Here is a 72,089-nt window from a genome sequence, read left to right as displayed (position 1 = left end):
TCAGTGGGATTTGTAATTCCGTGGATGCACACGTTCCCCCTCAGAGGATTAAAGAGCCTTTACGGTTACACTGTTCATGTCTTAGACATCTGTGACACATATGGGTTAACCAAATGTCAAGTGGAGCTTCCACGCTCACTGCAGTCAGTAAGGAAGTCTATCCTTTTTTTTTTTTTTCTAACTTGTCCTGTCCAACGGCTGAGCAGACAGATGAGAGCTGAAAGCCTCTAAACCTTTATTGTACCGGTTTCTTATTTTGTTTTATTCACATTTCAAATTTTTTCTGGCTACTTTTGTTTTCCAAAACATTTCATTTTTATTTTGTTGCTTTTTCAATTGATGTGATCTTTAAAACGTTTTTGCGTTGAGTGATTTGTTGGCGTGATTTGCACTTCAGGTCCACCGTACAAAACCCGTCTTTTAAAATTTTACAACATTTACCAAGTGTTTGTTTATTGTAACGTAATTTTACTTTCAATATACTACTTTAATACTTTTTTAAGTAAAAATCTATTTCTTTTTTTGTGTGTTTTTTACATTGATTCCATACAAGAACCTGACTGAGTGAGCACGATGTCACCGAGAAAAAATGGCTTACTTCTGGCTTAAACCAAGTGAAGTCAAGTCGATCGCCCCTTTTTGTGACATGTACATTGCCATGTTGGAGTTGGACAACGTCAGTAAGCAGTGATTGGTCCAAGTCAACTGGTCTGCAGGACTTTTCTTCTTAAAATAAGAATATATGTTGAATTTCTCTTCATTCTCTAAAAATTGACATAAACAAGCATCAACTATTGACTTCAGGTAACTCTGTGGAAACAGGACAAAAACACATCAAAAGGTTACGGTAACACAACAACCAGTAATAGTGCCATGAAATGAGAGGTGCACGTGACAGGGACATCCTTTTTTACGTATTAACAAAAAGTAATCGCACATCCACCACCCCTGATGATGTGGCGTATTTGCACCAAGTATTTCCGCACAATACAGATCAGGTGATCTAAAGTTCAGAAAAAGAGATTGTTAAAAGACCCCACAGAAAATATTTAACCGGCATGAAAGAAATGAAAATGTGATTGGGTGTGTGCCCGCGTGTGTGTGCGTGCGTGTTGAAACCGATGCTCGCGCGTGTGAGGGTGTGGAGCGCATACACGATCGGTCAGTCGTCATTTTGGACCCAAGGAAAAAGTAATAAAGAAAGTTCCTCTTAAAGAACTTAGACTCGTTCTTTTGTTTAACCCGCCCCGGAGGCTCCGAGGGTTCGAACGAGGAAGTGAACCCCAAAGGAAGATCAGCCTCACGGTCTTATCCGTGTTCTGCAACCAGCGGCTTGTCTTTAGATGTCTGCGCACTCAAAGGCAACAGGGAGGGGAGGGGGGGGGGGGGGGGGGTGGATGATCAGAGCGACTTGCCCGCTTGCTGGGCTTTGTAGTGGCTAGTGGGGTGGCCACAGGGGGGGCCAGGTGGCGGCCAGGGGTGGCCGTCCCTGGCCGACACCTGGTGGCGCCACTGCTGTGGAGAGGTTTACCAAAGTGATCCTGATGCATGACTTAGTTTGAATAATATTTTTTTTCCTTCTTGAGGTAACTTCAGCTTAATCCTGGTGTCAAAGTGAATTTCTGAGCTCTTGTATTGACTCTTCAAAGATCATTTTTTGCTGTGGAGTGTTGTGTGATGTGCTTGCTCTCCATGGAAGCTTTTCTCGTATTGATTCCTAATTAAATCCGTTTCAGATACAGTGATGGAGTTAAATGCTGGTCACCAAGTGAAAATGCTGCTCAGACATCTGATTTTATTAAAGAAGTGTCCCCCCTGTGGTGCAGCTGCAGGTTTGTACAGAGAGCACAGTTTTAAAGCTGTTTGGGAATCATTGATTTTTCTTTCGAGGGTACTGTAGGACAATGGCCCTTTACCAACCTGAAATTACATATTTTTTCCACAGGAAAGGACAAAGAAACATCTTTTCCAACTACGTTGCAATAATCTGTGCTGGTGTGCACTTGTGGGACAATTCAAGCTATTCCTTTTGTGATTTGCAGCTCTGCTAAAGTCTTTGTCTCTCTCTGTGTGGACAACGCATACCCTGAAAAGGTGTTTTGGGACTATAGAATCTATGTGATGAGTGTGTTATGTAATGTTTGTAAAACACTTTATTTCAGTCATTCTATGTGGATTCAAGAACTATTTTTCTTTTCATTTACAAGATAAATTGTATTTCTTGTTCTAGGTATGCTTAACCCAGTTTATCTCAACTCAAGATTTACAAGTAGAACACTTAATCATAGCTACCGGTAAAGAGGATTGTTTCTTCACAACAGTGAAGAAACAATCATTTTATTAAAAGAAAACATGAAAGAACGTTAATCCATTAAAACAAACACATTTAAGAGAAGGAACAACATGCAAAACAAAAAAAGAAAAAAACCTTCTTGGCTTATGATAAGCCAAATGAAGTGAAAATGGTGCAAGCCTGCTTAGATTCTGAAACCAGAGTCAGTCACCATCTGTGCAGCATATTAGAGTCTTTACTCACAACAACCTCTGTAGTACTTGACACTTTATTTGGGGGTCTAAATTGTGTTATTATATCAACTGAATGGAGTGGCCAGTGGTTTAAGAGCCCCTTACTCTGTCTGCTCTGCCACTGCACCATCGAGCACAGAAAGACTCATCCAGATGATGAATGGTAGTTGTGAGCGTGCACCAGAGAGCGGAGCATGGGAGTGTTTCACCAACCTTCGCTCTCAGTGAGAATGGCGAGCTGCCAACACTTCTTCTGAGTGTCAGCGCAGGACACTGACAATCCGTCTGGACCATTAATGGATGATGTCTGGTACTGAAATAAGTCAGAGTGGCTGCATTTGTTCCTACTGTTGCCTTAGAGGTTCTGCTTTCAATAGAAACTAATCAGTTGATTATACAGCTGGTGGCGCTTCGTTTGGGAATATTTGCACAGTAGAAGAGTCTACATCAGCAAAACTGACTATGTTTACCACTTATGAAAATTAAATAAAGATCCTATTCTGAATAATATGTTGACATGTTTTGCAGGAGCTAGAATAGTCTCATTTGCATTTTCCTGAGGAATGCACTCTCAGTGACAGATGATGTTCTGACGCACTGCATTGATTTTCATCAATATATCACAACTGTTGTTTATAGATGCAATTCATATTTTTACCAATGGTTAAACCCAAATGATTTCATAGTTTATAACCCTAATTAGGGGAAAAATGTTAAGTGAAGTCCTTGATTTAATGTTACGTCGCATATTATTGACATTTGGCATGAAGGGGGCATGAAGGGGTTAAAAAAAAGCAAAACTCCAATAACTATGGAGAAATAGATAGCTGTTACTCAGTCATTCTGTTCATCAGAATAACCATTCTTGCTCTGAAACCTTTTTTAACATGGTATCCTTATTAATAATCGTTTTTTTTCATGATATTATTTCTGTAGTGCAACCTCTTCAGTTAGAAACTGCCTCAATAAAAGTATGTGGTGCCTGATGGCTCCCACCTGAAACTTTCAAAACGTTTGATTGATAGAATCTTTCAAACACAATTTCAAGCGGTAGGTGGGTGGACTTCCAACAAGCTCAGTCTTGATTGGTCAGAGTGTGTGCCATAGAAATGGTGACTCACTTTGACCAATCACTGCTTATTGACATATTCTGGTTAAAACATAGCTGCTTCACTAAACTGACTTAATTTTGCTCGAGCCAGAAGGAACATATTTTCTATGGGTGACATCACACTCACTCTGTCCAGTTCTCTCAGTCAATGGAAGTCAATTGGATGTGCAGTGAAGTGTATCAAGAGAGAAGGCTTTAGGTCCAGATGCCATGACTCAACCTTAAGACAATGTTACTTTGATACTGAAAACCTGCATCAAAAGATCCATCCGTCCATCTTTTTCCGCTCATCCGGGACAAGGTCGGGGGGGGGGGGCAGCATTCTAAGCAAAGATGCGCAGACTTCCGTCTTCCATGCCACTTCCAGCTCGGGGACCTGGAAGTATTCCCAGGCCAGCCAAGAGACGTAGTCTTTCCAGCGTGTCTTCGTGGGTCTTCCCTGGAGCCTCTACCCAGTGAGACATGTCCCCAGTCAAAGTCAAAAGCCCTCCACCTGCACTGAAAACAGTGCCTGCAGAACACTGCTTTCCCCTTCTGAGGCGCCAGATGGTTTGCCGGAACCTCTGTGAGGTAGGTCTCCTTCTTCCGCTTGACGGCATCCCTTACTTCCGTGTCCACCACTGTTTGGGGATTGCCACCGCAACAGACCTTGCGACCGCAGATCTGAACAGCAGTAGAGGCAATAGAGGTGGAGAACATGGTGCAATCAGACTCAAAGTACCTGGCCTGCCTCTGTACCTGTTTGAAGCCCCCCCCCCCCGGATGTGGGAGTTAAAGACCTCCCTGATGGAGGCTTGAGTATGCCCTTAGTACACTTAAGACTGCCAAGTCTTCCCTGCCTCCTACCTCACCAGCAAATCCAACTCACTAGCAGGTAGGAATAAGGGGACAGCTCTGTCCAAGACACACGAAGGTCGCCTGAAATGACCACAAACTTGATCAAAAGATCCAAACATAATAAAAAAAAGATATGACCAGTTAAAAAAAAACAAAGTTGCTGCATTATTGGTATTTATGCTCTGGAACTTTAATATTAACCACATGAGACAGTCTTGGTGAATTCCTTTAAGAAAACAAATTTGATTTTGGTTCTGGTCATTTATATTCTGAAAAGGTTATTTTACCGAAGTTAGAAGAGAAATGTGAAAAATATATATTGCAGGTCTAATTAAATGATAAATGTTGAATCGCATCATTATCTTCCTTTTACTTTTTCAGCTCCATTATCTTAACACGGTTTTACATGTTGCTCTTTTCACAAAGGTTTACGCCTTTGAACTCCTCATTAAAACCATCCTAATGCATTGGATATTCACACAGCACGCTCTTAGATTTTAATCAGAATATTTTATCAGTTTAGTGATCATTTTTGTGACAAAAGCCGTAAATTTTATAATACTAATAACAATTAATCAACTCATCTCATCTTTGGAAAATGTAACTATCTGTTCGGACACGCTGTGCTTGCGCAGTCTCAAACCTGCACACCTCACATCACGTTCTGTACTGATTCTTTGATAATGTGTGCATACTGAACTGTCTTTTTTACAGGTCAGTGCGTGGTCTGAAAAGGCAGAACAGGTCCGCTCCAAAATGTTGACCCTTTTTTTCCATCCATCCCTCCTAAAGCTCTTCAAGCGCAGAGTGGCTGTAACATGGGCCATTAGTTAAAGATTGTTGAACATAACCATACTGCTTGTGCCTAGCCGGCCAAATCAAATAACTCATTTTACAAGCGCTGCCTCACAAAAAGCTCCTGCTTTCAGGCCAGCTGCCAAGCTCCTGTTGATTCTGCCAGAGCCTTGAGAACAGGGGCGCGTTAGCCTTGATTTACGCCGTGTTATTGGAAATCCTTTACAAGTGAGTATGAAGAAAAGGATGGATTCTTTAACATGGAGAGAGGGGGGGGGTCTTGACTGATAAGAGCCTATTTGCAATGGGGATCAAGGAGGGCCTGGCGATGAATCACTGGGATATGAGGGAACAACAATAAAAGAGTCAAAGTGTGGTGTTTTTTGTTTGACTACCATCCGGCATAACGCCATTTACTCAGGGAGGGTGGGGCAGGGAGAGGAGACACATTCATAAGTGAGGAAAAAAGAAAAAAAACTCCACTTAATAAATTGTTGCCATTTTCTTAATGCTCCAAAAAGACCAACTGTTTGATTCAGACCTAATGTAATTTCTTTATTGTTAGAAGTTGCAGCAGCAGATTTTTTATTAGCTTCAGATTAATAAAGCTAACCACATGTACCCTTAAATATGCATAAATCTTGTCTGAACAATGTCAAGCAACCTTTAATACTTTATTATCTACTTAATCCTGAATTAATTTTAAAGTATTAAGTAAGAATAACACTACTGTGGTTAAACATGTAAAACAGATTCATAAATGCTCCACAGACGTGTAGTTGTTAGCATTTTCGCCTCACAGTGAGAAGGCCCTGGTTCATATGCCAACTGGGACCTCTCCGTGTGGAGTTTACATATTCTCCTTGTGTATACATGGGTTTTCGTGGGGACTACAATAACCATATGTTGTAACCCTTGTGCTATCTTAGGCACTTTAACATTGGGAGTTGGGTCATCTAGACCCACTACAGTGATCTGAACCTTTTTTCTTCAATGATTTGTGTTCTTCACTGGTGTCCATGGATTACATGAAATCTAACCACCTTTATCCACCTTTGTCATGGTAGGAATAACACGTCAATGTAAGGGTGGGGTCATCTAAGAAAGCACAAGGGTTAAATGTCTATTGGTTTGGATCACAACCCTAGCAATGATAGATTTGCTCTTTAGCCTGTTTGAGCAAAACAAAAACAAACTGTGATAGGAAAAAATTCACAAACACCGACAATTCCCTGGTCCTAGAGATGCTTTCACATTCAGGCTTTTCTGTCAGAAGATTGTCCTTTGGGAAACCTGCAAGCTCATGTTGCTCTTGGTTATGCAACCTTGAGAATAATTATGACAACTGCGAGGATTTCCCAGATTAAGATTGGCTGGTCTTCATTGCTCGTGTCAGAGGGTCAACACTAGGGGTAGTGAGAAGGGCTGAACAATATATAAAAGACTGTGGCATAAACGCGACAGGTGGTTGATTCCGTGCTACCCCTGGCCGCTGAAACAAAATGTCATCACCTCCTACGTGACTGGGCACAATTATTATGCATACCAGTACTGTAGGTGGCAGTGTTTACTCATCTTGTAATTCACAAGATTACTTGTCTTGTCTGCATTGCCAACAAACTGCCCTTTAAATTTGCAATCTATTGACGTCGAATCCAAAAGATACCCAACACTGGTTACAGACCTGGTATACCCAAACATAGCATTTTCTGATCCAGGGAACTTTTCAGTGGCGCAATTTTGAAAGCATTCTGTGCCAAAAAATGGATTCAGAAAAATTAAAACAACCAACCGAATTATACTTTGGGGTCAAATGCACTCTGTCATGGAGAAAATGTATTGCTGTAAGTAGGTCCTAAGTATTCTAAGTAAATCTAAGATAAACCAACTGCATCCTTTTATATTTTTTCAGGCGGTTTAAAAAAAAAACTTTCCCAAAAAAGTCAAGGAATTCACCAGAAAGTGAGATCATAGTTATAAAGTTGTTGTGATAACTACTTTAACTAGTTCAAATCAACTTTAATGTCAACATATATTTTTGTATTTCATGGGAAACACCGTTTCCTTTTACACGACCATTGCCACCTGATGATGCAAAATATGCATCAAACCACTTCAGCCCCTGAGTCACCTTGATTTATTATGTGCTTGTAAGAAAAAAAATAGTTGCTTTTTTTCCCCATAGTTGTAAATAAATTCAAGCGCCAAAGAGTTAACCCCATGGGGCTTTGCATCAACACTTTGATGTATGTGTGAGTTAGAAAGACTTTCTTCCTGACCACAAGACCTCAGTTTTTGCCAAGTTGTAACATAAAAGCCATTCAGTTAATCCAAATGTTTGACTTAATGAAAGTGCTGGTTTATTGTAACAATGTTAGAGGACTCTGGCAAACTATGTTGTATGATAAGGTGTTAACATTTTTTTTTATCAGAATAGAAACTACATTAAGTCCACACAGCAAGGCTTTCAAGTTACTTCGGTGCCTTCCATTTATTGCATGAAATGCCTCAGAAAAGATTTAAGATCAACTCTCCAAAACTCCTCAACTGAAGTTTTGCCAATCCACTTAATTCCACAAATCTTTTTTTTGTCCATTAGCTTCTGTCTACTTTCTATAAAGCTCTTCTATTTAATGGCATTTAGCCAGAATAAATCATTACTCAGGAAAAAAACAACTCTTCTCTATTATTTGCTGTTTTTTTTCCATAAGAGCTGCTTTAGAAGCTTTTAAAAAATGATTCTCCTGAATGCAACAAGTTCAAATTCTAACGTATCAATTGGACAATTAAAAGGCTTGGAAGAGAATGAGTGTTATTTAATAATCCATAACTATAAATTGTCTCAATCTACAGACAGATGTTCCTGTGCAGTTTTACAGTTCTGTCACGACATCAAAACAAAACCGGTGGAACACCTTCAGTCTAAAGGTGTTTGTTCAACTCCTTATCTGTCTGTGAGAATGCTGACATCACAGTGTTGGCACATATTTTTACATGACTCACACCAGCATTTTTCCCATGTTACTCCTGTCATTTCCTTTTGTGTACCATTAACAAGAACAAAACATCAAATTAAGGTCAAGGAACTAGAAGATGTCAACAATGTGTTTTCTTTCTTTTGGCAGTGTTGAAATAAAATACTGTTTACATAGAAAAGCATTGGACGAATTAACTGGTCCTGAGTTTATATATTTATTGTTTCAGGCGCCTCTTTGCACAGCCTACACCTTGGGTCTTGTCTGGTGTGGTAGATCTGAGCCTTTATTGCTCTGGTGCTCAGGGCTTGTTCCTGAGCTGCCATGATGAGCGCTTCAGTGCTGTCCTGTAGGCCAGCCCTTTCTAGCCATTGGTAGGACTTCTTGATATCAGCCACTTCAGTTATGGTCCGGTGGTACATCCCATGCAGGGGTTTGTCCTCCCATGAGGATCTGTCCTCCAGCACTGTATCCTCTGCTCTCCATTGCCTGAGACATTCACTGAGCACACTGTCAGTTGGGGCCTTGAGCTTGATGTACTCATGCATCTTGGATGTTTCATCCTGGATAGTGGCTTCCACGCTCACTAGTTCTCGGCCTCCTTCCTTGCGGCTAGCATACAGTCTCAGGGTGCTGGATTTGTGTTGGAACCCTCCATGTATGGTGAGGAGCTTTCGTGTCTTAACATCCATGGTCTGTATCTCTTCCTTTGGCCATCTTATTATTCCTGCAGAGTATTTGATAACTGACAGTGCGTAGCTGTTTATTGCCCGGGTCTTGTTCTTGCCATTGAGCTGGTTTCTCAGGGCTTTCCTTACTCATTGGAGGTATTTGTCTGTTGCAGCTTTCCTTGCTGCCTGTTTCAGGTTGCCATTTGTCTGTGGCATTCCAAGGTACATGTAACCGTTCTCAATGTCTGCTATTGTTCCTTCTGGGAGTGAGACCCATCTAACTATCAGCCAAAAACCTGTCTCTCCACAACATGGAAGCTCATGTCAGGCATCATTGCAACCAAGATAAATAGGCACATGGATCAATATATGAGCATTATTAGATTCCAGAGGAGCCAAACACCAGGGGCCTCATTTATAAATGTTGCGTACGTACAAAAGAAGGCGTACGCCACTCTCTACGCAATAGTTGAGATTTATAAAAAGCAAACTTGACGGGAAAATGTGCGGTCCTTCACGCAAGCTCTGACCCAGGCGAGCGCACAAAAACGGATGAAATGAGAAACGGCGACACCGTCGGCAGATGGAAGAAACACGTGAAAGTGAAAATGACAATACTGCCTCTCAGAAATAACATGAAAACTTCACAAAGCAAGTCTTACAATTAACAGCTACACCAACACCCGTTTGATCGATCAGCAGGGAAACAAATAAAAAAATCAAACGGAAATTACAACAGAAATTCAAATGAACACATATTTGCAAAAAGAAAAGTGAAACATGTTCTGCAATATTGGCATGTTGTGCAATTCATCCTCATAAATAATATAGTTAACAGAACAAAATAATGTACAAAACTGATATTCTCGTCAATGTGTCCGCCTGGCGGAGCAGATATAGGTGCAATCAGACAGACAGATGGATAGATAGAGAGAGATGCATTAATTGTCCACTGGGGAAAGTTGTTTTCATAGTAAAAGATTTCTTCATAAGCTACGGAATTATGGTATTCATGCATATGCCTTCAGTTTGTTTTATTTTTGATAAAACAATGTATGGCGTATGTCTCAACCATTCAGAAAGCAACAAGAAATTACATTTGCGCTGATCAATGTACCATTTCCACGTCGATTATTCCCGACATCTGTAGCTTGTCAGATGTAATAAATGGATGGAAATAAAATGCCCCATCACAATGCGTAATGACGCACAATGGCTGATCTTGCGCTCTTAGAAGATGTGGCAAATGGAAGAATTCGGAGTGAACGCATCTTTAGACAGCAAGGAAACTTGTTGGCAAACGAGGACGAGTGGCTTATGAGCCGGTTCCCACTTCTTCTGCGGGCTTTTGGGGGTGTGTCACCCGGTGCATCTGGCGCTCCGGAGCGGCATGAGGCTTGAATAAGGTCTGGGACATTTCTTTTTGAAGACATTTTTTCTTGGTTTCCATTTGTGGCTGCAGCTCTAGTTCCTTTAGAGCCCAGTAGGGACTTTTGTTTTCTCTCTTTGTTTATGGATTTGTTTACTTGATACTTTACATGGATATACTGGAATGACATGTCATAGCCTCTTTGACAGTCTTGACACTTTACATGGCTTGAAAACAATATTCATGGGAAATCTGTCACTTCATATCTGAACAATTACTTGATATGTCATTCCAGACATCCCAGTTGATTACATAAGAAATACACCATTCTTAACCAATAGGAGAAGAGCTGATTTGATCAGGAACTGGTTGTGTAAGCTCCATTATGCAGGATACTGGGCTTGGCAGCAGAAAATTACACATTTAGTAAATATGTGTACATAACAGAACCAAGGGAACAACAAAACTGGTGGCAAAAAGGGTGACTTGACAAGCAAGATCTGAAAACCAGACACATAAATAGACTTAGGGCAATTTGGTGAAATGAAGACAGATATGAATCATGATACATCTGAAACTGGTGACAGAGACATTTCAAAGCAAATCATAACCCAAACAATAACACTACTGACCAAAAAGCAAACCAAAGTTCACAATCCTTAGAATTTAATCAAAATAATTTGTTTTTCAAGTTCCTGTTTTATTATTTTGTTGCCTCATTGGTTCAGTCTTCACTAGAAAAAAACAAAATACATCAGCACAAAAAACAAACAACTTAGAATGATGGGGCTTTTGTTTCATTATTCATGTAAATTTGGTGCTTTAACAATGGATGTTCTGCCTGTGCATGTGTGGGTTTTCTCCAGGGACTTCCTCCCACCGTCTAAAAACATGTTTCATAGGTTAATTGGTTACTCTAAATTGGTGTTTGGATGTGTGATTTGTGTGGTCCTGCATCAGACTGGCCACCTGTCCAGGGTGTACACTGCCTTCGCCAATGAGTAGCCGTAACAGACCAGAGCAGCCCTGTGACACCATAAGGGACAAAACGGGCTTAGAACATGGATGGACGGATGTTTCGGAGAATAAGTTGCAGTTTTTTGCATATTTTGGCGTGGGCTGTGATTTCTCCTTAGGTGTATCTTATACAGTGGTGGACAAAATTGTTGGTACCCCTCAGTTAAAGAAAGAAAGTCAAAAATGCTCACTGAAATGACTTAAAATGTTCAAAAGTAATCCAAATAAGCCATTACTTTTAAGTTGTTGATTAACAGAATTATTTAAAAAAAACAAATGGGCTGGACAAAAATGATGGTACCCATAACTTAATCAATCAATTTTGTTGCACAACCTTTCGAGGCATTCACTGCAATGAAACGGTTTCTGTATTTGTCAATGAGCCTTCTGCACCTGTCCACAGGTATTTTGGCCCACTCCTCATGAGCAAACTGCTCCAGTTGTCTCAGGTTTGATGGGTGTCTTCTCCAAATGGCATGTTTCAGCTCCTTCCACAGATGTTCAATGGGATTCAGATCTGGGCTCATAGAAGGCCACTTCAGAATAGTCCAACACTTTTCTCTTAGCCATTCTTGGGGGTTTTCGTTTGTGTGTTTTGGATCGTTGTCCTGTTGGAAGACCCATGACCTGCGACTGAGACCAAGCTTTCTGACACTAGGCAGCAGATTTCTATCCAGAATGCCTTGATGATCTTGAGATTTCATTTTACCTTGTACAACTTCAAGACAACCTGTGCAGCAAAGCAGCCCCAAAACAGAACTGAGCCTCCTCCATGTTTCACATTAGGGACAGTGTTCTTTTGGTTGTATGCTTCATTTTTGAGTCTACCAACATAGAGCTGATGTGCCTTACCAAAAAGCTCCAGTTTTGTCTCATCTGTCCAAAGGACATTTTCCCAGAAGCTTTGTGGCTTGTCAAAATGCATTTTTGCAAATTCCAGTCTCACTTTTTTATGATTTCCTTTCAACAGTGGTGTTCTCCTTTGTCGTCTACCATGAACTCTTCTCTGGCTCAAACAACCACGAATGGTGCGATCTGACACTGATGTACTTTGCTCTAGGAGTTCTCCTTTAATGTCTTTGGAGGTTGTTCTGGGCTCTTTGGATACAGGTCCAACTCCGTCTCCTCAATTTGTCATCAATTTTCTTCTTCCTGCCACATCCAGGGAGGTTGGCTGCAGTCCCGTGGGTCTGAAACTTCTGAATAATATGTGCCACTGTGGTCACAGGAACTTCAAGCTGCTTAGAGATGGTTTTATAGCCTTTACCTTTACCATGTTTGTCTATAATTTTGTTTCTAATGTCCTGGGACAATACTCTTCTTGGCTTTCTGTTGTCCATGTTCAGTGTGCTACACACCTTTTCACCAAACAGCAACGTGACTATTTGTCTCCCTTTAAATAGGCAGAGCTGATTATGGGTTTGAAAACAGCTGTGATGTCAATTAAAGGACATACCTGAGTTCATCATGAATTAGTTCTCAGTCTTTTATGGAAGTACCATCATTTTGTCCAGCCCTATTTCATTAGTTTGTTTTTTTAACCCTTGTGCTCTTCTGGGCACTTTAACATTGGCAGTTGGGTCATCTAGACCCACTAGACAGTGCTCTGAACCTTTTTTCTTCAATGATTTGTGATCTTCACTGGTGTTCATGGATTACATGAAATCTTTCCACCTTTATCCACCTTTGTCATGGTAGAGAGAACACGTCAATGTAAGGGTGGGGTCATCTAAGATAGCACAAGGGTTAAATAATTCTGGTAATCAACAGCTCAAAAGTAATAGCTGATTTTGATTTTTTTAATTTTCAATAAATTTTAATTTATTGTTACTTTTAAATGTTTCAAGTCAATTCAGTGAGCATTGTGGACTTGTTTCTGTAACTGAGGGGTACCAACAATTTTGTCCACCACTGTATATGATTTAAAAAACAATTACAAAAAAGAAGGCTCATGATTTATTTTCCCGCTAACAACCATTTGAGGGTGCTTTAGATGAGTCTATCAGTATTTACTACCGACATTCACACAGAAGAAGTGCAGCTTGGTCTTTTTTTAACTTGTCCTGTACAACAGCTGAGCAAACAGATGATAGCTGAAGGCCTCTTGTGTTGGACATTTTTTACTCTAACAACAGGGGTTATGAATCTTCAGACAAACCAGAGGTATGTCTGAATAAACCCCTTTTGTAATCTAGGCCTAACTTTATTCATCTTAATCATATTTGTAACATTTTTGTGTTTGACCGGATGGAAAAAGAAAGGATGGAAGAGGAGAGAGGGATATTAGGGTGGGTGGGAGGGTGATGATAGAAGGGGGTGGGGGTGGGGGGGCAGCATACAGCAACAAGTTACTGGATGTTCATAATATTACAGTCAGGTTCAGATGTAATACAAATCTAGAAGGGGCGGGGCCTGCCCACACACACACACTCAAATGTTAAAAACATACATGTTGGCTCAAAAAATGTTCACATGTCAACATGTACACAATACAAATAATGTTCACAAACGCATACTTATGCATTCAAACCAACTATCGTGAAACACAGTTACACGTGGTCTGCGGTCGTGAGGCCGGTTGGATGTGCTGCCAGATTCTCGGAAACGCCTTTGGAGACGGCTTATGGTGGAGAAATGGACATTCAATTCCCTAGCAACAGCTCTGGTGGACATTCCTGCTATCAGCATGCCAATTGCACGCTCCCTCAAAACTTGCGACATCTGTGGCATTGTGCTGTGTGACACAACTGAAGATTTCAGAGTGGCCTTTTCTTGTGGCCAGTCTAAGGCACACCTGGGCAATAATCGTGCTGTCCAATCAGCATCTATATATGGCACACCTGCGAGGTGCGATGGATTGTCTTGGCAAAGGAGAAGTGCTCACTAGCACAGATTTAGACAGATTTGTGAACAATATTTCAGAGAACTGGTTATTTTGTGTGTGTGGAAAATGTTTCACATCTTTGAGTTCATACCATAAAAAATGGGAGCAATAACAGAAGTGTTGCGTTTATATTTTTGGTCAGTGAATATATATGGGAGACTTGTATGCCAATGTCATAATGCATTCTGGAGTCTTCCTCCAAACTACAGTTGTCCCATTTCTCTTTAAACCCTGCTGTGTCTCTCCAACAGGCTTATGGTGTCCTCAAATAGCCAGTATCACCAAACAGAGAATGACAAAGGAAAGTATTGTCATGTTGGATTTGTTGCGTTTCCTTTTTTCAGCTTAAAAAAAGGTAAGAATTTTTTTCCATTATACTGTCAGTTTCAGAATAAAGGCAATAAAATATGATTAACATAACAGCATACAGAATTTAAATGTTCTCAACTTTTGTCCATTTTTTTTCATTTGATCCAAACCCGCATATACATGACCTCCTCGAAGAGCTGCTCTCCTTGCCAAACTTATTGCTGGTCGGCTACTTCTGCGATCCTGCTTACAGTTTCTGGCTTTTTTTCAAATGTGTCCAACTGTGTTTCTCTTAAATTTCAAGTCTTGAAGTTTTGCACAAATCAACCTTGTGTTTTGTCTTTTGCCACATGAGATGTTAGTTAAAAGGCAGCACGAATTTTACAGCATTTTTGGTAAAATTATTAATTTAAAACCTGCAATATTTGTATGTAGTCATTTAGCACACACCTTGAGCAAACTAGATGTGCTATTTGAATATGTAACCACTATATGACTTTCTCAAAATGGAATTTAACATTTAAATGTCAGACAAGGCGATTTTCTAGAGATCCTCAATTAAAACAGATGAGGAATTGTAATTTTTTCAAATAAATATGTATAGGGTAAGTGTTTCCTAAATTGTATATTATCTTCTTTCATTTTTTTATTGGTTTATTAAATGGAATAAATATTAGACAGTGTGGAAATGGCTCTAATGAGTTGAACTAGTGCTGCTCTAACTGGCTGAGGTGGAACACAATCCCAATCCAACTTGTTACTTTTTACTTTGACTCACAAGTCCCCAACATTTTCCAGGTTAACTGATTTCCAGATTTAATGTGAAGCAATATGATACTTATTAGCAATAAAAAAAGGAAATAATACAGCTTGTAACACGTGAAAGGGTGGAACTGCCTTTTATAACATTAATATGTCCTATAAGAATGAGGTTAAATTAAACCCTGAGACTGTCAAAGTTACTTTTTGTTATTTAAGTTTTTCATTTATTGTTTTAAGGGGTAAACAACAGAGGCAGATAACATTTTTATGCTCCTCTTCATTTATAGAAGTGTAATAATTTTTATATTGTCTTGGGGTAAATACATGAAATAAAGATCTAATAAATAAAAAATAACAAAACTTTTTTATTTCACAAGTTAACCAGTTTAAAGACTTGCTGTCCTGCATTAACTCGAGAGGGAAAAAATAAAAACAAAACTAAAACTTGAGGATAAAAAAAGATCCTCATTATTATTGTCTGATGAAAATAAGCAAAATATCATAAAGTTCAGGGGACCCGAGTAGGCTGGCTCCCGACGCCGCCAGTCATTCTCCTGGTGGCCTGCGTAGAGGGCGCACTGGTCCCACCCTCATGGGCCCTGCCATAGACTGGCGACCTGTCCAGGGTGTAACCCACCTAAGCCCAACGGTAGCCAAGATGGCCAAAATGGATGGAAGTTCAGGATGACAGTGTTTGGATTGATCTTCCATGTATTCCACACACTGATGGAGTCACTGAATATGTCACATGTCCAAAGCTGAGTTCCTGATTGGTTGATGCAACATGGCCACCTCACCAATCTTCAGATTTTTGAACTCTCAAATCCGCGTTAATGCCAGACATGCCAGATTGATGGACTGCCCCTGGACCTCAGTTTGCGTCTGTACCATTGACCTAACATTGAAACTCACCAAGCAGGTAGATAGTACACAGCAAAAAAAAGAAAAAACAGCCTCCCATCATTTGAGAGTGGACTCTTACTAGTCAACTCCCTACCACCCAGCGGTTCTTAGAATTGCTGCATAACCCATCAGTATTATTACTATACTTTTTTGTTTTGTTTTGAACATTTTTGGTTGGTGGTGAGTTGTGTGATTTTCATCAAGAAAAAAGGTGTACCTTGGTTTTAAAGCAGTGAAAGGTATTCAAAATATTTCAAGCTTTTAAAAGTCATCAAACTTTACCTCTATTTGTTTTTACCTGTAATGCTCAAAAAAAATTGGGTTAGAGGAATTACTATAGAATTTGCCATCCCTGAAGGCTAAGAAAAAAAATTGTTGGAGTAAGTTCAAGATCAAAATTTGTAATATAACAAAAGCTGCCTTTTTGTTTTAATTGTGGAATCTTGTTTGAAAAAATAAAAAAATGTGGTATGTCACCTTGGCAGAGAAGCAAAGAAAAAGAATGTCGTTACTGAAAAACTTATTTTGAGTATTTGAAGGTTTTATTTTTCTCTGTGTCAGAAATGCTTCACACATAATAAAATGCTTAGAATTACAATAAAGAGAGGTAAAATAAAAAGTGTCACAATTCACTTTTTGAACAGTTTATTTCACAGCTGCAGTGATGACCAAACTCATTTCACCAAATTTTGTTTGATTGATAAACTGTTTTGTGTTCTTTCCCTTGGCACAGCACTCCAAAGTAATGTAAAAATCCTAACTGAGAAACTAAGCGTAATTATTTAAAAAACGCAAACCACTTTTCCCACAGGTTTTTCCTTTGTTTCAGACCGGAATTCATAAATTCTCATCCTTCAGCGGTTTTCCCTGCAGAATAGAATGACACTGACATTTCCCTTCAGCTATTTTCCACGAGCATATCCACTTTACAATGCAGACAAAGGCGCCGAATCCTTGAAGCCTTTTTCTTTAGGCCAAACAAACACCCAGCGCTCCTTCTTTTCAAAACCCTGCCTTTGAATGTGGACCCTGAAATCCAATGCTCACTGATGGTCCCGTTCAGCGCATGTCCTCAAGATAAATGCAAACACAAGGCGTTGTCGCCTTGCATGTTATCTTTGACAAATTCTTAGAAATGTCGAGAGCTGTTGATTAAAGTGACAATGATCAATAATGACTGATGTTGTAATTATAGGGCACAGCAGTTCGGTTTGACGTTGAATTTTAAGTAGGTTTAGGAGGAAAGAGGCAGAAGCAGCTCCATCACGAGCAGGTTCCTCTCCCACAGCATTTCTTTGTTTAATTAATCTTCATCCTGAAAACACATCCGTCTTGCTAATGCACTTTTATCATCGCTCAAACGTTATACTGTAAGAAGAAAGGGGGGCGGGGGGGGGGGGGGGGGGTGTCCAACCTGAATCCAGTGCTTCATGGATGCTCATTGAAAACTTGTAGTCGTGTGAATAATGCCTGTTCTTCTGTTTTAATTCCTGGCTCCTCTTTGTTTGAACTGTAGTTTGGGGATTTTCTTTTTTCCTACCATGTCTGCGGCTGTTGTCAAGGACGACCCTTCCATGTCAGCTTCAGCAGATGTCATATACTCCGAAAATATGAGAATTACAGCTTTGAGAAGTGATCTAAACAAAGCATGAACATGCTGAACAAAGGGACATGTCAAAGGCTCATATTACAAAATGACATTTATTACTAAAGTTAAGAAGTTTGACTGATAACAAACCTGAAAACGGTTTTCCTTTAACAGAAATCTCAACACTGCTATGGTCCCTGTGTTTTTTTTTTAAATCTGCATAATGTTTTATCATTGAATGTGGCAAAAGCGTAGAAATTGAAAATACAAACCAAAACATGACTGCAAAGCAAGCCCACACCATCACTACACACCACAACCAGCATCTTTAGATGTGATTGCATTTTTTTTAAGAAAAACTAAAGTGACTCACAATATTCAGAAAGTTCATCCTTCATCTTCATTTGTCCAAAGGTTGTTTTTTTTTAACAAGTTTAACAAGTTTTTGAGTTTACCACATGTTCTGCTTCTTTTATGTCCTTGTGCTTGGGTCCTTGTTATTTTCTGGAAGTCATTTTTGGAATGTTTCTTCTTCTGTAGGTTCAACCCTTCACAGCTTCTTCTCTGTAGTTTTTACTCATCTGTGTGTGATTTTCTCTTTTTAAAATCTGTGGAATGAGGTGTTAAATGATCTGTAGCAATAAAAGAAATACAAATGATAATACATTTCTAACGGTGATAACAAACTATAAATTTCATTTGCATGATGTTTTAACACTTAAGTCCCACTCTGATTATTTTTTAATCAATGGTAAAGTGTTCTCAGTGGTCTTTTAATTATGATGATGTCGATTTAAAAAGATCTGTGTCATTTTCTAGGATAAGTTTCTGCAATTGAATACAGTTTATTACAAATTTGCCTATGAGTTGTGGGCGGGACTGTTGGTGTGGAGAAATCCAGCCTTTATTTCCCATGATCCATCTGTTCACACTCTCTCCCGATGGCTCACAGTCTCTTACAACCCCAAACTCACATTACCAGTAAAACAAAAATGGCGAGCAATGTTGGAGCCATCCAGCTTTATAGTTTAGAGCCAGATGCCAGCTCAGACAAGGAAAACAAAGACGTACATGGGTCTAGTCATTTATAAGTGGATGCATCAGAAAGGAGCGGAGCGGGGAGCTTGTGCCCCGCACATTTTCCATGACACAAACATGCTGTTTCCAATGAGTTTTTTTGGTCTTCTCCTTATTCACCACAATTTATGTAAAGACATACTCAAATGCAATTTTAAACTTAATTTTCTTTAGATACATCATTATGAGAAAACTGCCATAAGAACTTGTTAAAAACACCAAAACCACATTTTTTAGTGGGATTTTAGTCTATAATACTGTCTGAAAACATTCAAGTTTTTTTCTGAAACTGTTAGTTATTGACTAAAGCTATGTTCACACCAAATGCGATTTGTGTTTGCGTCCACGGTTCAAAAATCCAAACTTTGGACAAGACGATGTGTCGTGTCAACAAATCACGGACCCAGCTTTGGGCATGTGATGTGTTCAATGACACGATCGTTGGGTGGAGTTCAAAACCAACATTGAAACTGATCGTATTTCTAAGATTTATATATATATATATATATATATATATATATATATATACATATGCGATAAATGCGATATATATTTTGGGACTGGACTTTTTTGGGACTACATTTTATTTTATTTGCATTGTGACGATGATGAAAAGGTTCTTTAACTTTATTCTTATTGTTCTCCTTTCTCAGATTAATGCGGGACATCAAACTGGGTCCCAAAGAGACAAAAGTAAAGGTGATAGCGGCTGCTATTCATGCTCACCTCCTGCAGTAGATGGTGATCCTCACCGTACTGGGAGAGTCTATGAATGATCTCATAAAACCCAGACATGGAGACGTGTTTTACCAATGCTTTTGTAGAGCTTTTCAAAATAAATAAACCTGATCTCCCAACGTCATTTGTGTCTTCCATGTTTTGTAAATGTGATATACACAAACATTGCTTCATGTTGGGCTTCTGGAGTGTCACGTTTTTGAAGGGACAGGCGGACAACAAAAATTTAACGTGTAAATTGTGTTCAGTGTGAACATAGCATAAGGCCGAGACAGATGAGTCAGTTATGAGCAACTTCATTAGTTTGTATTCTCTTTGGAGTTTGACTTTTAATCAAATTAAACACTGAAAAAGAAGAAAATCCTGATTAGTATCAGACCAGGGATGCAGCGATTCACTTCCCCCACAACTCAGTTTAAACCTTAGTTTTTGGGTCATGATTTTGTTTTAATTTAGTATATGATTTGTATTATAAAGAACAAAGAAAAAAATAAACATTTGTAATAATTCTTTTTTATTTACTAATAGGTAACAATAAAGAAAGAAAGTCCTTTCAGTTGGCTTATACTAGGCTTGGTGTAATATGATAAAAAAATAGATACTTAACCTTTTTTCAATTTAGTACAATTGTTTGGCACCTTCAACATAAACATACTGGGATGCAGTAAAAGTTCGACGATTCACTTTCCCCACGATTCAGTTTAATGGTGTAAAGACAATAATGTCACACAGCCAGTATGTACATTTTGTACATTTTGCACGGGTGAAAATTGGTCATACGTGAACATGGAAACAGTGAGAAAAATTTTGGCCTTTACATGAAATTTTCAAAGATGTATCACAAAAGAACGTTAAAAACATGGAAGAAGTATGAATAAACCACGCATAGAACACGTAAATCAACCTAGAACATGAACCACGCGTGTTTATTGCACTGTTTATGTGCAATTGATTCTTGCTTCGTTTGCGGATTAAATATTTTAAACGTATGCCGTATATGCGATATGAAAGTTATATATCGGTGGTACATGCATAAAAAGTCTAGATATATATGAACATACATGAAAAGGTCGTGGAAAATCCCACATTTCTGTATATCACACATGATTGTGCACGATGTACATAGTAATTGCATATGAAGTATGTAAAATAGGCGTGAACTGCGTAATTCTCACCAACCAAATATTTTGAACAACTCAAATCCGAATTTACGTAAACACCCGTTGGACGAGGAGAGAACACCCACAGAATCACAACAGTCCAACAGACCAGCAACACTGTCGGGGATTCAGTTGCTTACCAGTTTGCAGGTAAGACAAGTTTTTGTGGTCCAAATAAGGAAAGGTGTCTTTGTTCCTTCCTGCCAGTGTCGCCAATGTTCCAGTGCCAGTTTTACAGCCAGAAGCTCCCGATCTGGTCCCAAGTCCACGGAATAGTCAGCTTTATTTTATTCAAAAAATCAGTGGATGAAAGTTGTCCAAAGCCATGCTGATCAAAAGAAGACTCTGCCCACTGCAGCACTTTTCCCACTAGCAGACTAACTATGTAGCAGATTTTAGCTCGGTCAGTTGCATAAGTGAGGGGTTTTTGTTCAGAACCTACAGCACACTGCAGGATGGAAGCCCCTGCACTTACCCAGGTCTCCCGTGTAAGGTTTGGGGTCCGGGATGTGGGTTTCTCTTGCAGCTCCTGGCAGGCTCACTGGAGGAGCGGAAGTGGGCAGGGCCGGCGTAGGTTGGACTGCTGTGAGAGAGAAAGGGGAAAACTCTTGTGAGAGCTGGGAAACCTGACCGACGATTACATCAGATTTGTCGTCCAGAGCTAGTATCTTTTGCTTGTGTCCCAAAAGGTCTGAGTTGGGAGAAGCAGGTTGTTGAGCGGGGTCCAGGGAAGAAGAAATGTCCGCTGGATCCATGTTGGCCAGACTATTATGTTATACATATATGTTAGACATAGATGTTATACAGATGTTATACGTATATGTATAACACATATTATGTTATATGTATGTTATACTTAAAAAAAATAATAGGAGGGAATATTTACTTGCAAAAAATAAAAAATAAATAAATCCATAGATGACAATATTAAACATACAGACTTTTCTGCTTCTAATTCTAAATGGGGTGTTGTTAGGACTCAGTGAGCTACATACACATAAACTACTGTATGTGAATTTTGAGGCAGATGTTGCATCCATGTGAGCTTGGCCTAATACAAAATGAACAGAATGTTTGTCCTCAAGCGGAATCCTCGTCTTTGAGCTTCGCAGTGATAAAACACTTTGAGATCCAATGACAAAAAACAACAACTACAATTTGTGTGTTTCAACAATTCAATTCATATTCATATAGACTAAAATCACAACAACACAACAGCTACTTCTGTTTTCCTCTGCAAACAGTGATTCATGAAAATGATTAGATGTGGAAACAACTACCCCATATTAAATATGCATTTTTGGAATTGGACAATGGCTCGATATCCATTAGGATCAATATTCTTCTGCTCAAACACTCATTGCTTTCATTTACACAAGATTAATGCTGCAGTAATAGAATAATCAAAGAGTTTATATCTTTACTCCTGGATTGATTGAAAATAAAATTTATATGAATGCATCATAATCTGTCACTCTGTTAAACACATAAAGGAATTAACTTGAGCATCTAGTGAGCATGTGTGTTGGGGCTGTTTCTCTCTTATCAACCTTCTTTGTTTCCCCACCAGGAGCGATTACCTTCTTCCACTGCTCCTGCAGAATTTGTGAGGCGCTGTTGACGCATCTGGAGTAGATATCTTCCTACAAAACTAGGAGAGACTCACTGCCATAGCTAATTGTCAGAGGTCGCCTTGCAGACAGGGTGTGGCTCTCAATTGCTGACGAAAGGAGGAAATAAGAAACTACTCCCTCATTACATTGGTCTCTACCCCATCTTTCAAATCATCAATCCTGTGGCTGGGAAACTGGACCTTCCTCGCATGCTACGCATCCACTCAGTGTTCCATGTCAGTAAGTTGAAACCTGCTAAAGACTCACCTCTTCAGCCCACTCCAGTATCCCCTCCAGTACTGGTCTCGTGGATGGTGATCTGGTCTACATGGTGAAAGAACTACTTGCTCCCAGACGGGTTGGCCGGGGTATGCAGTACCTCGTGGACTGGGAAGGTTACAGTCCCAGATCGCCACATCCTCGACCGGAACCTTATCATTTTCATCAGGAACACCCTGACCAACCTTGTCTTCCAGCTGGTAGCCCCTGTGTGGCTATGTGATGAAATGCCTGTGGTTGTTGTTTTGTTTAGTCTGGTAGTCTGTGACTCATCCTAGATGTCCTCTTCTTCCTTGTGGTCAAATCTGCCATCTATTAATTAGGATCCAATATAAGGTGTGGATTTCTGGTGTTCATTCCTTGTACTCTCCTGGCCCTATGCTCTGTTTGTTTAGACACTAAGGTTTATTAAACCTGAGTTATTTTGAAGATCTGTGTCATGTCTTTCCTGCTCCCGGGCTCATTTGCATGCTTGTGTTCTACATCCTGACTGGCTGTGGACCTTTATCAATCCATCTCCATCTTCTCCATTCTTCTACAACAGGACAGTATAGAATGAAAAAGTCGTAAATGTTCTCCAAAATGTACGGTGTGCCCTATGGTGCAGTGCGCCTAATGTGTTCTTACGTGACTGCGGTAAAGAGGACGGCATAATAACCGTAAAGAGGGAAGTGTGGATGTGAAAGGAAACACCCCCCCAAATAGTGCAAAGGTGCCGGTATGTTCATTATCCAGAACAACATCATTTTGGAACCCTGAAAATGCAAAGAGACACGCTTATGAAGGACAGTTTAAACTGCAAGCCATCAGCCATGAGGACGAACATGGGAATCGAGCAGCTGCGAGAGAATTCATGTTTAATGAATCCACGGTTCGCAAGTGGAGGAAGCTGGAAAACGAATAGGGGAATCACATGATGAGGTGTCAGGAAATGGCTGTGTAGTAGATGAGCTCCATACCCCGTTGTAGTTTTTTCTGTCTAATTATGACACACTACCCGTCTGCATATTTTAAACACAGCTAAATCTGTTAAGATGCAAGGATATTTATTTTATCCTCTCAAATCTCGCCATGAGTCAGAAAAAATGAAGTATAACATGTCAACAGATAAATGCACCACCATACTATACAAACTTAGTGTGGTCTACGATAATTACTATTTGTTTTAATCTTTTACTATTTTATAATAAAATTTTATGTTTCAGAGAAAACCCTTTTAGACGGTGTACTTAATTTTGACACGACTTTTACTCAAAAAGTTCAAGAATCAAAATAATCAGAACAAGTCGTCTTTTACATGAATCTGAATGCATGAACTCTCTTTTTTATAACACAAATGAACTACCATTTGCTGGGGGAAGATGTGATTGAGTCTTATAATTATGGAAGAATGGAACTCTGTCGGCATGTTGCCAAGCAAAATGTCAAAACCCCAACCAGTGAATGTTCGTTAAATGCCACTTGATGATTACAAATTTTCAATATTTTCAGAGCTTTTGTGACCTTTTAATAAAATAACACCAAATAAAAGCCTTTGGTTATATGTACAGCATTAATATACATATCTCTTTGTGTTTTTTGGTTAAATAATCAGTTTAATTACTCTTTCATTATGTTTTTTCAAATAAAGTAGCAAAATAAGAGAATTGTAAAGAATTTTTTTTTTTACTCTGAAATTTGGTGTTTTCTTTAAATTAATTTACTTGTTTTTAGTTTTTTGGTTACTTAAATTTTGTTTTTTTCTGCCTATTTAAAAAAAAAGAAAAGCCCCACTCTCTGTCAGACACCTAGGTGTGTGAAATTTGTTCTCCGTATTTGACCCATCCCCTGGGGGAGCGGTGCGCTGCAAACACAGCTGCGCTAGGCAATTGCCCCCAATACATTCAATTTTTATGTGTTTCATTTTGCACTATGCCAGATCTTCTTGCTGTAAGTCATGTCACCTTCTAGTTTAATTTTTTGTGACTATTTTGTTTCTGTCACAGGATTTTGCTTTTAGTTTTGTGAGCTTTGCTTATATTTTTGCTTTTTTTCATGTTTGAGTTTTTTTAACGTTTCACTTCCTGCCAGAATCCAGGCCGGTTTTGCATTTGGCTCCATCACCACCTCCAATTACCAACAACTGTTCTCATATCGCTTGATTATCACGTAGAAACCCCCACCTCCCCACTTGTGGCTGTAAGTCTGCCTGACACCAGACAGCTGAGAGGGTCTACAGCTGCAGTGGCTGGTATTTTTGATAATCCTGCAGGCTTTAGTGGCACGCAGCCATTGCATAAACAGCTCTATTTAAAAACTGACGTTTAAAGTTTTCACTCGAGTGAAAACAAATTGTGTCTGCTTTGTGTTGAAATGAAGTTCCTGTTTTTTTTTGTTTTTCTCATGCTGTAAACACCACTCCGGGAAGTGACTGTTTCTCTTTTTTCTTAATTGGTGGTAAACATTTGGCGGAAGGAGCTACAGCTCTACATGGCTGGCAGATAGAATGCCACAATTCTGGGTTTAAAACCGAACCATATGTTACATCCTTGAACCAAATCATGGTGAACTTGAAATGTTATGTAACACATGCAACATTCTCGCACGGTCAGGAAGGGTCCAGGTTTACTAATGACTTAGAGCAGGGGTCGGGAACCTATGGCTCGCGAGCCATATATGGCTCTTTTGATGGTCACATCTGGCTCGCAGACTCATATTTAATTATAAAATCTTTTTTTCTTTAGACCAGTCCTTCTCGGGCGCGATGCGATGCCAGAGGGGCGCGCCGTAGTAGTGGTGCTTGGAAAAAGAAAAATCTGCTGCATTATTCGTTTATTATTATCTGTTATAGCACAGATTTTGTAATGGCCTGAAACTTGTGAATTTAATAGTTATTATGAATCTGAGAAAGAGTGCGCAGCTGCAGGGACGGGATGTGTGAGGAAGAAGGGGGGGGGGGTAGTGGGCACAGGCAGCAAGGTGAATCGCGCACGGATTGTCATAACTTAAAACACGCACCCCGACACATACTGCAGCGTGTGAGTGTGTGTTTGGCTCCACGTATGCATGTGAGCAGTCTTTCTCACATCTAAAGAACATTCAGACCAACCTATGATCACGTTTAACGGATGGAAGTCTAAACGCCTGCATGAAGCTTAAACTCACCACGTATCGACCAGATAAGATCATCAGCAAAACCACCACGCAGCACCAGAAGTCACATTAATGCTAATAAATACTCATCATTTATTAGCAACAGCATAACAATGTTATTTAAAAGAATCCACAGACTTATTGTTCTTTAAAAGTGTTGAAATTACATCAAATGCACACATTCACTTGTATTTTTTTACTTTTAAACATGTAGCTGACTGAGTGTGACTGGGTGGGGCTGTTCTAAATGCCGGAGTTCATTGAACGCATCAAGCAGAGATCCTGATTGGCCCTCAGTTCTGTCGCTCAGCCTGTCGTTGGGGAGTGTGGACCAATGGGATTCAGCTATGGGCCGAATAAGGGAAGAGATGGTGCAGCAGGGAGGGTCCAAAGTTGGGAGATGCGCTCTCGGCGGGAGAGATTGAGGAGTTGCTGAATTAATTGTACAGCGTTGGTTACGGCCTGCAGTAACCAGAATAAAGAACCTTAAAAGAGGTTAAGTCTCCGTGCCTCAATGTGGGAAAGGGACACTACATTATTGTATGGCTCTCATGAAATTACATTTAAATATATGTGGTGTTTATGGCTCTCTCGGCCAAAAAGGTTCCCGACCCCTGACTTAGAGTGTGGTGTAAGGACACCAAATTACAACATCACTGTTACGTCATTAGTGTGTGTAGCTTACATTATCCTTACAAATACTTCACAATATATTAAGAACACACACGACAATGGTACTTTCCATTTTCATGGAAAGTACCATTGGGGAACTGCATGACACCCTTGTGCTCCCCTTAATATGCCGCTGCTCATCTCTATGATCCCTAATCGGCCCAAACACCCATACGGGTGCATGTGAATGAGGCTTAGACCATTAAAGAGTTATGGTAATTCAAAAACGGCAACACTGAAGTAAGTCTGGTGTTGAGGGAGGATGCAAGTCCAGACCGCTTCCAGTTTCATGCGGTGTTCCGCAGGGGTCAATTCTCTGCCCTATTCTTTTCATAATCATATGCTTCCCCTTGGATGTGTCGTCTGTAATCATGGGTTGTCCTTCCATTGTTATGCTGATGACACACAGATCTACATAAAAACCGCTCCAAACTCCACTGCAGCTCCATCCCATCTCACCGCATGCCTTGAGGAGATAAAGTCATGGATGAACAGCAATTTCCTACAGGTAAACGGCAGCAAAACCAAGGCACTCCTTTTTGGCACCCCCCAGCAGATTCATTCTTCCTCAATATTCCATCACTGTCTCCTCCTCAATCACCAACCTTGGAGTACAACCACATGAAGGATCAATACAAGACCTCATTCCACCACCTACGAAACATCTCCAAACTCCAGCCCTTCTATCACTTCCCCATACAGAAACACTTGTCCATGCCTTTATCTCCTCAAGGCTGGACTACTGCAACTCCATTTTTTTAGCATTCCCAACAACAATATTTAAAAAAAGCTTCAGTATATCCTAAACAGTGCAGCCAGAATCCTAAAAGGGGTCAGGAAGTGTGAGCACATCACCCCCATCCTGAAATCCCTGCACTGGGATGCTATTTCATCCCGGAGTGAATATAAAATTCACATCATCACCTACAAATGCATGGCCGGTCAGGCACCACCATACCTCCAGGAACTCCTTATTCCACAGAAACATACCCGGACCCTCCGCTCATCAGGCAGTTTCCTTCTTCAGGTCCCCCCCCACCACCAGGCTCTGCACGATGGGAGACAGAGCATTCTGTTCTGCTGCACGAAGGCTTTGGATCTCCCTTCCTATCCATCTTAGTACTTTACAGGCCCTGACTCTTTTATAGCTCTTTTAAAGATATTTCATTAAAAAAAGGCCTATGATTGCTGATGGTTTTTGTTTTGTGCTTGTTCAGTGCTAGTTTTAAATTAGCTTTGTATTATAATGTGCACATTTTTATTGAGTTTTTATTTCTTTTTATTTTTTTACATCTTGTTGCACTTTGAGGTTTCATTTAATGAAAGGCGCACTATAAATAAAATCAATTATTATAATTATTATTATTAAAGGGTTACGTCTCTATGCTGAATCTGACGTATGGTGTTGTCCTTGCTCCTTCTAACTTTGCATCGATTCCTGGCCCCGGTTCGTGTTCAAATTCTTAATTCTTCATTCAAGTGAATTTTTCTTCCCCTAAACTCACTGCACTTTTGCAGCTGGTGGCAAGAGGTCATTCACTGTGGATGTAAAAGTCAAAAGCAGCACTAGTCCATCACTGTTGCCCTTTTCGGAGCCTGGTCTTGTTTCCTCGCCCGCATGATTGACATCAGTCAGATTCCTTTAGGTTAGACTTCCAGATTCTGCCAATCAAAGCCAGCAGCTTAACAGAAAAACTTTGAATAACTTTAAAACAAGAAGTCCCGCAGCATTCACTCCAGATGACAGTGTATAACACCTCACACACATTTCTAACATTTATTTTCGCTATGAGGCTTTGACAAGTAAAAATGTCCCCCATTAATCATCCCTTTGAGAGATCCCATTGATCTAACAGGAAGGCTCTCTGATGATCTGCACTTGTTAATGATCAATGCCAACAGAGACCTTTGACCTGCGGTGCTTCATCAAAAGTGCCGTCAACCACCTCCCATAGATCGAAGCAAGCCTTAAAGTATTGATCCCTCGCACCAGGCTTGTCTGTGTTTCACTGCCTTTCTTCATCTACAAGTTTTCCTGCGGAAAAAAACTTTAAAGTTTGCAATCCGAATCTTTAGGTGGCAGAGCTGTCAGCGTCTTTACTGTTGTGCAGCAGCAGATGAACTCCTCGCTGTCACAAGGGAGAAAGCCCCGAATTCTCTTCGTGCACTTTTCGGTTTGTCTGCTCTTGTTGGCAGCTATAAAACTGTTTTCTCCATAATTAGGCTCAGAAGCAAAAAAAAAAAAAAAGTCCCTCCACCCCCAAGAACCAAATGTCTTGCCAATTATCTCATATTCAGAGCAAAATGTGCAGTTTTCTGAGTGTGTGTTTGCGGTTGCCCTGCTTTGCTACAGAGTTCCATATCGCTCATTATGAATAAAAACATTGATTGAATGGAAATTGCGTTTTAGTCATTACTTGACTGTACTGAGACCTTTCGGCTCTGTTAACTAATCAGCGAATGGGTCATTTGAATTGCAGATGGTGGCGTCCCTCGATGTGCCTTCACAGGGAGAGAGCAGACCTGTTTCTGAGCAAGCTTTTATTACAGATATTTCTGAAGGCACACACCCCCCCGCTCAGGTATTTACACACACAGTTTTGAAAACTGAAATGCATAAATTACCTGAGTCCTATCTCATGTGCTACAATCCACTCCAGTACTTTTAATAAAGCTGCAGATAATTAATGCTGCAGTTAAAAAAACCAAAAGTCATTGTCAAAGGGATTATTAAAAAATATCAGAAATAAAAACTCATAATAAATAAAGGTCTAAAATGTTGCTAAAAAACAAGAAAAAAATCCATAATAACGAAAAAAGTATTTAACCAAGAACTGCAACACAGACCGGATGCTTTTCATTTTTTATCTGCTTCATTTAAGATTCTGAATTACAATTTTTGTTTTTCAAAATAACAGTAATAAGTTATGGTTTTATTTGTATGCTCATGTTTATTTAGGATCTCATCTAATCACACACTGATCAACCAAAAAGTAAAAGTCATTTTAAAAATGACCTAATTTATTCCCGTCTCATTTTGATGGACGTGGGGTTCAATTTTTCTGTCTTGCTTTTCATGATAAATCATTTTGACTCAAAAGACAACAAAAAGGTGTTTTTCCCCCCGATGGATAAACCAAATGGATTCATACACTCAAATACCCATTTTTCAATTAGGATGTAAAATGTGAAAGTAAAAATAAAAATCTTGAGCTGTTATGATTTCTCGTTAGGCCTGGTTTGAGGATTTTTGAGGTTTTGCATAAAACCTCAAGAAAACCTTTGAGCCATTCTGTACGGTGGCAAAATTGCATCAACAAACAACTGGACACAAGAAAATTCAAAACAGCACAACGACCATTAAAAAAGAAAAACAAATATATTTTAAAAAATAGCATTACATTTTAGAAAATAAAAAAACAATTTCAGAAAAACAAAAAGAAAATCTTTCACAAAAAAAACAAAGACACAATTCGGAAAACAAAATAATATCCAGAAGACTAAATGTAATGGTAAAAAATGAAATACATTTTAGAAAAAATTAATTTTCAGAAAACATAATGAGAAAAAAAAAAGGAAAAACGTTTCAGACAAGAAAATACATGTCCAGAAAAAAATGAAATGGTTAAAATTGAAAAACATTTAAGAAAACTTTTAAAAAACAAAACTCCATCCTGTGAATCTGTCATGATTTGAACTTGTCTTGTTTTTTGTCCTTGTTCTGTCTTGTTTCTGTTTCCTGTTTTATTTTGAAAGTCTCCTGTCTTGTCTGTTTTCTTGAGTTTTACTTCCTTTGGTCCCCATCAGCCCTGATCGTGTCCACCTGTGTCTTGTCTGCCCTGTCTGTATTTAAGTCTTGTCTCTGCCTTCCTCCTGTGTTGGTCCATTAGTATTCCTGTCCTGGTTGTCCTTGTCATGCCATGTTCCTCGTTTCTTGTTCCACGCCACAGTGAGTTTTGTTTAGTTTTGTCATCCTGCTCTGCAGCGCCTTTTGTTTGTTCATTAAACCCTCTAGACTCTGATCCTCATGCCTCCACCTCTGCGTCTGGGTCCAACCGGCTCTCGAGCCACCCTCCACCATGACAGAATGGACCAACCATATTTTTTGGACCCAGCAGAGCGGGACATGCAGCTCCTAGAGGCTTACTGCCAGGAAGCCGAGCGCACGAGGTCTTACTGGGTTTTTGACCAGGCCCAGTTTGCCTCGTATGCCTGGAGTGGGAGCCACCTGGACTTCACAGGGAGCCGTCTTGCCCTGAGGGGGGGTCGTCGCCGTCGTCCCCGCCGTCCCCTTCCTGTTCCAGAGGTGGTCCGGCACGCACCACATCGCTTTCCAGTGGTGGTGCCAGATGCACCCCATCCCCGTCATGTTCCGGTGGTGGTCCCGGATGCACCACAACCACGTTCAGTGGTGGTCCCGGACGCACCCCGACCCGTCCCGGCTCCCAGGGGGGTGCCGCCTGCACCCCGACCCGTCCCGGCTCCCAGGGGGGTGCCGCCTGCACCCCGACCCGTCCCGGCTCCCAGGGGGGTGCCGCCTGCGCCCCGACCCTGCTCCCAGGGGGGTGCCGCCTGCGCCCCGACCCTGCTCCCAGGGGGGTGCCGCCTGCGCCCCGACCCGTCCCGGCTCCCAGGGGGGTGCCGCCTGCGCCCCGACCCGTCCCGGCTCCCAGGGGGGTGCCGCCTGCGCCCCGACCCGTCCCGGCTCCCAGGGGGGTGCCGCCTGCGCCCCGACGGGTCCCCGGTTCCACTGCCACGCCTGACCCGCCTGAGCTTGGCTCCACGCCCGACCCGCCAGAGCCTGACTGCTGGCCCGACCCGCCAGAGCCTGACTGCTGGCCCGACCCGCCAGAGCCTGACTGCTGGCCCGACCCGCCAGAGCCTGACTGCTGGCCCGACCCGCCAGAGCCTGACTGCTGGCCCGACCCGCCAGAGCCTGACTGCTGGCCCTACCCGCCTGACTCCATGCCTGACTCCATGCCTGACTCCATGCCTGACTCCATGCCTGACTCCATGCCTGACTCCACGCCTGACTCCACGCCTGACTCCACGCCTGACGACTCCACGCCTGACGACTCCACGCCTGACGACTCCACGCCTGACGACTCCACGCATCTCATGCCGGACCTGCCTCGCCGGACCGCTCGGCCCCCCGGCCGTCCTCCGGACCTGCCTCGCCGGACCGCTCGGCCCCCCGGCCGTCCTCCGGACCTGCCTCGCCGGACCGCTCGGCCCCCCGGCCGTCCTCCGGACCTGCCTCGCCGGACGGCGCGGACCCCCGGCCGTCCTCTGGACTCTTGTGCCCGTCGAGGTTTATCCTCCGGGGGCCCCCCCCTCATGTGACTTTTGGAACCTCGGAGCGGTTCCTTGAGGGGGGGGTACTGTCATGATTTGAACTTGTCTTGTTTTTGGTCCTTGTTCTGTCTTGTTTCTGTTTCCTGTTTTATTTTGAAAGTCTCCTGTCTTGTCTGTTTTCTTGAGTTTTACTTCCTTTGGTCCCCATCAGCCCTGATCGTGTCCACCTGTGTCTTGTCTGCCCTGTCTGTATTTAAGTCTTGTCTCTGCCTTCCTCCTGTGTTGGTCCATTAGTATTCCTGTCCTGGTTGTCCTTGTCATGCCATGTTCCTCGTTTCTTGTTCCACGCCATAGTGAGTTTTGTTTAGTTTTGTCATCCTGCTCTGCAGCGCCTTTTGTTTGTTCATTAAACCCTCTAGACTCTGATCCTCATGCCTCCACCTCTGCGTCTGGGTCCAACCGGCTCTCGAGCCACCCTCCACCATGACAGAATGGACCAACCATATTTTTTGGACCCAGCAGAGCGGGACATGCAGCTCCTAGAGGCTTACTGCCAGGAAGCCGAGCGCACGAGGTCTTACTGGGTTTTTGACCAGGCCCAGTTTGCCTCGTATGCCTGGAGTGGGAGCCACCTGGACTTCACAGGGAGCCGTCTTGCCCTGAGGGGGGGTCGTCGCCGTCGTCCCCGCCGTCCCCTTCCTGTTCCAGAGGTGGTCCGGCACGCACCACATCGCTTTCCAGTGGTGGTGCCAGATGCACCCCATCCCCGTCATGTTCCGGTGGTGGTCCCGGATGCACCACAACCACGTTCAGTGGTGGTCCCGGACGCACCCCGACCCGTCCCGGCTCCCAGGGGGGTGCCGCCTGCACCCCGACCCGTCCCGGCTCCCAGGGGGGTGCCGCCTGCGCCCCGACCCGTCCCGGCTCCCAGGGGGGTGCCGCCTGCGCCCCGACCCGTCCCTGCTCCCAGGGGGGTGCCGCCTGCGCCCCGACCCGTCCCTGCTCCCAGGGGGGTGCCGCCTGCGCCCCGACCCGTCCCGGCTCCCAGGGGGGTGCCGCCTGCGCCCCGACCTGTCCCGGCTCCCAGGGGGGTGCCGCCTGCGCCCCGACCCGTCCCGGCTCCCAGGGGGGTGCCGCCTGCGCCCCGACGGGTCCCCGGTTCCACTGCCACGCCTGACCCGCCTGAGCTTGGCTCCACGCCCGACCCGCCAGAGCCTGACTGCTGGCCCGACCCGCCAGAGCCTGACTGCACGCCCGACCCATCTCATGCCGGACCTGCCTCGCCGGACCGCTCGGCCCCCCGGCCGTCCTCCGGACCTGCCTCGCCGGACCGCTCGGCCCCCCGGCCGTCCTCCGGACCTGCCTCGCCGGACCGCTCGGCCCCCCGGCCGTCCTCCGGACCTGCCTCGCCGGACCGCTCGGCCCCCCGGCCGTCCTCCGGACCTGCCTCGCCGGACGGCGCGGACCCCCGGCCGTCCTCTGGACTCTTGTGCCCGTCGAGGTTTATCCTCCGGGGGCCCCCCCCTCATGTGACTTTTGGAACCTCGGAGCGGTTCCTTGAGGGGGGGGTACTGTCATGATTTGAACTTGTCTTGTTTTTGGTCCTTGTTCTGTCTTGTTTCTGTTTCCTGTTTTATTTTGAAAGTCTCCTGTCTTGTCTGTTTTCTTGAGTTTTACTTCCTTTGGTCCCCATCAGCCCTGATCGTGTCCACCTGTGTCTTGTCTGCCCTGTCTGTATTTAAGTCTTGTCTCTGCCTTCCTCCTGTGTTGGTCCATTAGTATTCCTGTCCTGGTTGTCCTTGTCATGCCATGTTCCTCGTTTCTTGTTCCACGCCACAGTGAGTTTTGTTTAGTTTTGTCATCCTGCTCTGCAGCGCCTTTTGTTTGTTCATTAAACCCTCTAGACTCTGATCCTCATGCCTCCACCTCTGCGTCTGGGTCCAACCGGCTCTCGAGCCACCCTCCACCATGACAGAATCATTTGTTTTCTACACATAAAATTGAAAAAACAACTGCTTTATTTGATTATCAATGTAGAAACTTCTGTAGAAGTACTTCTCTGAAATCATTGGAAGTTGCAGCAGCAACTCTCGTGTCCTCTCCACAACAGTAAACAGATTAACTAACCCTCCAACCCAGCTACCAATAGAACTGGTTTGCACACCCAAATGTAATGAGTTTGCTGTATTTTTTAATGACAAGGTTCAGGGCATTAAAAAAGCCATCAACTCCACAACACATATAACTATCGAACGGCCACCTACCCACTCTAAGATGACTCACTTTGTACCTGTCACTGACCAAACTGTCCAAGAGACCATCACCCGTCTGAGCTCGTCTACATGCTGCCTTGATGATTTCTAAAGATTTCTAAAGTCTGTCCTGAACAGTGTGTTGCCATCAATTACTCAAATAGTTAACATGTCTCTTCAATCTGGAATATTTCCAGAGGCCTTAAAAACTGCAGTCATTAAACCTCTCCTGAAGAAAAGCGGTCTTGATCCCACTGTACTGAATAATTACAGACCTATCTCTAATCTGCCATTTTTAGGAAAAGTCCTTGAAAAAGTTGTCTACCAACAGCTCACTGATTTTCTCCTATTAAACGATTCATTTGATGTTTTCCAGTCAGGTTTTAGACCCCATCATAGCACAGAAACTGCTCTTATCAAGGTAACCAACGACATCCGCCTGAACACTGATGATGGCAAAGTCACTGTCTTAATCCTGCTAGACCTGAGTGCTGCCTTTGATACTGTTGATCATGGGATCCTTTTGCACAGACTCCAAGACTGGGTTGGCATCTCTGGATCTGCCCTAAGTTGGCTCAAGTCTTATCTAGAAGACAGGAAATACTTTGTTGAAATTGGGAGTTGTGTCTCAGACTACATGGCCTTGACTTGTGGTGTTCCCCAGGGATCGATCCTGGGACCCCTTCTGTTCAACCTCTACATGCTGCCACTAGGGCAGTTAATACGCAGCAATAACATATCTTATCACAACTATGCAGATGATACTCAGATCTATGTGTCACTGACAACAGGTGAATATGGGCCGGTGGATTCACTCAGCCACTGCCTCCAACAGATCAGTGCGTGGATGCAGAACAACTTTCTCCAGCTAAACTCAAACAAGACCGAAGTTATTATTTTTGGACACAGAAACAAAGAGAAAGTGTCAGCAGCTACCTTCATTCTCTGTCTCTTAAACCCTCAAATCAAGTCAGAAATCTAGGGGTAATCATGGACTCTGACCTGAACTTTAACAGCCATATCAAGTCAGTAACATCAGCGGCATTTTACCATCTGAAAAACATTGCCAAAACCAAAAACATAGTGTCAAAGCCAGACCTGGAGATACTTATTCATGCATTTGTCTCCAGTAGGTTAGACTACTGTAACGGCCTGCTCACTGGCCTCTCCAAACGAGCTGTAAAACAGCTTCAGTACATCCAGAATGCTGCTGCTCGAGTCCTGACCAGAACCAGGAAGTAAGATCACATTAGTCCTGTGCTCAGGTCTCTGCACTGGCTCCCTGTACCTCAAAGAATAGACTTCAAAGCAGCTCTGCTTGTGTACAAGTCTCTCCATGGCCGAGCACCAAAGTACATCTCTGACATGTTAGTGCCATATGAACCATCTCGTACTCTGAGGACCTCAGGGGCCGGCCTCCTGTTGATGCCCAGAGTCAGAACTAAACAAGGGGAATCAGCGTTTCAATATTCTGCAGCTAAAATCTGGAACAGCCTCCCTGAAGTAGTAAGACAGGACTCTTCTGTGTTCATGTTCAAATCAAGACTTAAAACATTTCTGTTTAGCCGTGTATATGACTGAAAGGTCCTATCTGCACTTTTCTTTCCTTTCCTTTATTTTTAAATCAATTTTCAATATTTTTTTTTTCTTTTCTTTTAAAGTAAATTTTACGTTGATTATTTCTATGATGTATTGTGATTTTAATGCATTTTTCTGTTTTGTGAAGCACCTTGAATTACTTTGTGTACGAATTGTGCTATACAAATAAACTTGCCTTGCCGAAAAACAAGTCATTTTTTATTTTATTTTCCTATTCATCTCTTAAATCGATAGCAGATAAACATTTAAATTCATTTTTTGAAATTTCACCTGACACACAAGTGTCACCTGGTTTGTGTGGAGCCTTACCGTGGTCGCTGCACGCTAATGTCTATGGCTGCACGGCTCATGCTTTTAATTATCATTTTTCAGGTAAGGATCAATTCTAGGATCTTTTCTTTTTTCAGTCTGAGGATGTTAATTTGCTCGAAGTGCTTTTTTGACAAGACAATTGTTATTTGAAACTTGTGAATGCGCTAAAGGAACTCGATGGAGACAAACTGTTTTGACATGATTAGCCGTTCCCGTTTTCGGTGATAACATGACAGAAGAATATGTGAAACAATATCAACATTAAAGTGCATTGTAGATTTTTTTAAACATATACATAAACTGTCACTTAAAGTGATGACCTACAATAATACATAAAATACTATGTTGAGTTGATTCAATTATTCATCTTCCGAACCCGTTTCATCCCATTTGGGGTCACAGGGCTGCTGAAGCCCATCCTGGCCCTCATGGGCAAAGGCAGAAACATCCTAGACAGGTCACCAGTCAGTCGCAGGGTATGTCGAGTTAAAATGTGTTAAAACTTTCTAGAAGCAAAGTTCCAGAAAGGTTTGAGCAATGCCAGAAGAACAGATGGTAGCTCTACATGGGAATCCAAAGGAGACTAAAGTTATTTCACAATGCAGTATGTAGGCAAATGACCATGATGAATTAGTTGCACAATGTAATCATTAAATATTATTTGACCTTAATCTCAACATTTTTAGAAAAGCCATTTTTTTCCTCAACCTGCTGCGTAAGCCTGATTGGTTATAAAGGATGTCTAAGGGAGTGAAAGGGGAGCTGTGATTCCTGTCTAAAGTGACCTGGAAAACCACATTACTGAGGAATTGCATCAAAAACATTTACAACTCCTAAAAAGTTAATGTCCATTTATCCAAAACTGCAGTTAAAAATGTTCATATTGAACTTGCCTTATTTAGGAGTTAGTATTTAGTAAAAATAACCACAATTGTTTCACGGCAATGCTGTACATTTATTACAAATTTAACATTAAGAGGTTATTCAATAACGGAAATAAAGATACAGTTGGGGATTTTACTTTATGGGCTTCTTCATGCATTCGATCAAATGTTCCGTTTACATTCAGCATATGTAGCCTCGCAGAATTCTCAGATTTGGATCTGTGTGGAGACAGGACACCCAGGACCACAGTTCAACAGGGAGCACAAAAAAAGTTTATTTCGGGGGGCAATATTTGAGAAGTCCGTTGCTCTGTCCATCCGTTGGAGCCAGGAGCCTGCGTCTATAGTAAAAACCCAAGAAGTCCATAAAAAAAGCTAAAACACCAGGCTCAATAAAACAAACCCACAAAAACACACACACACAATTAGTAAAAAATAAATAGCATGCAATTAAAATATGGCTCTGGCGACTATATAAAAGTCTTTCTTGGGTAATCCAAAGAAGACAGATAAAACAGCAGAGGGGTACTTAGCTCGAAGAGGGGCGGGTCACAACCACACCCCTCTGCGTTCCAACGTCGCTTCCCCCTCTGAACGCTGTCTGGCTCCTGGCTCAGCTGGTCCTGCGGTGCGGGTCAGCGCTCATCCATCTACGCGGGGCGGCTCCCTCTGGTCGTCTTCCAGCGCCACTTGACTCGGAGCTGCCTTACTCCAAGCGCGTTTCCTCTGCCGTCGGCCCGGCGCTGGCTGCGCTGGCTCCACTGGTCCGTGCAACCGACCGCTGGAAGAAGCACCCCCCGCCGTCTCCTCGCTGTAGAGAGCTACTGCTCTCGTGTTGCTGCTGTCCAGAGCCTGCTCCTTTGGAGCGGCTCCTTCCGAGCCTCTCTCCAGAGTTGCTCCTTCAGAGCCTCTTTGCTCAGCTTCCTTTTGCCTCATGTCCTACTGTTTTTAAATGCAGTCTCATGGGCACGCCTCCAGTGCACACCTGTGTCCAATAATTAGGTGGCCCCTTCAGGGGCCTCAGGATAAAAAACAAGCAAAAATTAAAATTTCACCCCGTTACACATACCTGTCAGTCACATTTATTAGATGAAGCAATGAAACTGGAAAAAGTCTGTGTTCGTGGTTAATGACTGTATCAGAAAGAAGCCATGTCAGGGAAAGTCTGTCTAGTTGCTGTAATGCCACACACTATAAAGTCGCAGATCTTAATAGGTGTGAATAGGAAGCATTAATACATGTTATTAGTTATATACTGAGACACAAACTGCTGCAGTTTACCTGACAGCATAGCAATAGTTTTCCAGCTTGTACACCTGTCTGAGAATCCTGCCCACCTGACCCTCCCTAACCCTGACTGATGACATGTAAACTGTCATTAACGTATGACTGAAGAATGGTCTGTCTGTGAACACAAACAGAGAAATCACGTTTAACGCTGCACGACTGCTGCATTAGATCAAACAAATGTACATCCATACCTTATCAGTGGAGGAGGGGACTGTTTTCTAGATGTTCTCCTTCAACATGTCCTTTTTTCCACAGCTGCTGGTTCATACAGAATCCTTTCTCAGACCTTTCAGAACATTTGTAAACCTAGCTGGTTGTCATACGTCACAACTCTGTCTCCCCCTCTGGTCACCAGCGGGAACCATCTCCAGAGTTCTAGCCACGCTACCTGAATGCTGCACACCTGACTCTTATTTACTCAATCAACCACAGCATACTTAAGCGCTGTACTGAGCTTAGCTCAGTGTGAAGTATTGTGTGTGACACTCTGCCTTCATCACCCTTCATCAAGGGTTATAACTGACCCTGACCCTGACCCTGACCCTGACCCTGACCCTGACCCTGACCCTGTTTGCCTGCCCCAACCCTCGCCTGGATTTAGCTTTGTGGACTTTTAACTGAGCCAATAAACCTGCTGCAGTTGGATCCAGCCGTCTGCCTGTTCTTGTGACACTGGTGTAAAGGGTGGCTGATACTACTGCATGTGTTTTACCTCTTTGAAAACGTTCAGTCACTCCATCTGCAACATCTTCCAGGATCATAGCCTTTAAGTAAACATTTTATTCTCTCGTCTTTTTCTTCTATTATTTACCTGCAGCTTGGACATCCACACATACTACTTCTGGGTGACCTGTTTCCAACGAAAACTTGAACGTATTTCCTCCATTTTTGATTCAATACATAAATGGGAAATTAAAGGATTATTATGGGACATCGTTGTTCAAACGATAATATCAAGTGTACTAAGTATAGTATTGTTTTTTGAAATGTTTTATTTTTCAACATTTAATTTTTGTTTTCTGTAAATTACTTTTGTTTTCCAAGATGTTTTTTTTTGTTTTTTTTTAGTTTTGGTTTCTGGAATTTGTTTTTGGAAGATGCTGTCATACGGTGCCCTTATACGACATTCTAGTCATTAGTGTGGTTCATGTACTGGACCCTTTTTGAGAATTCTGCACGCATGTGGTGTGCAGGGGATATATAAGTGCCCGTATACGTGTCCCACACAAACAATCAGAGCAAACAAATGCTCTGATTGTCCAATTTCCACATTTCTATCAGTCAGGAGCACACACTTAACACAAGAACTGCTCTAACAGGGTCAGTGTGCAGGGTTTGGGGGATTGGAATAATAAAAAATCTGTTCAATGTGCCTGCGTCTCCCTTACATCCCCCTTACCAGAAGTGTTCAATCCAACCTGATGCCCACAGCAGGCCCATTAAAAAAAATGTGCATGAACATTTTTTCTCTTCTAAGCAGTCACAGTCTGAAGATTTCATGTGATCCACCCGTGTGCCATGTACAGGTTCGCTCATTAACAGCCACTTGTTTGCTAAATGTTGCCTCAGAAATGGCAGCAATTTCTCATTTTGCCATCTTGGCCCTTTAACCTTTGACGTGTTCTGGACTCCCAATTAGTTTTGAAAAAAGAATTTGCAATAATGTGCAGTACAGACCAAAAGTTTGGACACACCTTCTCATTCAAAGAGTTTTCTTTATTTTCATGACTATGAAAATTGTGAATTCACACTGAAGGCATCAAAACTATGAATTAACATGTGGAATTATAAACATAACAAAAAAGTGTGAAACAACTGAAAATATGTCATATTGTAGGTTCTTCAAAGTAGCCACCTTTTGCTTTGATTACTGCTTTGCACACTCTTAGCATTTTCTTGATGAGCTTATAGAGGTAGTCACCTGAAATGGTCTTCAAACAGTCTTGAAGGGGTTCCCAGAATGCTTAGCACTTATTGGCCCTTTTGCCTTCACTGTGCAGTCCAGCTCACCCCAAACCATCTCCATTGGGTTCAGGTCAGGTGACTGTGGAGGCCAGGTCATCTGGCACAGCACTCCATCACTCTCCTTCTTGGTCAAATAGCCCTTACACAGCCTGGAGGTGTGTTTGGGGTCATTGTCCTGTTGAAAAAGAAATGATGATCCAACGCAAACCGGATGGAATAGCATGCCCCTGCAAGATGCTGTGGTAGCCATGCTGGTTCAGTATGCCTTCAATTTGGAATAAATCTCCAACAGTGTCACCAGCAAAGTGCTCCCACACCATCACACCTCCTCCTCCATGCTTCACGGTGGGAACCAGGCATGTAGAGTCCATCCGTTCATCTTTTCTGCGTCGCACAAAGACACGGTGGTTGGAACCAAAAATCTCAAATTTGGACTCATCAGACCAAAGCACAGACTTCCACTGGTCTAATGTCCATTCCTTGTGTTCTTTAGCCCAAACAATTCTCTTCTGCTTGTTGCCTTTCTTTAGCAGTGGTTTCCTAGCAGATATTCTACCATGAAGGCCTGGTTCACACAGTCTCCTTTTAACAGTTGTAGAGATGTGTCTGCTGCTAGAACTCTGTGAGCCATTGACCTGCTCTCTAATCTGAGCTGCTGTTAACCTGCCATTTCTGAGGCTGCTGACTCGGATGAACTTATCCCATGCAGCAGAGGTGACTCTTGGTCTTCCTTTCCTGCGGCGGTCCACATGTGAGCCAGTTTCTTAGTAGCGCTTGATGGTTTTTGTGACTGCACTTGGGGACACTTTCAAAGTTTTCCCAATTTTCAGACTGACTGACCTTCATTTCTGAAAGTAATGATGGCGACTCGTTTTTTTTGTACTTAGCTGCTTTTTCTTTTGCCATGACCCAAATTCTAACAGTCTATTCAGTAGGACTATCAGCTGTGTATCCACCTGACTTCTGCACAACACAACTGATGGTCCCAACCCCATTTATAAGGCAAGAAATCACACTTATTAAACCTGACAGGCACACCTGTGAAGTGAAAAACATTTCAGGTGACTACCTCTAGAAGCTCATCAAGAGAATGCCAAGAGTGTGCAAAGCAGTAATCAAAGCAAAAGATAGCTACTATGAAAAACCTAGAGTTGTTTCACACTTTTTGTTATGAATATAATTCCACATGTGTTAATTCATAGTTTTGATGCTTTCAGTGTGAATCTACAATTTTCATAGTGATGAAAATAAAGAAAACTCTTTGAATGAGAAGGTGTGTCCAAACTTTTGGTCTGTACTGTGTGTTTTTGATTAAACTGCTGTTGACTTTTTGTCGCTGCCAGTCTGTTTCGCTGTTGATTTCAGACTTCTGGCATCCAGTTTGTAGCTGGTGTGATTGTGAGTCTGTCTTAATCTTTGTTTTTTCTTTTGTCTTTTTGCTCTTAGAAGCAGGTAATATTGAGGTGGTTGCTATGATGAAACCCACTTGAATCCAGTTTAAACATGTCTCTTTTGACAAGGAATACATTGGGTTATGCTTTTCAAAGGGTAAAGGAAATCATTTAATCTCCTTTTTTTTAAATAACATTTTAATTTTTGCTTTATTTAACACTGTAAAGCCCACTATATTAAATATTAGACAGAATATTCAACTTTGTAAATATTTTGATGATATTCACAAAAAATGTTTATAATGTCATTTTAATTAAGTGAGTTATGATCCAGAGGGTTATTTAGTATGTATTTAGTTGCTTAGAATAATGTTAGTTTAAAATACAAAAATATCGACATGTGCGCTCAGGAAAAAAGGCCTTATTCATCCAATATCTCCAATTTGATCCACATATATTGAACTCGGTTCAACTTTTTTATAATGAATTAATTTTTAAAAAATTGCTTGCTTTCAATAAAGCAAATAGTCATTTGAAAAAATGACTAACAATCAATATTATCACCACACACTTTGGAAAGTTAGCAGAACTTTTTTCTGCCAATAGTGTTCTTGAGATTTCATGGAGGCACCCATTTTGAAATCAGCAGGAAAAGCCCTTCTTCTGTCCTTAGTGGAAAAATGATGATCTACAATTATATACAGTGGGTTTTTAAGGAACGTTTGGATCATGCTCATGAGATTAGAGTCTCAGAAATACCTGTATCAAATATGATACCAATGGTTATATAATGTTCTCAATAGCTCCTGAAATAGCAACATGTTGTTTCTGAAAAACAAAAACAAAAAGAAAGATAAACTTTTATGATGATGCTTAAGACTTTGTGTTAATCCCCAAATTTAAAGTCCAAGAATTCTAACACAAACTCGTTCAGGAACACGTGCAGACTGGATCAGTAGATGTGTTCTTCTGCAGCCATGAGATGAAGAAAAGATCCAGATGCAGAAACGGCACAATGTATGACAACTGATATAATCTGCATGCATGTGTGGGTGGAGACCTGCAGACATATGGCAAATGGAGCTTTATTTTCTTCAAACAACAGCAGTTCACTACCCAACATGCAAATTTACATTTAGTTTCAAACTTTTTTTTAACGAGACTTATGAATATAATAAGCAGCTTAACCTGTGGAGGAATCATGAAATGTCTCTTTTACTTTGAAAGAGATGGTGAGACTGATGGGATATGTGTCATTTTTCCTTTGTTTCTATATATTTTTTTCATATTTTTTTTGCAAAGCAAAATATCAAAAAGGACTTTTAACGTCCAATAAATCATGCACTTAAAGTGGACTGTTACACATCCACATTTGTGAATGTATTATTTCCCATTCTGCATATTTTTTTCTGATGGAAAAAGGGCCTTACATGTTAAGTTACTAGATTTCCACTAGAGCATCTCTAACTCTCTCTCTCTCTCTGCACTTTGGACCCAGCAGCCCCTCAGCACCATTTCTCTGGATTTGCATCATGCTCCTTACAATATGCACATCTTTTTTTTGGTCAAGCTTTACAGTACCACACACAGAGACACAAGCACACAAAGCTCCCGCATCGCACATGCTTACAAAGTCAACATGACAGGATTGCTGGTGTTTGTCTTGTTGGGGAGGAGAAATGAGCAGAGATAAGGAGCTGCAATCCTCCTGTTTGTTTACGTGTCTATCACAGCAACCTGACAGCAGTCATACTCAAACAAACACACATAGCTTCTGGGGAAAGTTGGGAAAAAGTCTGTGACTCCTTGTCTTTCCATGCATCTTATCCATTGATAAAGATTACTATGGAGTGATATTTCTGCCACCACGTTGCACACAAAACTTTCTAAGTTGCAAATGAAAATATAAATATTTGCTTTACAAATATATTGTTTTTGCTTTCAATTTTTTTTTGTGCTTTCAAACAAATTTTTTTTTTGCTTTCAAAAAATATTTTTGCTTTGGCAAAAAGTCAGTGAGAACCAATAAGGCTTGAGCAGCCCCCTCCAGCCAGTGCCACCATTCAGTGAAGGCCTCCTTCATGGCCTGTCTGGGGGGACCTCAAGCTCCTCTGGGGAGATGGAAGTCTGGACAGCTGCCCCCGCGACCCGCTCCCGGATGAGTGGAAGAAGATGGATGGATGGATGGATGGATGGATGGATGGATGGATGGATGGATGGATGGATGGATGGATGGATGGATGGATTTTCTCAGCTACACCTTCGATCACTTGAGCTGTAAAGTCTGGTCAGGGGAGGAAAGATGACTACATTTGAACGATCTTTTATTCTGAAAAAAAAGGGTTTGAAAATCGACAGATATCTGTTGGTTACATTTCAGTCACTTGAGCGCTAAAAGTAGCGCGTGCTACACGAGAAAAGTTGTAGGTGGAATGTTTCCTTGCAAATGGTTAAGGGATTAGTGCAGGGACAGAAGAACGGGCTACGACAACAAAACAACAGTAGGCCACTAGGAGTCCTGCTTAAAATATGGATTTATTGCAACAGGAGATTTCCCACACGGAGCCTGTTTACACAGTACTCACAAAATTCATTGCCAAAATATGTTACTAGAGATTGATGTTCCACTGGTGTTACTATTATTGTTAAAACATTTGTTTTTAGTGATGATCAGAGGTTTTTTTCTTTTTAAAATCTGACCAAAATTGAGCATCCCTGGCAACCCCCACCCTTTTCCACCGGGCCGCGGTCAAATCCCCAGTGGCTGACCGATCCGCAGCCACATAAAGGTTGGGGAACACTACCTTATAGTAAAAAAATAGGGTATCATGACTTAGTTTATGACAACAACTGATGGTAACTGTCAGCATTACATCATTAAAAAGTTGGACATTTATTAGGCTGAAGAATTTTACTTTTGCCACATCTTCATAACACCTTCTCAGTTTCTTTTTTTTTTCGTTAATAAAAACTTCATAACCTAATGATACACATTATATAAAAGTTTGACTTAAAATACAGTTGAAAATATTTGGGCATTTTTAAACACAACTGCCATTAATCTCCATCTTCTGCCTATTGGTTGAAAAGTTTCAAATTTTTCAAAGGGGCAAAATTCTTTTGCCACATTAAATGAGTTTTTTAGACCTGTTTAGCAATCCTATTTCTGAAAGCAGCATGAAACACCACTGAAATCTTTTTGGGAAGTTTTTACAGAAATGATTCAAAACTTTAGCTTTATATATGTATTTATCTGTATTTACTTACATTGTCTCAGAACTTTAACTTTGGCCTTTGGTCATGACCTATTTCCAAAAAAGAAAACCTTTCTTTTCTCAAGTACCTTTTGTGGATTTCCACTTTTCTCTTGTGGAGACATAGAACCGCATCCTGAATGTTGTGACGCAGCAGCCTAAAATTCTGTCATCCGTCTTCCTCCGTCAGGTTCACAGACTCCAGTTTTGAGTCAGCAGGGACGGTGAAATCAGTAAAAACCAGTCGATGCTGTTTGGATGAACACAGAGAAGGCGCATGCTCCTTTGTCTCTTTGAGAGGCAGTGGAGCATCCACCTCTATCTCACACTTTGGCAAACCTCCACCCAGCTATCTCATACCTTTCATTTTAGAGCTTGTGAACTTTGATGCATGCAAGAGTGGGCACCAGCTCTGGGGAAATGCAAAAGTGAAGGCAACTCTTTTCAATTTAGATGATTTGGTTTGTTTGAAGGTTAAGAAAAAGTTTTGGGATTTTTTTTATTGCAAGATTATTGAATAATTCTGGGAAAACTATTTTAAACTAATGATTTTGTGTAATTTTGATTGGTGAATTAATCATTTCTAAAATCAAGCCAGATCAGATGGAAAAGGCATTTTGCGGCTTCTGTTGTGTTCAGTTCCCCTCCTGGTCTGTTTTCTGCTGCCTTTGTGTTCAGGTGTTTCTCTTGATTGTTCACACCAGGTTCCTCCTCTAATCCTCACAGCTGTTCCTCAGATGAACATCCCTCTGGTTTCATTTGTTTGTTCACTCTCCTGCAAATATTTGTTAACATTGAGATTGTCCTCTTTATCTTAATAAGGTCTAATAAATTGTAAAAGGCATATATTTGTACTAGTGCTGACATGCAGTTCATTTTTTTGTGAAAATGAGTTATCATGACCTGTTATTAATCAAATTAATCTTTTTTTTTTGCAGTGAAAAGCCTCATTTCGAGGTATTTTCATTTACATTTGTGACATTGTACTGCATTAAGAGATCAAAATACAATTTACATTTTGGCTTTATGAAGTTTTCCTCATATAATAAACTTCCAACCTTTACTTTGATGGAATCTGAATTCTACCCCTACCCCTACGGCTTCTCCCCACCCCTCCAAATCAAGAGTAATAGAAAAATAGAGCTGCAGTGGGAACTGGCGTGCCGCAACAATGGATTATCGTTGAATCAACTCATTGCATCAAACTGGATAACCTGCAGGGATCCCAGCAGACATGCAATCCAGCTTCAGCGAAAGTCATGCCCGTCTCATAGCTTTCTACCAGCAGCCGCTGGCTCCGATCACGAGCCCATGCAACTCTGCTCCACCCACCTCTCTCCTGGAGAATCTCTGTTCTCTACTGCGGCCAGCCTGGCCACGTTCGCAACACCTGTCCCATTCGCCAACCACATCTTTCTGCAGATCAGCTAAGTGAACCCATGCTCACCTTAATTCTGCCGGTTACCCTACGCTTTAAAAACCTCGTAGTGGAATCAAAAGCTATAATTGACCATGGGGTGCCGGGGAATTTCATTGACTTGGCTTTTGCTCACTCGTGACGCCTGAGTGGCGGTCCCCACCCTAGACGGTTTCTCCACACATATTGTAGTCAACATCAGGAGGATTGGGGCCGATTTCTGGTTTGGGCCGAATACGCTCAGAACTCCCTGAAGAAAGCGTCTTGCCCTTTCAGTGTGTGCTGGGGGTTCAACCCCTGTTCTTTCCTTGGGCAGGAGAACCCACAGAGTTACCAGCTGTGGACGAGTGGTTCTGTCGCTTTGAGGAGACAGGGGAGGCAGCTCATGTGCAGCTCCGACAAGCTGTCCGCCGGACCTAAGAGCAGGCCGACCGGTGCAGACAGGAAGTTCCTAATCTGGTTCCCAGTCAGTGGGTCTGGCTTTCCACCTGAGACCTCCGGCTGTGGCTTCCCTGCAAGAAAATCAGTCCAAGGCAAGTGGGGTTGTTCAAATTCCTTAAAAAAAAATCACCCCTGTGTCATACTTTCTGCAGTTGGCCCCTGAAAACCACATCTCACCTACCTTCCACGTCTCCCTGTAGAAGCCCGCCGGTGGACCTCAGATGGGGGGTCGGGATGGACCCCTTGGTGGGTCACCATGGTGGATGGTGGCCTATGTCGTCAAGGAGATCCTAGATTCCCGGCGCTGGGGGGGTTGGCTACAATGTCTGGTGGATTGGGAGGGGTACGGCCCAGAGGAACGCTCCTGGGTTGGCGCTGACGACATCCTTGACCCTGATCGGTGACTTCCACCGCTGCCACCCATACTGACCAGCGCCTTGACCTCTGGGTCGACCTTGGCTTTGGAGGGCCCCTCACTTCCGGAGCTTTTGTCTCTCTTTCCGCTTTTCAGTCTCCTGACCCTGACCCTGTTTGCCTGCCGCCTGCCCTGACCCTCGCCTGGATTTTGACCAACCGGTCTCTTCTCTGAAGATGTAATTCCTGCCTGTTATCGATTCCCGCCTGCTTGACCCTGATTTAGCTTTGTGGACTTTTAGCTGAGCTAATAAACCTGTTGCACTTGGATCCAGCCATCTTCCAGTTCTTGTGACAGTTATTGTGTAGAACAGCTAGCCTCTTAAGACCATATGTAATATTTAAGCTAACCTTCCACAAACGTAGTCACAAGGCCTCAGTAAAGCAGAATTAACTACTGTGCAAATACAGTGTGGCAATAAAGTATTTACTCAGCTACCAAATGTGCAAGTTATCCCACTCAAAAATGAAAGACCTCCTTACAGAAGAAGTTACAGGCCTGTGAGAGCCAGAAATTTAGCTTGTTTAAAGGTGACTAAATACTTATGTTCCACCTTAATTTACAAAGAATTTCTTTAAAAATCAGACAATTTGATTTTCTGGATTTTTTTTTCTTTCTTATTTTTTTATAGGCCTCTTTCATCTTTTTATTATTTCTGACAAAGTATGTCAAACGATGGAAGAGTTGGATCTGGACCGGGGAAAGCTTCCCAGCATCACGACTGATGGAGCTCCATGTATGGTGGCTGCGTCTCGGGGTCTAATAGGACGTCTGAACGAGGAGATGGAAAAACGCGGTCTTCCCACCTCGAGACCAGTCTACTGCCTAATTCACCCGCAGGCGCTGTGCTGCAAAAAGTGCTGAAGTGGGACTCTGTCATGAAGGTTGTTGTATCATGCATAAACTTCATCAGAGCCAATGGGCTTAAACACAGCCAGTTCCAACAATTTCCTGTCTGAATGGAGTCTGCCCACAGAGATGTGCTGTACCACACAGAGGTCCGATGGTTGAGCTGCAGCAGAGTTTTGAGGCTTTTTTATGAGCTGCTACCGGAAATTAACGCATTGCTTTATTAGAAAGGCAAAACGGTCCCAGAGCTTATTGACCCAGAATATAAATGGCACCTCACATTTTTAACAGACGTGACAGAAATTCTGATAGGCCTTAACTGCCAGCCATTTAGTGCACTTTGCCTCTCCTGGACTTATCTTTTCTGCCATGTTTGCTGTACCTTCAACTGCTGAACAGTTCTACCATCAGTTTGAAAGTATGGAGAAAGCCTAAGGGGCCATTTGATTGGCTGAAAGCAAACAAGCCTGCTTTGCTGATGAGTTTGATTGACACATTCATTAGCCAATGAGGACATTTGTTGACCTGCTGCATTAGGAGAGTCTCAAAATTCACTATGGGGATATCTTTTACAAATGTGGGGACATTCACAAATGAGAGGGGGCTTTTGAATGCACATTCTGCAATTGGCATGATCTGTGAGTTCATCCTCCAAGTGTACCTAAACATTATGTTTGTGAAGTATCTATTGTGCATTTGTGAAACATTTATTGTGTTATTGTGACAGGAGAAGGTGGTGGATGACTGATTCCAAGTGCTGACACAAACTGGTAGAAGTGAATAGATTTATTATGTCTTAGCTGGAAAGAGGATGAGACACGGCTGGCAGAGGGGCTTGCAGGTGGTCAAACTGACAGGCAGGTAGATAGGCAGGCTAATAGGATGGTCTTTCTGGAAGGGATTGTGCAAAAGTTAGATTTTAGTAGATCTTTGATGCAACCAAATGTTAGAAGCAGAAGACTGTTAGCACAAAGCGCTGGCTGGAGGTCCTCTTCAGGAATAATAATAATAATAATAATAATAATACATTTTATTTATGAGGCGCCTTTCTGGGCACTCAAGGTCGCCGCACAGCATGTATACAGTATAAAATACAATAAACACTTAAAACAACAACAACAATTTAAATAAATACAAAATTAAATAAAAAATATATAAAAACTTGAAAAGGTTAATGTTAAAGTGAATAGGCCATTTGGAAAAGATGAGTTTTTAGCTTTGATTTGAAATGTGGGAGTGTGTCAGTGTTGCGGAGGTCAGGGGGGAGTGAGTTCCAAAGCTGGGGAGCAGAGCAACTGAATGCCCGGTTCCCCATGGTGACAAGACGGGCAGAAGGGACAGAAAACTGGATAGAAGAAGAGGAGCGGAGGGAGCGAGCAGGTATGGAGACATGAAGGAGGTCAGAGAGATATGGAGGTGCAAGGTTGTGAACAACCCAGTCTCATCCTAAAATGTGTAGTAGCTACATTTGTCCACATGGAAATGCGTGAGAGTTTTACAAAAACGCCCCCTAAACTGTGAGGGGGATACGTTTCATTTTTCTATTCATTTTCTACGAGCCTTCTCAGGATCACGTGACTTTGGAGGTTTGGCCTGCCGTGAGCAAAAAACATGGCGGATGCACGTTCATTTTTCGGTGGAATATCCCATAAAACAAGATATTTTGAGGACTAATTTTTAATTTGACAACATTTCTAGTGAGAAATATACCATTTTCTTTTAAAATATGCTTTCATTTTGTACATACATTTTGTAGTTTGCTTGTTTCGTTCAACTTTTTCTCCCAAAGGCTCTGTTACGTTGGAGAAACACGTTAACTTTCATTCATATCTGCAGACGTGCGCGTGGGTCACGTGACTAATATGATTCTCTTTTTTTCCGCAGAAAATGCCATAAAATAAGAGTGATAATTCATTAATTTATTTTTGAAAACATTTCTAGCATTATATATCCCCTTTATTTTCGTAATATTGCAGACATGAAGTTGTTTGTTTGTTACGTTCAACTTTTCCTCAAAGGATCTGAAAGCGTCTGATCTTTTCCATTCATATATGCGGGCTGACGTGGGTCACGTGACGTGCCTTTCTCTTTTTTTCCTGTGGAAAATCTCGTAAAAAGGTACGTTGCGATTTACTAATTTGTTTTATTTACATTTCTAGGGACCCGTGTATAGGTTTTCTCGTTCCGTGTTGCTGTTGCGGCGATCAGGCTTTGATTGACATGTGACAACAAACCGGAAAAATGTTGAGTTCAGGGACGGACCAAAGAGTTCTTTAAATTGATTTTTCTGCATTTTAATTTATTTACACTACGAGTCTAATGGTGTGTGATAAAAAAAAAAACTATAAATATTATGATAAATGAGATGAAACAATTATTTTGATGGAGTTTATAAAATATTAGGATCTATTATATTCTTTTTTCTTTAACTGTCAATTTTTTGACGTATCTCATATATTATAGTATTACAATGAAGTGCTCTAATTTATCTGTTAAAAAAGGTTTCATCACTGTTTCCTGTAGTAATTCTCAATAAAGTTTTAAATAGGATATATTAAATAGGATATATTATCTAAAGTAAACAGGCTTTTAAGCCTTCAATTTGCCCCAATTGACATGAATTGCGCATTTCGAAAAGCCAGTGAACGCAGCGTCATACGGGCACCCCCACCTCACTCCCCCGGAAACCCCCGGATGAACCCGCAGGAAGGCGCGCGGCTGAAGAACTCTTGGACAGCTGGAAGGTGGGCGATGCTTTGAACTTTTCTCTGTAGAAATGTAATGTTTAGATTTGGGAAACCAGAGATGGGTTTTTAGTAAAAACGTGTTGGCTGTTTAGGATTAACGTTGAATGACGAGGCGTTTTTCCATCTTACATTTAAAAGGCAGCAGGATCACGGTGAAGGCCTCTTATGTATAGAGGACGGGGGCGGAAACGTCACGTGGTCTCCGCAGAGGTAAGTTTCCTTTTGGGTCATTTAGCCAGAAACGGGGGTCTGCAGCCCTTTAAACAGCTAAGAGCCTTTCAAATGTCTCACTGTCCAGAACTCAGTAGGACACACAAGGTTTCTCTTCAGCCTTCAGAAAATCAAACACTCATTTGCATTTATGTTATTTTGGAAACTGGATAACTACTGGGGTTTACAAAGGCTTTTTTTTTTTACACATTGTAGATTTTATGTTGTTAGTACATCTCAGCCAGTATTTCTTTAAGGGCCTATATCATGCAACATCAACGTTTTAAAATTTTAAAGTGTATTATAATGTTAATTCCTCACAAAAACTAATCCACAGCGGTATTTTGATCCATTCACGCATCTCTCAGCATTCCTCTGAAACCCTCTGAGCACCAGCCCCTCCCAATTCACAATAAGAGGGTCCTCACATTGTGACGTCATCATAAGTGAGGAGCAGCCTCTTCTAGGAAGAGCCTGTGCAGCTAAACCGCCTCCAGGCTAACAGACACGCCCACTTTCTCAATGGAGCTAGTGGTGATCAGCAAAATGCTTTCATTGCACAATATGCACATCCATCTTTGCAAAAGTTTGGATGGAAGAAACGCAGAAACGCTGCCGACGCCGACTCTAGGTTGATGTCATGAAATAGGCGACACCCACAAGAAGAGAAAGGCGGAGCCTCAGAGATCGAGGTTTAGTTTATTCTAAATGGCTAGCATGGGATAGGCTCTCTAAATTGTGCGTATTGACCTCAAATTGATTTTTTGTGGTACGTTGTCAGGTTTAAAAAAATTCTTCATAAATGCTGGAATTTCTTAAAATATTGTGCATCACCGCTTGATAGATTATTGAAGCATTATGGGTACTGTAGTCAGAAGCCTGGCACAGTAATACTTTGCTTCAACTGTTGAGTAGATCACCAAGTTGAGTAAAGTTTGACTTATCTGACTGTTTTGTTTTGCGTGATGCCCTGTGTCGTCTGAAAAATAGGATATTTGTTTGAATTAAAAACATTTTTATTTTTTGTCAGAGAACCGCAAAGGAGGGGTCAAGGAGCCACTTGTGGCTGTGCAGCCTCAGGCTGCAGACCCCTGGTCTAAACAATTATGGCTGATTTGGCTGACCACATGTAGTTATCCTAGCATTGTCAACAAAGTTAAAGAGCCGCTCCAATGGAAGTCATGTTTTTAAGATCAAACATTTTTCTCTTTATTGAGAACATTAACAAAAATATAAACACATACACAATAATATAAGATTAAAACTGTTTCTGAGTATTTATTCAAATCTCAATGGATCAGGAGAAGATGAAACTGATTGTCTCAAAAAGCTTATAGTTGTGACGCTCTAACTGCCATGAATGGGCCAAAGTCTCTACTCCACTCCAATTCTGATGCATCCACTTGCAGACAAATACCGGTAGATCCATTAATGTCCTGAGTTCCCTTGTCTGAACTGGTATCTGGCTCAAAAGTGTACACATGGATAGCTCCAATGTTGCTCATTGATTTTTTTTTTTTGCTATGCTAATGTCGGCTAGGGCTTGTGAGGTGCTATAAGCTAGCGGGAGAGAGAATCAACAAATGGTTTATGGGAAATTAGCAGAGGCAAACATCTGCACCACAGCTCTGAGGTGAAATTCTTATGAGCTGCTGTGCTGCAGAAAAATGTCTTAAAAAAAACAAAATGATCGTAATTAAAAGAAACACTGGGAACGATTTTATAATAGCTAAAAATTCTGTTGGAGTGGGACTTAAAGTCCCACTCCAACAGAATGTCTGATTCCTGATTCTTGTATGTATGTATATACATAAAAGAACCTCGTGTTTTTTTCCCTTTCCTCTCTCAGACTGGTCAGTTATTTGGAGACAACATGTACAAATAGTTCCTGGACTGATCTTCTGCTAACTTTGAGATGGAGAGGCTGTCAGGTTCATCTGTTTCAGTGTCCTGCATGCTCTCCCTCCATGTTGGCTGTAGCAGTGGATGGAACTTGCTAAATGTACTGTTTTGAGAGCCAACTGGGTTGTGTAAAATTCTTTTCCACCTACATTTTTGATGGTATAAATGTTTTTCTTATGTAAACTTTTCTGTTCTTTTAGGCTCAGTGGTTATTTGGAAGATGCGTTTTTGACCAAAAACACTGTGGTGACCTCCTTTGTGAACTGCATTCATGGGGAAATAAAATATGCCTGCATATATGTTTTATTGTATTTTGTGTCATATCATCATGTTAATATACGACATTTATTTGTTTTGATAGAATCCTGGAGATGGGAGATGTGGAGCAGGAAAGTTTGTGGCAGCACCAGAGTCCTCCAAAAAGTCTTCTGGCAAAGTAAATGAGGAAGGATCGCAGTCTACCGTCGTGGAGTTTTGCTGAAAGGCCTGAACATGTTCCATCCATGCATCCATCTTCTTCCATTCATCAGGAACCAGGTTGTGAGGGCAGCAGTCTAAGCAAAGATGCCCACACTTCCCTTTCCTCCAGCTCCTCTTGGGGGACCCCGGGGCCAGCTGAGAGACGTAGTCTCCCCAGCGTGTCCTGGGTCTCCCTTAGGGCCTCTGCCCTTATTCCTGTTGGAGTTTTTTTCTAACCCCTTATGTTTCAAAAGTTTGCAAACATACATTTTGGTTGAAATGATGAGGATCCGAGGATGAAATCAAGAAGGGACAACATCAGGGAAAGGGACTGAACCGACTGAACAGCTTCCTCTCTTCAGCAGACACATGTTCCGAGTACATATGTGTCAAAAACTGGTAAATACTCATTGAAGATGCATCCTTTTTGTGTAGTTTGTTTTCTCAGTTTAATACATTTTGATCCTTTCATTCTGCACAGACATCCTCACCATTCAGGCCGGTGGCTGGAACAAGCGGAAGTCAGAAAAGCTGGAGCAGACGTGACCAGAATGATACCTCCAGGTAAAGATTGTGGTAATGTTGTAGATAAATGTTGGCTTGTTTCTTTCATGTTACTCTCATGCTGTTGATGTGGAATATCTCTTGATTTCTTCAGTATTATTAATACATTAATCTCTTCCCACAAGGACCAATCAAAATGACCCAGAGAAAAACACTGAAGGGCTTTGTCTGAGCATCAGGAAAACAAGAATCAGCTGTCATCAACATATGGTAAAAATCTTTTGTAACCCTTGTGCTATCTTGTGACCCCACCCTCACATTGACGTGTTCTCCCTACCATGACAAAGGTGGATAAAGGTGGAAAGATTTCATGGAATCCATGGACACCAGTGAAGATCACAAATCATTGAAGAAAAAAGGTTAAGAGCACTGTCTAGTGGGTCTAGATGACCCAACTTCCAATGGTAAAGTGCCTAGGATAGAACAAGGGTTACACTTTCTAAAGTTGTTGCATAACTGATCAAGCATGATGTGATGGATTGCAGGTTATGGTGCCATGGTAAAGAACTAAAGGCTCTATGATGTCATGCTGCTGACCAGACTGTGGTTGGTGAAGTCCAGCAGCACTGCAGGTCCTTGAAGTGTGGTTGAAGAGCTCTCCTCCCAGCTTTTGGAAGGTTCTGCCCCGCAAAGTCAGGAGGTTTCTCTTTGTGATCTGCATGGATGTCCGGGGCTTGTGGCATTTATGTGTTTTCTTCTTCATTTCATTTTTAGGCAGCACAGAGTCATTGATGGAGAGAGAACATGAGGGACTAATTGTCTGCTGAGGAGGAGACTTTCTGCAGTTCAAGCCCCAGCTCCACCCCTAAAAAAAGGCTTATATAAAGGAAAACCTCATTTCAACTTTGTACCAATAAATGACTTTTAATTGAAATGAGAGATTTTTTTCTGAACTGCACCAATGAAGGGTTTTTCAACCTAAATTTCAACAATTACATTGTTTTTTACCTCCGTTCAAGTTTCTACAACACTAGCTAAACATTTCAGTGCTCACACCTGTGCTGAAGACACTTCTCATTTTAACTCAAACGTTTGGCCTTTGATTTGTATGTCCAACACCTTAGAATGAAACACTGTCCTATTAAACTCATATAATAAATGTGCTATGCATATCCAAATCCTTTGTCAGGATACAGACTACATTTTAATTGTAGCAAGACTGAAGTAAAATGTAACAAAATGACAATGAGTTATCTTAAATTAGGGGTAAATGACATGAGAAATTAAGAATATTAGAAGTGTGGAGTGATACGTGTATTTATCAGTATGTTAGCTGCAGGAAGGGTGCTGTCCTTGACATGTTCCTTTACTCAGACAGGATGACAGGTAGGGAAGGGGGTAGCCGATGATCTGCTCCAGTATCTTCAGCACTGAAGCTTCTACTGCTCTTCTTCAGTTTGATCTGAGAGCCAGACCATGATGCAGTTGGACTGGCTGAGCGGTAGGTTGCCAGCAGCTTCAGACGTGCTGATGTGCCTTGTTGATAACGTCCTGGATGTTAGGAAACCAAGTTAGATCAGCTGAGATGGGGATGCTCAGGAAAGGGAAGCTGTGAACCTTCCTCTGTGCCTACTATAGTCCAAGATGACTTTCATGGTCTTTTATCTGCCGATCAGCCTTACACTATACAGTTTCCGCACTTGTCTACAAAGTTCACCTCAGTGACCTTTAATAAGTCTTTGTTATTGGCAAGTTAATTACTTATATCCAAGACATGGAGATGTGGGTCTAGTATGAGCAGGATTTGGGAAATGGCAGTTGCCAAGAACTCACATGAAGTTTCAAGGTTTTTCCCTTTATTTGGAGGAAAAAAAGTTTTTGTCCTTTGTTTGTTGTGCAGAATTGCAAACCTAGAAAGAAATCAAGTTGAAAGAATTTATATAAATGTATTTGCCCTTCTTTTGACCCTTCTACATCATGAATATTTGGTGGCTGTTGCTTGGCGACTCTGAGATCTCTCCATAGGATTGACATGGGCTGGGCCTCTCAATGACCTTGATATGATTGTTCTTCAGCCATTCCTTGGTTGCCTTGGCTGTAGGTTCTAGGTCACTATCCTGTTGGAAGACCCATCCATGACTGATTTGAAGGGTCCTGGCTTAAGGAGGGTAGGAAGTTCTCACTCAGGATTTTCCATTAATGGCTCCATCAACGTGGTGACGTAGCTCTGTGCAGAAAAATAGCCACAAAGCATAATGCTTCCACCTCCATGTTTGACAGTGGGGAAGCTGTTCTTGGGGTCATAGGTAGCAATTCTCTTCCTCCAAACCCAATGGTTGAGTTGATGCCAAAGAGCTCAGTTTTGAGCCAAACATTCCATTATGCAGAATAAACTCATAAAGCAAACCCTATTTTTCAGTGTGTGATTTTCATTTTTTCATAAATCTTAGGACAATTTAGATGATAAAAGTAATAAATATATGAAAACAGTATAATACAGTAAATATGTAAATATTTGATGTGATGAACAATGCTTATCTGATTTAGACCCAACATGGAATATTTTATGACAGACACACATCAAGTTGTGTTATTTAATGCTCGTAATTTAGACACAAATGATAGAAATGTTAGGTTTATATGTCAAAGAGGCCATGTGAAAATTTTAGTGCAAATACGCATGCGTGCGCGCCGTGCACATTAAGCCACCCCACCCCCACGTATCCGCGCGCCGGTCGGTTGGTGTTGGGCGTCAATAAAGGTAATCTGGTTGTCGCGCGTTCTGCATCTCTGCACGAGCTAAAGAAGTCTCAAAGGTAAGAAATGTAAACACAAGAGGCAGTAATGAAAATACTTTATGGTCATCTGAATGTATTTTCATCTGACAGATGAATGCCGCTGTTGTTATCACTGAGTGTGACAGAAGAGCGGTGCTGAAAAATACGGTGTGGGTACCGGATGTTCTCGGGTTGCCGGATGTTCTCGGGGTCCTTCGGGGTCCTTCGACCAATGATGACGTCACACTATTTGATTGGCTGTAAGTTGCCACGACCAATGAGTTAACGTCGCTAAGTTTTTTTAAAAACTTTATTGACAATTGCGGTATCATACATTAACAATGACATAAACGTTAACAACGAACAATAACGATGTAATCAATATTGCCTCGAAGATCAGTCACCATTGCCAAATATAACATATTGACATAGAAAATAAAGAATAAAGGGGAAAAAAAGAAACAATGAACATAACACACAAATAAATAAAAACATAAGTAAAATAAAATAAAGGAACATAGAAAAAAATCTAAGTAGTCTAATACTAGTTAAGTTAGGGGTACTCGTGAAGTTTTTATTTCTGAACAAAACTAAGCAATTTCAAGCCATTCTTCTTTTTCATATAATGAAGTGATTGAAAGCAAAAACAGAGCTCTTTATTAAATGTTATAAAAGTGGTTTGGTCTTCAAAACTTGACCTCACCAAGATGGCGGTGCTCTCCTCCCATGAGGAACCACGTGATGTCTCCTCTAGTGATATAACTCATTGGAAGGACCCTGAAAGACCCCGAGAACATCCGGCAACCCGAGAACATCCGGTACCTACAACGGCCTCCATCGAGAGACTGAACGTAACACGACTGCAGGTTACTATGATCGTCATAGAAAAATGTATTAATTATTTGTTTCGACTGTATAGTTATTGTGGTGGAGCAGAGGAAGGGAGGTTTGTGAGAATCGGGGTTACATTAGCTAATAATTATGGCAGCGCTCGCGCCACCGCCGGTTTCCCGGCAAAAAAAAGGAACAGTAATTTACTGATATATTAAAGTGTTATGATTGACCTATTTAGGGTTTTTCTCCAAATTTACACAAAAAACGTTGCAACAACGATCATCTCGACTTGGTTTTGTAAATATTTTAAAACAGTCTCTGTCTCAGAGACCTGGACTGACTGACTCCTCCCCCTCACGTTCCAAACAGGAAGTACCCGCTGGCTCCAAGGAGCCAAAATCCTGTAGACTTCTAAAGAGAAACAAACAGCTGTTACTCAGTCATTCTATGGGTCAGATTAACTATTCTTGTTGTGATACCCTTTTCAACATGTTTTTGCTAATTCCAGTTATTTGTTTTACAAAACTGTTTCTTTATCACAAGTTATTCAAATTATAGACTGACCAACAGATGCCTCAGTAATAGCATATGCCACCTTGAATGTTTGTTTGACAAATTCCACCAAGCTCACTTTCAGTGGAAGCAGTGTGGACTTTCAACAAGCTTACTCCTGATTGGCGACAGTAGTTGCCATAGAATTGATACTCAGATCAATCACTGTCAACTGGCTCCAACGTGGTGACGTCTTTATCACAGAGAAACGACGACAGAATTGAATTTGTTATGATGGATCTGGAAGGAAATGGGTGACGTCACACTCGCTCAAACCTTTTCTCTGATCCAGTCAAACTGCTTTTTTACCAGTTTTATTCCAGAAATCATTTTGGATAAGAGGAAAGACATCTTCAGCTCAAAACCAAATCTTCATGACCTTTTTTATAACTTTTCTTTTTAAAATTCAGAAATAATAACCTGCACATTCTTACAAAACTGTTAGACTTCAATTGCTACCTTAATTTAATTGTAAAACTAACAACCATTGTCATTAATATGGCAATATTTTCCCCAAATCTTATCAGAATGGGGAACTGGAGACATAAAAATTCTGCTTTTCCTATTTTCAGCTGACTCTGCCACGAGGCTCGACAACGTCTTCCATCAACTGTGAACGCTGTGGCCGCCAAAACATCCAAATGTAAGGCGGGCTACAAAGATTTCAGGCCAAAAGAGAACGCCTCACATGTGATGAAGTGTCTGTATTGGTATGTATTTACCATCTGTGACTCAGAGTCATTAACCAATTGTCGATCTGTTCACAGTGTTATATGATAATTTAAATTTTGACGATGACGATACAAAAATTGCTGCCCAACCTGCCAAAAAGTCCCGTCTCTCACCACACACATGTTGTGCCCCTAAGTTGCCCTAAATTCCCTGATCAAGCAGAAACGTGCTTTGACTGGATGAAGGCCTTGTATCAGGTATACTGGTAATAATAATTTTACATTCACCTCAGTCTGTTGTTGTTCCTCATTATTCATGGAAGCTTGATGACACGACATCTTCAATCTGCTTGAACTCTAGTTTGATTAGAAACTGTCATTTGTGAACCGTCAGCAGATCTGGTCATGTCTCACCAAAACAACCACACTAATCATTTTATCATTTTCATCCATTAAGGTTGGAAAAACCAGCAGCCCTCCAGTGCTTCAGCCGTCCAACCATCAACCGTTTCAGACATCCATCCTCCCACCACTTCAGCCCCACAGCCGTCCACCAGTGTCCCAACTCCTGACATTTTACTATCCTGGTACAATCTTATTTTTCTGCACAGTTAGCAAAAATGATATGTTTTTTAAGATATTCCTGTGTTTTTTTATCCTCAACAAATGTTTCTCCAAAGAAATGTGAAAATACAGAATTATTCATCTGGTGGTTATTTTTACATTTTCCTCAAATCTTTAACAAGAAAGAAATAATTCAGTTCAAGTTTACTTTAGCTTTTCTTTTTAATGGGCATTACAGTTGATATAAAACATATAACATGCAATTAAAATGCTTTGTAGTTAAAAACATTTTACACACTATTAAAAGATTCTATAAAATATTATTTAAAAAGAATCCTTTCCAAGAAAATGTTGACTACCGTATATCTTCCCATAGTAGCCCTGGCGTTTATTCCATCACAGACAGCACAGTGATGGTTAATGGGTTTATTTTGCGGCGAAATTTCATCAAGAAATGCAGACAAACACCAGCAGATGAACATTTCAGGATTTATTCAAATGATGAGAACATTGGATTGTGTTCTGATCAGCACTGGCTGTTGATGTTTCTTTTCTCCTTGAAGCATCAGCCTCCGTATCAAAAATCATGTTGGTTGTCATGAGGATCTCTTTCCTGGAGACACGCCCACCTTTCCGTCTTTGTGCAATAATTCATGTTCAAACCAGTTCTTCTAAGTTGTCGCTTTTCTTTGCATTTCCACCAGTAAAAAGTAATACGACAAAATGCTTGCAGAATTTGTAAAGATTTGGATTTTGTATTATTAATTTGCCTTTTTTAGTCTTTTATTATAAAATAACTATGCATTATTACTTTATTTTAACTAACACATTTATCTTAGTTTACAGTAGTTCTCCTAAACGTCTCTTAAACAAGTTTACACTTTTCATCTTTCAGAATGCAGCCGTGTGATTGGAGGATAAGATTAATATGCAATGAGGACATTTAAAGAAAAAAGGAGCAGTTTTTATTTTACATTATTACTATTTTAAAGTAGAACTCTAATGTATATAAATGCTTTTTTATTAATTTGTTTGGCATATTTACTGTGTTAGAGTTCTGATGATTGTTTTGAGTGGTAAACGTTTTTATTTTATTTATGAAACCCAGATGGAGTTAATGGAGTGCTCGTCATGTTTTATGTTGTATATATTATTAATGAATTTATTTATTTATTTTGAAGTGCCTATTTGCAAGTAAAGAAGGCGGGGTTATGGTTAAAATACGTGCGGACAATCCAGCAACGTGCCTCTTCAACATGAATTTCCATCAGTTTTTTTGCTTGGTCGCAAATAAATAAGTCCAAATAATAATCAGCCTAATTTGTTTTTTTGTTTATTTAAAATTATATAAATCTTTTCTAATTTTGTCAATAAAAGGACAAAAGGGGTAGATGATGGATGCATGTCCAAGTTTTATTATTCATGTTCTACAAGTTGTTAGATATTGATTATTTGATGCTTTTGTGCTATGCGTTAAAAATCAATGTAATATTGTAATAATTCATGAATATTTGAATAATACTAATATTTCCTACAAAGGATAATTGACACTAATCAAATTAAAACAGTCGTCCTGTAAGCACTGAGTGAACAAACTGTAGCCCATTGTCTATCACTGTTTGATTGAACCTTCTCTACTTTTCTTGTAGGGGGGGGGGTCATGGCCTCTACGCTGGATTCCAAAAAAGAGACAAAAAACCCCCCCGACCTCAACCCCCACTCTTAGTCAGACATGTTTATTTTTTTTATTTACAATAATAAATAATATACTATGTACATTTTTTTTGTTTTACTTTTTTATACTTAGTTTCCTTATTTCCTATAATATTTATTAGTAGTTGTTGTTTGTTGATGTTAGTTATTTTTAGCCCCTTTTATGTTAAAATAGACGTAAATGATCCAGATGCAGATATTCTAATATATAGACAGATTTATGAATGAATTATTCTCAACAGAAGTTCAACGCTATTGTGGTAGCAGTTTGACTGTTTTACTGTAATCTGTCGTGCCTCACCCACTGTCCATCCCATAAAAAAGAACAATTCTACATCATTAACCTTTTTTTATTTTTATTCATATGGCACATTCATAAATACAAAGTTATAAATCATACCCCCCATTTTTCTAACTTTATCAATGAGTTCAAACAAAACATGAACACAATAAGAAACTCTGACAATGAGAAAGCATTTAAAACATTCAATCTGTGCGTCAGTTTCAATGTTTTTGTGAAAAATTTCATAATAATCCCCTGGTTTGTTTCTTTCTTGTTGCTTTTTGGAATTGTTGTTTTGAATTGTTACAGTCAATAAAGTTTGAATAAAAAACAACTGCAATCTGTCATGCGACAAGGTACCTTCGCTCTGAAAAACATTTGATGTTTTGTTTCTTTAAGTACCTGCAAAACAAAAAGTTTGCATTAGTAATGGAAACATTAATTTCTGTAAAAAATAAAAATAAACACCTGTTTGTCGCTGGGCTTATTTTTAAAACTTAATCTTCCCGATAAACGTGGGAGCAATCACAAAACCAGTTTGAGCCAAACGTCTTTTTTTTATTATTTACAGTGTATTTCTTAACTCAACTAGTTGATGTTGAAAAAATACGCTTGCATGGACGTTACGACAGAGTACATCGGTCCCTAGAAATGTTATTAAACGTAAATATTAAGATCTTATTAAGACGATCTTATTTTACGAGATTTTTTTTCCACGGGAAAAAAAAGAAACTCGTGTCACATGACCCCACGTCAGCCCACAGATATGATGGGAAAGATCAGACATTGTACACAGCATTTAGACTTGTAGTGTGAATACTTTAACATGTAAAAGATTATTGAATAAAATAAATCGCTAAGTAAATTTAGAGAACTCTCCAGTCCGTTCCTGAACAACATTCTTCCGGTTTGTTTAAATGTCCTTCAAAGTCGCAACTACACAGCATGAAACCTATACACGGGTCCGTAGAAATGTAAATAAAAATAATTAATAAATAGCAACGTACCTTTTTACGAGATCTTCTATATGAAAAAAGAGAAACTCACGTCACGTCACGTGACCCACGTCAGCCCGCATATATTTATGGAAAAGATCAAACGCCTTCAGATCCTTTGAGGAAAAGTTGAACGTAACAAACAAACTACGAACTGCATGTCTGCAATTAATGGATATTATGAAAATAAAGGGGATATATAATGCTAGAAATGTTTTCAAAAATAAATTAGTCCACAATCACTCCTATTTTATTGCATTTTCTGCGGAAAAAAAGAGAAACATATTAGTCACGTGACCCACGCGCACGTCTGCAGATATGAATGAAAGTTAACGTGTTTCTCCAACGTAACAGAGCCTTTGGGAGAAAAAGTTGAACGAAACAAGCAAACTACAAAATGTATGTACAAAATGAAAGCATATTTTAAAAGAAAATGGTATATTTCTCACTAGAAATGTTGTCAAAATAAAAATTAGTCCTCAAAATATCTTGTTTTATGGGATATTCCACCGAAAAATGAACGTGCATCCGCCATGTTTTTTGCTCACGGCAGGCCAAACCTCCAAAGTCACGTGATCCTGAGAAGGCTCGTAGAAAATGAATAGAAAAATGAAACGTATCCCCCTCACAGTTTAGGGGGCGTTTTTGTAAAACTCTCACGCATTTCCATGTGGACAAATGTAGCTACTACACATTTTAGGATGAGACTGGGTTGTTGTGAAAGGCTTTGAATGTGTAGAGCAAGATTTTGTATTGAATGCGGAATGGGATGGGGAGCCAGTGAAGCTGTTGAAGGATAGGTGTGATATGGTTGATGGAGGGAGTGCGTGTGATGATACGAGCAGCTGAATTCTGAACCATTTGTTTATGGAGGGTTTTTTGTGGGAGACCAAATAGAAGAGAGTTACAATAGTCCAGGCGGGAAGTAACAAGACTATGTACGAGTGGACTGGGGACTGAGGGAGGGCCGGAGACGTTGGATGTTGCGTAGATGGAAGTAAGCTGATCTGGTGACGCTGTTTATGTGAGAAGTGAAAGAGAGACTACTGTCGAGGATGACACCCAAACTCTTTACCTGAGGGGAGGGAGAGAGGGTGGAGCCGTCAATGGAAAGAGAGAAATGGTTGGTCTTGCTCAGGGTGGATTTGGTGCCTATCAGAAGAAGTTCAGTTTATAAATAGAGTCCTTGATGGCCAGCAGGTGTGGAGGTGCTGATTGTGGGTATGAGCAGAAGGTGTTGTGCCCCTAGAAAAGGCATGCCCAACAGAACCACAACATTTTGTGAAACACATAATGTACATTTGTGAGAAACAGCATGCATGTCTGAAACACTTATTGTGCATTTGTGAAATATTTAGCATGCATGTGTGTTATGCCCCATTTGTGGTCTAGGGGTAGAGGGGCATAACATAAAAGTAATGGTTTTGTTCACCAAATTTGAATGAACAAAAACACCAAGATATTTTTTTTTTGGGGGGGGGGGGGGGGGGGTATCCTTTTCATCTATAACTTATTTATTTATTTCCTTAATGGACAATCGTGTTTTTTTCTCAGATTGATAATTGTGTCTTTACATATTTATTTAGTTTTGCCTTTTTATCTTTTCCTTTTTTTTATCCGGTTGCCAGAGGACGAAAGAGCAAAGTATTTTATTATATTTATTTTTCATCCCTGCATCTTTAATGAAACGAAAGAAGTTATTTCGTTTTCCACTTTTCAGCAAAGAAAAAAAAAATCCAGAAGGTCAGAGACCAAGTTTCAAAAAAAAAATAAATCAAGTCTAAACATGAGCTGTTCAAGATCAAAGCAGCTTTTCTTTGTGCATAAAAAGATGCAGTTTGTGAGGTTTTCTCACAACGGCAATATTTCATGCATAAGTGCATTCACCCCCTGCTCTTGTTTGAAAACAGTCAGATGTGCTGGAATATCGTTGCATTTGTGCGTGCACTTAGAGGTGACTGCGGAGCCACATTTCAAAATCCAATTACTGCAGAGCTCCCACATCTAAGGCCTACATGCCAAATGACTAGGAGTGTCTGAACGTCATTCAGCCAAGTCCAACAGCTGACAAGAAGATTATGACCATGAGCGCTGCGTTTGTGCTTCACTCCGATTATATCATAAATAGCCAGGGTTGTTGGGAAAATTCAGGAAACCAGCAGAAGAGCTGAGCTACTGACTACCTGAACCCATCTGGGGAGTAATTTGTCCAAGAATGGTTTCAATAAAAAGGTTTTTAAAAATAAACTAAAATAAAAATTCACTCAAAACATTTAGGCTACATCTTTAAAGATGAAAATTGGGGTCTTTGGTGTTTTTAACATGCTCGTGTGGAATTTGTTCTCATGATGGAGGATGTTTATGAAAAAAGTTAGTCTTAAAAATTGTGTTCTTGAGTATTTCTTTATGCAAATTGTTGTGACTCAGAAGCAGACAAAAAAATGTCATTTGTAAAAGCTTGCAGCTGAGACGTAGGTGATATAATCCGCAGGCCGCAAGCTCTGTGCTCCGCCCCATTCTGATGCATCCACTTGCAGACAAATGGATCCATGTAGATCTTTGTTGTTTTCGTCTGAGATGGCATTTGGCTCAAAACTGTACGGCTGGATAGCTCTGATATTGCTCGCCATTTTTGTTGCATTGGTAATGTTAGGTTGGGGTTTTAAAGTAGTAGTAAGCCAGTAGCTGGAGTTACATCTGCAAAATATTTTTTATCGGATCAAAGATCGGATTAGAAATTAACTGTGTACACGATCCCAGAAAAACTCTATCCGATTATAACATACGTTTACACACCCTAGGCTTTCGGTTGGAATAAATCATTTTGACATGCGCACAGCTCTTTAAAATACCGGAAACAGCCATAGAAGTAGAAACAGCGAGTTCCGTTGCAAACAAACAAAGCTGTGGCATTGAGAAAGATAATTTTCTAAACATGCTTTTATTATTGTTATGATTATTATTAAGGGCTTGTTCGCTCCTAATTTTTCAAATCCAGGCGGCCAGTGCTTTATTCTTGGCCGAACGGACCCAGAAGAAGGGTTAGGATTAGGTTAATACGTGCCAACAACATTTAGATGTGGATGAACTTAAAAAATCTGTGTGGGCAATGCCGCAATCAATTTGCATCTAGGCTGCACGTAAATATGTGGGAATAACTTCAGCCTTTATTTTTTTCTGGACATGATTGGAAACACAAATTCACGTGATTATTTGCACGGTTCCTCAGGACAGTGCGGGACCAACATTTCCACATTCATTTCCACCAGCTCATGCCCCGTCCCAAAGTCGCTCCTCTGCTCGAAAACACAGTTCTCACGGGAGACACGGTCCTCCTGAGTCCTGCAGCTCACTCACACAGAGCAGCCAGACGGACTGCGGTCCAAAGCCTCTTCTGGAGCGCACACCGGTCCTGTTTCTGGTCCAAAGTCTTCTCTCAATCGCCACACCATCTACGCATAACGTCAAATCAGCGCAGTAGTGACCCACAATTGGAATAAACCGTTTGTATGCACCAAGATCGGATCAGCAATCGGCATTAGCCCCACCTATCTCGATCGGAGAGAAATTTAGATCCAAATGAGTCCGATCGGGGCAGAGAATTCCGAACGGCCTGTTTACACAACACGTTTTTATTTTGGTCAGGCGTTTGTTCTGATAACTTTTGTCTATGTAACCGCAGCTAGTGTGGAGCACATAAACAGATAGGTGACGGGAGGTGTGAGCCGGGACTTAAATGTACAGACAACCAAAACAATTCAAATTTACTTTAGTATTATTTTTGACACAAAAAAAATCAGACTAAATGTTCCACAATTTGATTTTAAAACAAACTGAAATATAAAACAGATGAGCTGGTCATTGATAGGGTTCAGCAGAGGGACAGCAAACCATCTTTTCCTCGAGAAGGTGCAAAAATCCCATCACATCATTGGAGCAGTGTCAATACTGAAACCAAAGTGATAATTTTCTTTTTAATTTTCCTTTATTTTTGTAATCCAACAGTGTTTTAATAATGAACTTGGCTGCTCTAATAAATATACACTCACACGCAATTCCTAATCAAGAATTCTTCCTTTGCTATTTTTAAGCGTTTTGATGCCATGTCTTGGTTTTTGTTGTCCTGTATTTCATATTTTGCACAGCTGTTAGAGGACTTTTAGTAGTTTAAATTTGTACATTTGTAATTGTGTCTTTTGCATAAAAAGCTGGGTGCAGGATATCCGGACTTCCTGTTTCACCCCTCTCAACGTGGCTTTGTTTTTTACCAACACAAGTTCAATCAGGAGAGATATTTAGAATGCAAATTAAGATTTATTTGTGATACAGACAGATGTGAATAAAACAAGTCCATAGACCTTTGAGGCTCTGGACTGATGACATCTTGGGGGTAATGGGATAAGCTCGGACCATAGATGTATAAACCCCAGCGCCTGATGCTGGTTCATGGCTAGAGCATGACAAGGCAGTGATCCATGTGGAGAACAGCCAGGGAAAACACCTGGAAGGTAGCGAGAGAAACATCTATGAATTTAAAGGCAAAAATATGATTTTATTGGCTGAGAAGAAGGGCGCCTATAAGTTCAGAGTGAAGACCTAATTTATGATGGCGTGTGAAGTGACGTAACAACCAAGCACACCTGGAATTGAGGTAAATCTGCCTTAAGGAAATCTCACCAAAGCTGCACTGCTATTGTTATCTTAACCTGTTTCTGCCCTACTTAAATAGACCTGTCTTCCTGCAACTCTTGTTTGCTCTTCATCAACTCTCCAGCTCTGATTATCTCTGGTTTGATTCCCTGGATCCTCCTTGTCTGCCTCTGACCCTTTTGACTCCCTTTCTGTCCCCCAGGCCTGCCTCTGCTTTCACCTTTTGGATTCTCCCTACTGGATCTCTAGATTCGGACTTGGCTCGGACTACAGAATGCTATTTCTTCTTCACTTACCCCTGCACTGGACACTCCTGTAAATTGCCCCCTATTCTCCTCCACTGTAAGCTCATACTCTAGAGTGCCCATCCCCCCTTGAACCTGCTACTAACCTGCTTTTCCTGTCTTTCTAGAACACCCTGTTAAGTGTTTGACCCACTAGAATCACAGACACACCCACTGAATTTAACTTTATTCAGGTGGTTGGATTTATGATTAGGTTCAACTATTTATTTAATCCACCCGCCCTTACATAAGACATACAAGGACATATAATGTCTAATTTGTGAAGAGTAATCAGGAAAACTGTTCCTACTGAGAGAAACTTGTATTTTCTTTTGTTCTCTGCCTGAACAGCCCTCAAAAGACATTTTTAACGAGGAAGAACCAGCCTGAATTCTGATGGGATTTTAAAGTTTTCTCTTCTGAATCATTAGGGCCTCTTAAACCTCAGTTCTTTGGCCCAGAGTTTTCTATGCTGCAGAGGTTGAGAAGTTCTTCATCCCTGGAGGCGACCGCATTTTTGCCTAACAGTTCTAACTCGGGCTGCAAACGCATGAAAACTGTAGTGAAATGCGGAGAGCCTCAAGTCAAATATGGGAAAAACAAACTGCTGATATTCCAAACAGACCTGCCAATTAGTCATAATTAAAAAGTGAAAACGACAGCACCCGAAGAATCTTTGGAAAGTCATAACTGAAAGTTTTCACACACAAAAAAAGTTTGAATGTCTTTAGATGAAGACTTCTGCAGCACAAGTACGCACACGGCATCTGTGTTGTGCAAGACAACATTGAGAACTGAGAAATTAAATAATAAAAGTCTTCATCTAGGGATTAAACCAAATCTTTGCTCACATGTGTCTATGAGCTTGCTCTGTACTTTTTATATGTTTCCCATGTGGGATCACTTTGTTGTTTTTTTTTTGGTTTTATTTCGATCTACCACAGCGCGCTTCTTTTGCCAATTAGCTGACAGTCGTTTTATTATTCCCTTTCTCGGCCTCGATCCTAAAGCACAAAGGGTAATGGAGATGAAAAGCGAAGCGTGTCGTTACAGCCTCTGCACCTTGTACTCCTCACTGGAAAACCTCATGAGGTTCACTCCGAATAACACTGAGATCAAAAGACAGAAACATGACTTGCTGTTGACAGTCAGATGGGGGCCAAATGTTGAGGTGGGAGTGGTCAAATATCAGGTGTGACGTTGTGGGGTTTTATGCACAATTTGATTTTTACCTAATGCCAACAGGCAAAAACCTAAAGGGATTTAAGTCCTGACACTTGTTTTAGTTCTTTTTTTAAAACACTATAACGTAACTAAAACTAGTGTTGCCATGCATTATTTTTTTGGTGTGATTAATTTATTGTGACCTGTAATGATTATTTTATTTATTCCATTCTTAATCTAACCAAACAATTGCTGTGAAAGACCTCATTATGATTTTCTTTAAATTTGTGACATTGTGGTGCAGTAAAAGTACAAAATTCAACTAAAAAGTGGATTTCTGAACTCGGTTTTGCTATAACAGACTTCCAACCTTTAGGTTTACATCACCAAGAGGGATTTTTTTCAATGTCAAACAATTCAGAATAAATCAAAACACCAGCTGCAGAGAGCTGTAATTTAACACGTCAAAAAACAGTTGGAACACTTTTCTGAGCAATCCAAAAATGATTGATTATGAACTTCCTACTAATGTACATAATACATATGTGGACATACCTTGTTCTACAGTTTATCACAACAGCAAGCCAGAAGAAAAGACGAGTGATTTTATAGTTTCATTTAACCTGCTTGGTGAATTTGATAATTTTTGGATGCAACAGAAGAGAAGAGAATATCAGATGGGGGAGATGAGACGAATTAAACAATTTAGACTTTAGACTTAGTTTCGTTTGCGTGTTTGGCATAAAAAAAAGCGATAAGAGGTGAACTTTCCCTCTGAAATGATGCTTTGTTGAACTTATAATGAAGATCACCATGTATACAACTTTCCTCCGCTGCTGCAGAGCCAAGGCGGTGCAGGTGCTGTAGCCATTACCATGACAACGTGTCACACCACAGAACGAATTGTCCGCTTTCCGTAAAATAATAATTTAAACTTAAAAATATAATAAGATTAAAGTTCTAGTCATTGATTTCTATTTATTTATTTTGTAAGCGATCATCAGTGAGCTGATACCAGATGACGTGTCTATTATCGGAAATGAATGGACTTTGCAGATGATCATTATTTAATTTATAAAAATGGACCCCTCATCGGTTATTCCTTACATAATAGATTACAATTATAGATTAAAAATGAGACTTAAAAAAATGATGTGCTAATTTGTCTGTAATTATTTAATTGCAATTAATCCAATAACCAAAACAATAAAAAAATAATGTTTACATATACAAGTATGCACAATAGAAAAACTAGGTCATAGTTTCTAATGAATTCCACAGAAATATCCAGTTTGTTGAGCTAATTGCTTTGATGCCAACAGTAAAATGTTGTGTTTGTTCAGCAAACTTACATGTAAAAAGATCCTTTTTGTTGGTCTGACCCTCAGAGAATGACACAATGGCTGTGCTTTAGTTGTATTAGGGATATTTGTGTATTTAAACTGTTTACAAAGGTACATCTGCAAAATAATCCCCCCCAAATAGAAAGAACAAACAAAGAAGACATAAAAAAATTTGAAGATATAAAAAAAAGCATTGGTTTGGTGGTTTTAATTCCTCTTTACAAGAACTTTGTTTTGTATTTTTTTGGTTGAAAATAGAAGCAAAAACCCAGTGGAATAGACTGCATACATGAAGAAAAACAACACTGTCTGAGTCACAGCCAGTTTTTGGCGCTGAGCAAAAATATTGCTTTGCGCTTGTCAGTTACAGCCTCCCACGGCAAAATCCAATTGTAGGTTTGAATTCCTTGGTTTGGGAACGAATTAGTCTATAAACTGTGGCAACCGAAGCCAGATGTTTACCAGCATAAGCTTTTGTGTTGGGCTTTTTTAGCTGTGGTGCCCATATTATGACACTGAAATACTGACATCCGGTTGCTTTAAGAACCATTCATTTATCAAGGATACAGTTTGTATCAAATAAAGCGGAAAAGAATAATAAAAACTCCGATTTTATTTAGACAGATGGTTTCCATCAGTGGTGCATTACAAAACAGGAAGATCTTATGAGTAAAAAAAATTTCCATTAGCTTCTGCACTGAAAAAAACACCTATAAATAACCAAATGTCAATCAAACTAATGGAGTAAAAATGACCTGCCTGTGACCCTGAAACCCTAAAATATCTCTGTGAGAGTGGAAACCTTTCTAGCTGAAAAATGACCTGCATGCATTGGCTTTACTTATGCAGACAGCTGTCGTTACACACAGTTCTTTCTAACTTCACGTTTCAGCTCTGAATTCACCTGAAGTCCTTCCCGGAGCTCCACCCCTGCTTGCCTGTCGGCGTTGACATCTGCTTCCATGTGGGGGGGACGCACAAATGACCTAAACGGGCTGTGGGGTAAACACAAGTTAAGCCGGGCCGCTGTTTATATGGCGCACAGTGGTTTGTTGCAACACGGGTCCCCTGGGAGTCCTGAGAACCGCTGCTGCACACAAGAACAGAGATCTTAGGAAAACAGGCTATTATAACATCCTTTGCACATTTTGCCATTTGAAGTGAGATGATGCTTCTCTCTAGATGATTTATTTAGACATTTTAGCCCAAATGGCACAACATTTCGAGCAGACAATGACTAACATCAAGGGATAATAGTTAAAAATGTCTATGAACACAGTGGGAACCACACGTTCTACAGTATTTGAAAATAAAGGCTATTATGGTCACATGAGGAAAAGAAGCTGTTTCCCCATCTGTCCGTGTAACACTTTCAACACGTTCTACATTAAGGTTACTTCAGTCGTTCTGGCTCTAAAGATTTTAGGTGTTTGTTGCTTTATTTATGACCACTTTAGGGGCCTGGATTTTTTTCTTTCTTTCCTTTTATTTTGTTAAAGCTCACATATTTGCACAACTTAGGGGCGTGTCTTTTTGATCGAGAGGTGGGTGGAATAATGAGTGTCGCGCCCAATTGCCATCTGCAGAAGGTCATTGAGAAAGCTCTGGGTGCCGTGCCCTTCACACTTCTGGCGTCAGAATCCAGTGCTTGATGTCCAAGCTCATCCGTCTTTAGGGTTTTTAATAGGAATGTAATAATAATGATAGGGAACGTGTGCTGGCTTCAGACAGTCGTGAGACAGGTTAGTTTTACTCTCTGTATCAAAAAATCTGTACATATCTGGGAGTCACAGCAGTATTAGTTGAAAACCACAGACATAAACTGTAAGGACTAGTTAGCTTTCTGTTGTTACTTCCTGTTTTATTTGTAGTCCTGTCTTTCCCCTGTCTTCCTTTCCAGTTCCTGTTGTGTGATCTGCTTTCTCCCCAATGTTATCCACCTGTGTCTCATTGTCTTCCCCATGTAAGCAGTGCTTCTTCTCAAGCCAGAGTCAGATTGTCTTTCTTTCATTGTGAGCAATCTAGCCCATAATTCTCCAGAGTTCCTAGTGCTTTAGTTCCTGTTCTTATTCCTCTTTTTGGATGGCCTCCTGGACCTGAACCTTTGCCCTGATTTATATTAAAGACTCTGATTCTGCCACTCCCTGACTCCATCAACCATTGTGTCCGCCTGAGCTGCACCTGATATATGAAATTGATCAGGAATTTAATAATTAGTTTCATTCAAATACTGTCAGTTTCACTTCCTGTTGTGTCTCTCTACTGTCTTTGCCTATTTATGTGATGCAAACAAAAAGACGTCCAATCACAAGCTCACTTTTACCACATCAGGTCAATTCCAGTTGACTGAAGGCAAACTCTAGCAAGGGCTGTGTTGTGTTCACTAAACACAAACCTTTTTTACAGCACTCCAAACAATACCTGGATAAATTCATATGACACTTTTTTTAATACCACACCAAATAAACCGTCTAAAAGACCAAAAATGACAGGTTTAAATTTGAATCTGTTGTGTCCGATATTCTGATTTTTGTTGGTTAAAATAAAAAGTACCAGTAAGAAAAAAAAGGTTTCTGCAACAAGGCAGTTTTTTTAAATAAAGTTTAAATGCCAAAGAAATTTAAAAAAATTATCTAGATTGTACGTATTTAGGCA

The 72,089-nt window shown here is 40.8% G+C and overlaps 2 long non-coding RNA genes across 7 annotated transcripts; both read left to right on the top strand.

The window, feature by feature from the left end:
* The first annotated feature begins 49,718 nt into the window (after window positions 1-49,718).
* On the top strand, window positions 49,719-54,538 carry LOC111949092 (uncharacterized). Of its 3 annotated transcripts, none has more exons than XR_013650768.1 (9): window positions 49,719-49,900; window positions 50,421-50,526; window positions 50,668-50,739; window positions 53,003-53,499; window positions 53,582-53,664; window positions 53,790-53,874; window positions 53,952-54,023; window positions 54,150-54,296; window positions 54,379-54,538. It is a non-coding gene; the product is annotated as an uncharacterized LOC111949092 (long non-coding RNA). The 3 variants fall into 3 exon arrangements; XR_002875134.2 differs by having other exon boundaries at window positions 53,952-54,068; XR_002875133.2 differs by lacking the exon at window positions 53,952-54,023 and having other exon boundaries at window positions 49,721-49,900.
* A 1,792-nt stretch (window positions 54,539-56,330) lies between these two features.
* Window positions 56,331-61,332, top strand: LOC111949101 (uncharacterized). 4 transcript variants are annotated; one of them, XR_013650771.1, is made up of 3 exons: window positions 56,331-56,420; window positions 58,340-58,477; window positions 58,896-60,313. It is a non-coding gene; the product is annotated as an uncharacterized LOC111949101 (long non-coding RNA). The 4 variants fall into 4 exon arrangements; XR_013650770.1 differs by having other exon boundaries at window positions 56,338-56,420; window positions 56,493-58,477; XR_002875143.2 differs by lacking the exon at window positions 56,331-56,420 and adding an exon at window positions 60,652-61,332 and having other exon boundaries at window positions 57,689-58,477; window positions 58,896-59,025.
* The last annotated feature ends 10,757 nt before the right edge of the window (window positions 61,333-72,089 follow it).

Source organism: Oryzias latipes, chromosome 17 (assembly GCF_053564925.1).
Source record: "Oryzias latipes strain Hd-rR chromosome 17, Olatipes_Hd-rR_3.1".
Lineage (NCBI taxonomy): Eukaryota > Metazoa > Chordata > Actinopteri > Beloniformes > Adrianichthyidae > Oryzias > Oryzias latipes.
The sequence above is the reverse complement of the archived record's forward strand: the minus strand, read 5'-3'. Positions and strand labels throughout refer to the sequence as shown.